General features: G+C 36.6%; 2 protein-coding genes across 2 annotated transcripts; both read right to left on the bottom strand.

Moving 5' to 3' along the window:
* Positions 1–11,355: 11,355 nt before the first annotated feature.
* LOC140035287 (cinnamoyl-CoA reductase 1-like) lies at positions 11,356–15,056 on the bottom strand. The gene is made up of 6 exons (XM_072075637.1): positions 14,516–15,056; positions 14,065–14,234; positions 13,398–13,583; positions 13,072–13,234; positions 11,888–12,077; positions 11,356–11,709 (listed from the first exon to the last, which is right to left on the bottom strand). Exons 1-6 carry the CDS (start codon positions 14,643–14,645, stop codon positions 11,571–11,573), a joined length of 978 nt encoding a protein of 325 aa, XP_071931738.1. The 5' UTR covers positions 14,646–15,056; the 3' UTR covers positions 11,356–11,570.
* An 18,586-nt stretch (positions 15,057–33,642) lies between these two features.
* Positions 33,643–51,703, bottom strand: LOC140035591 (uncharacterized). Its single transcript, XM_072076882.1, has 2 exons — positions 50,053–51,703; positions 33,643–33,890 (listed from the first exon to the last, which is right to left on the bottom strand). The coding sequence occupies exons 1-2, from the start codon at positions 51,701–51,703 to the stop codon at positions 33,643–33,645; spliced, it is 1,899 nt and encodes a 632-aa protein (XP_071932983.1).
* Positions 51,704–72,089: the final 20,386 nt, after the last annotated feature.

A 72,089-nucleotide genomic window follows, 5' to 3' on the forward strand; every position in this document is an offset into this window, starting at 1 on the left:
TGACACAACAATGCATGAAGAAGTACGCAGACCAACATAGATCGGACTTAGAGTTCCAACTGACTCCCCAGATTTGAAAGAAAGTAAAAAACAAGACAGTCCATCGTGGGATCATCTCTGAGTACAATAGACCATTTGAGGTAATTAAGAAGGTGGGTCATATAGCTTATCGTTTGAAACCACTTGACAAGTTCAAGATCCACCTGATCTTTCATGTGAGTTTTCTGAAACCCTTTTACCAAGACGAGATGGATGGAGGATGGAGGCAAGCAAAGTGTGCCCTGCCAGTGATCCACAAGCAATTCCAGAAAGATGTGAAGGTTGTGCTAGATTACAGAATGATGGGACAAAGAAAAAATAATAGATGGACAAACTATCTGATCCATTGGAATGGTGAAACAAAATTAGATGCTACTTGGGAACGGGATGTTACCTTGTGACAGTTTCAAGATAAGATTGCTGAGTACTTAAAGAACGTGCGAAAGCAAACCAAGTTGACGAGGGCGTCAACCTCTTCATGTGAGGTGGTTTATCAGCCCCTTAGGGTGCGGTCCAAACGAAAAGTGCACGACCGTGGCAGATTTCAGCCGATCATTGTCAAGTTGGAAGGCCGAAGATAAACGGGTCGAGAAAAGTTTGGACACATGTTTGATGATGTTTTTCATGCCTATGTATGGGTTTGGGAAAGTTTCAAGGATAGGAGATGTCTCTAAGTTAGTGGGGGAATGAGGGGTGTCTCTACTAACGATCCGAAGTTTTTAGCCAGGACTACTATATAGAGGAATAATTGTGACTAAGCCAAGTCAAGACCAAGGGCCAGGGGGCCAAGAGCGTGGTACGACTAGACTTTGTAGGTTATTGCAGATGGTTCCAAGCATTTGGAACCATGATGTCTAAGTTGCTAGGTGTTGGAGCAAGTTGGGCACGAAACGTAGCAAATGGTGGGAAGTTGGGCGCGCGAAATCGTTCGACTGTTGTCTGTGCTCGTAAAGACGAACGTTGGGACTGTCTGGCAGTTGCTAGCTGTTGTTGGAGTTGCCGAAGGTTACCAGCCAACTCAGACACGTTCTTATCGATTTCCTAACTCATGTACATTTGGGTTGGACCAATGGTTGGGTCTTGTTAACCGTAACAATGCCTATAAATAAATGGCTAGGCAGAGACTAAGGGCAAATACTGAGAAACATCCTTAGATGTTCTGCACGCCAAGTGTTTGTAGAATTGTCTTTGTAATCTCTATTGTGAAATACAAGGTTGGCTGCTTGGCTTTAACTTGCGCGTGTTGTTCCTTTGTTTTGTCTAGGTGTTCTACGTTGAATACTTGTGCACAAGTGTGCGTGTGAGGGCTGACTGGTAATGCGGCTTACCAGTGCCATTACGTGCACGTTTGGCTAGCAACAGTAAACACCTCGTAACACGAACACTGGTTGCCCATCTTCAACCACCATCTAACACTTCTTTTCAAGATCAATTCTTGCCCAACACTCATTTTATTCGCTTGAGTCATGATTATGGCATCATTTTTCTTTAGTTTAAACCCTTTGATGATACAAAAATAAGGTCACAATTGAAATTCTGATTCGAAAATTTGAAACTTTCGGGATTGCCTCCTGCTATGGGCTTTTCTCAAACTCGATCATATGCCCAAACAAATTCATCAACCAACACTCACTCTGCCCTTGGGGCACCCAATTAACCCCTTTAAAACAATTTTGAAGACACCCAAAACTAGGGTTGGGCAAAAATACCTGTTAATCCAAAAATCTGTCATATCCGATTCGATTCAATTCAACAAATAGGGTTCCGGTGTGTATTATTTGATCGGGTCAAAAGAAAGTTAGATAATTACTTGTATGCGGTGTTAGTTGGAGTCACCTGATTAAGAATCCGTGGGAACCCAACCCTTCCCACATATATATTTTTTATTTTTGCACCCATATACAAAATAATACTTTTGGAGCTAAATAAGTAATTTCATTAAACAAAATACATTATAAATATGAAAAATTAAAGTTTATTTATAAGATTCATTTATAGATGTCATGATTTTTTTTTTAAAAGGAAACAGCTTAATTAATGTAGAACATACATTTATAAAAATGTACTATTTATTTGAATTTTCATTGATTTTGAATTCTTTTAATTTTCTTTTCTCGTATTCTCTTTGCATGTTCATTTTTTTATTGAGAAAAAACCTTTATTAAGTTTTAGATGAATATTCAAAATACAAAATTAAATTACCATAAATTATTTTTTTAAAAAATAAAATGATAACCAGTGTGATGCAGATATCTGTTGACTCAACCCTACTTTAATGGAAACCCACTCATATACGGGATGGTTAAAGGTCAAAAGATAGCTGTCTTAAAAAGTACGGGTCTAGTCAGCCAAATGAAGCATAGAACGAGTACTATTTGACATGTACCCACTCCTATCCAAAACAAATCTTAATAATCATAAAATAGGAACCTGAACTTGCAAAATCCAATTTTCAATTTTCTCCTCAAAATTTAGCATCAAATTTTACAAAAATTACACAAAAACAATCCAATCAACAAATAAATACTCAAGCACTGAATTGACATTATACTGTATTTATGCAGCACCGAATTGACATTATCTAACTTGTATGTATGGCAAAATAAAGGAACTATGAAGAGGATGGGGAGGAGGGAGAAGGATGCAGAGAGTAAGGGAGGAGATGAATCGAAGAATTTAGATATTTTTTCTTTTTATTTTCTATATTTTCTATTAATCGAATTTATAGGTAATTAGAGCTGTTAATCGAACCGGGTAGCTCGCGAGTCGAGCTCGACCCGGCTCGATAAGGGCTCGGCTCGACTCGTTTACAGAGAGAAACGATCCGAGCTCGAGCTCTACTCAGTATTCGTTTAATACATGCTCGGCTCGTTTAAACTCGGTAGGCTCGAAGAGTAGGGGCATTAACGTTATTTCATTGTGTATGTGGTACTCTAATCTAAGTCATTCTCTCGTTTGTAGCCCTAATTTTTCTTTCCTCTTTTGGTCTTACCTTCTCCCGTTCCACAGTCGTAGCCGCAGTCGCACGCCCGCACCCTCCATTCTCACCACCGTCACCGACTCACCATTCACCAATTCATCTATCATCTCACCTCTATCAGGACCATCACCTATCCGTCAACTATCTCACCGCCAAGCGCTATCCCTAATTTTTTTTCCTCTTTTGATCTTTCCTTTTCCCGTTCCACATCCACAGCCACAGCCGCACCCTCCATTCTCACCACCATCACTGACTCACCAATCCATTCATCTCACCTCCATCACCAATCCGTCCACCATCTCATCGCCATCATTCAATCCACTTCTCGTGAATCCGTGAGCAGCACCATACGAAGCCACCTCGGTAAAGCCAGGGGCCTCTACCATATCCCGATTCGCTGCATAATCTGGTAACCATTTCTTCTCAATTTTTGCAATTTATTTTGGTTTTAAGAGGTTGTGTGGGTTTTGGTTAATGATGGATAGCCCCGTATCCCGTATGACTTCCCCGTATCTCGTTGGCTTCCTGTGTTTTATCTCCATGTTTTATCCCGAATTTCACCTACACGGATTGCTTATGCATCGCTTGTGGATTTTTGGTTTCAAATAGCATGTCTTTTACCCGTTAAATAGCCTTTTTTTACCCATTGTTCTGGATTGTTGCATAAGTGTCAAATTTCGCCTGAAATGCTCACATATTCTTCTATGAGATTACGTGCATCACTACTGCGTTACCTTCCTTCGACACCTGAAGCTGGAGTTTGACGTTTCATTTCGTTCAGACCATGAAATAGTTGCTGCGATTAAACTTGTGTCTCTAAGAAAATAGAGAAGGAAACATCACTTTTTGTCTCTGTGCTCTTTGATTTCTGCATTTTCTAATCCATGTTATAGAACTGACTGTTGATGATACCAAACATTTTGTTAAAAGAAAGCCAAAGTATTCAATTCTCATACATTTAACTCTTCCCGGTTAAAATGTAACTTCCTCTATTGATGTCTATAAATTTCCTCGAAAGAGCTTGCGAATTGCAAAAGCTTCCATCAGTCGTCTTAAAATGGCACTCTAAACCGTCTGCTATGATACTTCTGATAAGTACAATTATACTGCCAGGAAGGGCAAGTAGGTATGCATCATGGACCATGAAAATGTCAATTTCCAAAAATCAATTACGGCTTTGACGAGCTGCAAACTTCTTGGACTATGAAAATGCCAGTTTCTAGCAATGAAATGATAGCTTTCACGATCTACAACATCTTATTGATTAATGAACACTGAAAAGTACATATCAACCCAATCTTGCCTCTCTTCGTAGTACCTGGAAAAGATGTAACAATCAACCATAAGTGACAGAACTTTAACAGCGCTAGCCATATAACAAACAGTGGACAAAACTTTAACAAAGCTAGTCATCTTCTTTTCTTTAGCATGTGATATTTCTTTATGTTTTGCACTTTTGCTTAAACTTGACAGTGAAAGCATATTTCAACCTAGAAGATTCTGCAAGGCAAAACTTTTTCATTTTAGCTTCTTCATTTCAGCAAAACTAACTTTTTGTTTAGATTGCCATTTTAAGAGTTTTTCACTGTTATTTCATTAATCTGAATGTAAGCTTGAGAATTGAGATAGGAACAAGTTAAAGAAATGTTAAAACTGGTTTGAAGTGGGTATTATTTCCTGGAATCTGTTTTATTACTTTTGTACCTTATTTTTTAGAAATGTTATTCTAAATTTCTGTTTTGGCTAATCAGAATTTGTATTGGTTATTAAATGTGTTTTGATTAAGGAATGTACAGCTCTCCATTCAACTCATTTCAAGGTTCATCATCAAGTCCTATGATGGAGCAAAATAATGAAGACGTGGAACAATTGAACTACAACGAAGAAAGAGCTGATGAGATGAGTGAAGAAGAGATAGAAATGATAGAAGATGAGGGCAATGAAGGAGGACAGCAAGAGATAGAGATAAAGGAGCAGGTTCTTTTGAGAAAAAACAAAGGAAGAAGAAATCTAGCATATGGGATGAAATGACAACAATACTGCTAGATAATAGGACGGTCAAAGTGAAATGCAACAATTGCAAGGAATTTTTTGTCAAGAGTACAACCGGAGCCACATCTCAGCACAAGAGACACTTGAATTCTTGCCTACAAAGAAAGATAGCTATTGGATAGCAAAGCAAACACAAGCAACAAGTGCTGTCATTCATCGAAAGCCCAAGTAATGGTATCACTTCCATCACAAATTTCTTGTATGATCATGCCAATGTAAGAGAGCTTGCATCACACATGATTCTTGCACAAGAGTACCCCTTTTCTATGATGGATCATATAGTTTTCAACAAATTCATGAAAGCGGCTTCTCCATTTTATAAAAAAATTAATTGGCAGACTGTTAAGAAAGATTGCATTAGTACTTATACAATTGAAAAAAGGAAGATGAAATCATTGTTGAAAAGTGCTGGTAGGATTAGTATTACCATAGATTTGTGGACATCTGATCAAAAAATTCAATATATGGTTGTGACTGGTCATTTTGTTGATTTTGATTGGGTGCTACAAAAACGTGTGTTGAAATTTTGCAATGTTCCTCCTCCTCATACTGGAGTTTTATAGCTGATACTCTAAGTAAGTATTTTATTGATTGGGGGATTGGGAATAAGGTTTCTAGCATAACTGTTGATAATGCTTCATACAATGATGTGTGCATTAGGAGACTTAGAGAGGATTTTTCTCTAAAAAAGAGATTAAGTATTGAAGGAAAAATTTTTCATGTTAGATGTTGTGCACATATACGTAATCTCTTAGTGCAAGATGGTCTTGGTCAACTTGGTGGTGTGATTGATGTTGTTAGAGAAGGGATAAAGTACTTGAACAATTCTGAATCTAGGCTTTTTGAATTTGCCAAAATTAAAAAACAACTTCAGTTGCCCTCTAGAAAGCTAATTTTGGACTGTCCCACAAGGTGGAATAGCACCTATTTGATGTTAGTTTCGGGTTTAGAGTTCAAGGATGTTTTTTCAAGATATGCAGACATTGAACCCGGATTTCACTATATTCCTACTGATTTTGAGTGGATGAAAGTGGAAGAAGTGTACAAATTTCTAGGAATATTTCATGAAATCACTGATATGATTTTCGGGTCCGAGTATCCAACAGCTAACATTTTCTTGTGGAGCTCTATAGGATTAAAGAGCTTTTAAATGAAAAAGCTCTTGACCCTTTTTAGCATATTCGGGCTGTGGCTGGAAGTATGTCTGCTAAATTTAATAAGTATTGGCGGGAAAGTAATGTGCTGCTATCTTTGGGTGCAATTTTGATCCGAGATACAAAATATTTCTTATTAATCATGCTTTTCCGGTGATTTATACTGAGGATGCAGCTTCTAGATTCGTGGCTGAAATTAGAGACACTCTTTATGAGCTTTACAATGAATATGTTGATTGTCATATTGTTTCCCATTCTGAACAACAACAAAGGCAGGTTGTAAAAGGGAGACAAAATGAAGGTTCTAGTTCTTTTAGTAAGAAACAGAAAATGACTGGACCTGCCGTTTTAACTAGTAAAGAAAAGTTGCATATGCATGTGAGTGAAATTAACAGGGCTCCACCAGAAAAATCAGATTTAGATGTTTATTTAGAGGAAAATAGGTATTGTGACGCCCCCACTTCTCCCTAAGGCGAACTAAAAGGTATCCACGGGACGCCTGCCCAACTCTCGTTAGGACTCAGTACAATTCCCGTTCAAGTTTATTACAATACTAGCTATCACGACAAAATAAAATAAGAAAGATAAGTCGCTTCTATAAATAACATTTAAACTTACACCACGAGTTCCAAAATACATCAAATTTCCAAAATATACAATTGCCAAAAGTCTAGTCGATTACATTTGGAACCCTAATACAAAAGTACAACAAAAGGGTTTTTCCGAGTTTCACTCCATGTCCATGCCTGTTAAGAAAAATAAATCTACGGGGTGAGCAATTGCTCGTGAGGTCAAGAAACACACATACAAACATGTTGTCCTATTAACAAGAAAACGATAATATTCAAGTAATTAACAATTTAAGCGAAATGTAAACAGAAACAATTCAAGAATATGGGAGCTCTCAGGAGCTATTGTCCACTGGCATGATTAAGAACCTCCACAAGTTGACACTCCGTCAATCGGGTAGGTCATAGTTTGTAGAAGCTTCACTTACGCGTTCCCCGTCCACCATACATACCGCACCGGGCCCGAACGTCATTTACAAGGCGATACTCCACGAGTATGCCAAGCGAGATCTCTCAAATAGATCAAGTTTATCATGTTATTCTCATGGCTCACCGAAATTCCCAACCAACCCCATGCTGGCTCGAGTCCTAGGATCGGCCTATGAGTTTGGGCGTCCTCCATGTAATATTTGTGAGTCGAGGAGATTCACTCCAACGACGTATGCAACTATAGCATAGCATTTCATGTCATTCAAGCATTCGATACATTCAATCATTCATTTTATTTCAATCAAATCATTCATGATCCATTCATTTCATTTCAATTAATTCAATCATGAGTCATTCATTTCAAATAAGAACGAGTACGGTAAAGTACACACTCGACTCCATTTTCAAAATCTCCAATCATGAATAACAGTTAAGCATGTATCAAGTTCGCATACACTTGACACTCACCAAGTAATTCAAGAAGTAAAGCACAAGCGGTTGTTTAGACGTCTCCTGTGAGATTCTCTTGAAGGTTCTCTTGAGTGCCTGAGCAATAATAATGAACTATTACACACTATCGCTTAAAACCCCTACTTATCGAAAAAGATTGCACTCGTGTACAATCCAAGAAGATATTATGAGAATGAGCCTTAATTACTCGTAAATCGAGACTCAAAAGTGGGGTTTTAATAATACAAGAAAATTCGATTTTCATTTTTGAAATCAAGTGTAAAACGATTAAGCAATATCGAGGGAAAATGGTGAGTTCTAAAAACTCAATTTCCTTTAAGTTTGAAAATTTTAGATTTGACAAGCAATTTTTGAAAAATCGTATCTCACTCTCTGTAGGTCCAAAATTGAAAAACTTGGTACTGTTGGAAACTAATTCCAAAGTGCTAAAAGTTCCTAGAAAACATTTTTTCATGATTCCAAATGGATGACATTCAAAATTCGGCTCAAAGTTGCTGACAATTTCGGGGTTGGTTTTTGGCCAATTTTGAAAATTCAGTAAAATTCACAGAATGTGAACTAGCCTCTGCAATTTGGAACTCAATTAGAGTTATAAACAAAGTTTAAAATACAACACAGGGAACAAGAATCGGAGTTTTGAGCGCCAAGATATAGCAGTTCAAATTTGCTGAAATTTTCTCACTGAATAAGGATTATCTAGATTTGAAACATGAACTTTGGGATTTCAGTTGAGCATCGAAATGGACTTGAATGGCACCAAATTTGGTAGTATTACCCTACCATAGAAGAGCTATTCCTCTGTCAAATTTCATACAAAAATTCATACGGAAAGTCAGTTAACAAAGCCACTAAAATTCCAAGAATTTCCAAGGCAAATCTGCCTTGTACTTCCATTTTCCTTTTTCAAGCATTTGGCCAATGAAATCTTCTCAAACATGATTCATTTATGAAGACAAGATCTAAAAAACATTCAAAATGTGTTTGGTAGGTGATTAACACTAAAAGTTCCAAAATAACGAGTCCCAATTCGAGTTAAGGCATTCAACTAGCCAAGATTAGGGTTTCCTTTCACTGACATAGGTCTGGAATTTGGCCACAACTCACTCAATTCAACTTGGAATTGGGCGTGGTTGGTGGCGTTGGAAACTATATTCATAGGGCTACAACTTCTTAGAAGAAATCATTTTGAAATTCTATCCATAACTAGTTCATGTTCGAGCAACAAGTTGCAGCACACAACAGGTTTTCTAACACAGACGAGAAACAGGGCAGGTGACTTTGAAAGGCTGGTACGGTTCCCTCAAGTGGAATCAGGGGATGTATTTTATATTGTTAGAAAACTGGAAGTGTCTAGTTTCTAATTCCGCAAACGACACTCAATTTTGACTTCGGAGCAAAGAGTTATAGTCGTTTGAAATTTGCTGCCAGAGTAACTTTGGACACGTTTTCCAGCCATGAAGAAATTTCAAAATCCAAACATTTACCCAACCAAATCAAGTGATTTTTGGTGGAAACTTTCCACACAACCTATAAAACATATATACATCGAAATCAAGTCAATTGGACCACAAAAAATTGCACCAAGAGGCGTGGCAATGACAGGGCAGATCTGGCCCTTCTTCCATTTCAACTTCGTTTGAGTTTCTTTCCACTCTTTCAACTTAAATCCACTAGATTAACACTTAATCAACATAAATAACACTCAAAATCATCAAATCAGATCATCAAATCCATTGTAAAATTTTATAGAGCCCACTCACATGATTTTCAACAATCCAAAGCTGCCCGCATGAAGCTATAAGTTTCTAAGTGTAATCTAACTTACAAAAACTAAGATTTAAAGGGTGGATGATCATTACCTCTTAGATGTTGCTAGAGCAGAAATTTCAGTCCTTAGAGCTCCAAGAAATGGTGAGAATGAAGCTCTTCTCCTAGCCCAAGATGATCTCCAAATTATTTGCAAGGTGTGGTATGAATTTGAGAGGATTTGGTACAAGATTGAGAGATGAAATGGTGAAGAAACTTGGTCTTCTTCTCCTTGGTGTTGCACGGCTGCTTGAGGGAGAGAAAGAGAGAGTTGTGGCTGATGAAAGCTTCTTTTGGAAGCTTAAGAGTTTGTGGCCAAAATTACTCCAAAAGTCAACTAAGAATAGTGCGCGTACGCACGCGTTTCGTGCTCGTTTCCTCTCGAGTTTGTTTCACTTGTGCACTAAATCTCTAATGCACTTCCATTCATACTATTATTATTCACTCTTAATAGTCTAAAAATAAAGGTCTAAAGTCCCTCAATTAATCGCGCGAGCGAAAACGCATACTTCCGATTTGTGCGCGATAGAGTGAAATTTCTAAGAAATTTTTACAACGATATTATAACTGACTAGTACTTGAGTATTTAAACATAAAAATACCTATTTTGAGACTAATGTATGAGTCTTCAATCTCCAAACTCACTGTACCCTCAAATCGATTATTGTCTCCAAACGCGCATTCACTATTCTCACTAAACGAGTTTCCAAAAATTAAATTTTTGCAACAAGTCATTTTAAAAATATATGTAAATTATAATTCCATGTAATTGAGTCTAAAAAGGTTGGAATAAAATATTCAGAGCAAACGGGCAATTAAATATTTAAATAAGCTAGTAATAGAAATTTAAAATAAGTAAATTTGCGGGTCCTCACAGGTATGCTTGTAATGCAAATGCAAATCTGGATGATTTGGGTTAGTAGAAATAGGAAAGATTGAGATTTCCTATCTTGTCAAGGATGGCTACCGATATACTCTCCGTTGCTGTTACAACTGTGGCTTCAGAATTTACCTTCAGCGTTGGAGGTAGAGTAATTGATGATCGACGAGCTTCTATGTCAATTGAGACGGTGCAAATGTTGCTTTGCGGCAACGATTGGATCCGCAGTCTTCATGGCCTAAAAAATAAGTCTCGCGTAAGTAATTGATTAGATGTTTTTGTTGTTGTTACAGTTTCTTTATATCTGATTTTGAAGAATTTTATAACTTTCATACTTTTATTTTGTAGGAATCACTTGATGCGACCGAATCCATCACATTTGAGGAAGTTGAACTTCCTGAATCATTCACAACCTGATTTGGTGGCTATTGATGTTGCTTGGTGCAAACCGATACATTCACATGTTAATTTCGTCCAAAAGTTGCATCGTTCACAAGTTGTTTTCACCCAAGAAAGTTGTTTTTGACTCTTGGTCTAGAGTTTGGACATTTTAGAAACTGCTTAAAACGTATTGATGGCTGATGTTTAACTGTTTGGACTCTTTTATGTAATTTTTCATTTTGTAATCTGATCTGGTCTGATGCTGAGTCTGGACATTTTGTTCCTCCATTTGATAGTTTGAGCTGCAGTTTTAACTTCTTTTTCGCTACTCGTGCTTATGATGCTTCTGTTTTGCATTGTCGAATTGAGTGGATGATATATCAGGGAATGTGTTGTTCTTTTTTTGTCAAACTAAATATGAGTGTAGAAGAAGCTGATATGCTATCTTCCGTAAACGAGCTTGAGCTTGAGCTTCAAGCTCGATAAGCTTGACTCGAGTTCAAAATCGAGTTTGAGTTCGATAAGCTCGACTCACTTTGTGTACTCGAGTTCGAGTTTGAGCTCAAGTTTTCTACCTAGTACATCGAGTCGATCTCGAACAACTTGTGAAGCTCGAATTACTAATCGAGTGAGCTCGAGTTAGCTCAATTAGATGTTCGAGTCGAGCTCGATTGTCGTGTGCTCGAGCTCGACTCGACTCGTTTAACAGCTCTATAGGCAACATGCATCAAAACAGGCTTATTCTCTTAGTACTTTTTTTTTTCTTTTTATAAAACACAGGTGCATTAACGCACGACAGAAGCACCCTATCAATCTAAGATCCCAGCTTGCTTGTAGCTTTCGATAGAGTCAACAAGAGTTTCTTCCACTGGCCTATACCTCCAGCCCAGCCTCTCTAATTTTTCTGAGCTAATATTCCATCGGCTTTGATCCTTCACCTCTATAAGTCTGCGAAGAAATGAGTTATATCAAGAAAATATGCAAACAACATAAATGGTTCTTGTAGAGACTCGTAGATGCCACACTTTTGGAAACGGAAATCATGACGGACATGAACAAACAAGAAAATCAGGACAAATGGGGTGTCTGAAAAATGAGACAATTAATTTCACAGATGGTAATCCACCTCTTAGGGTACTTGTAGTTGGCAGAGTTTTTCCTCAGAGTTTCCACCATATCTTTTGTCGTGGTGACGTGAGGTGAACATATGTACCGGCCTTCAGCTTCAGGTCTCCCGTAAACCAAAAGCAGTGCCTCGGCCACATCACGCACATCTACTGTGTTGTAGAATTTGTTTTCTGTTTCTTCACATCCGTCTGTGCAGCCAAGGAGTGAAAAAAAAGAGCAGTTTAATCTCAGAAAAGGAGATGTTATCTGTGCTAATCTCTGAGTTCTTTACTGCATATATGAAACCTATAATCCCTTTGACAAATAGTACAGCAATAAATTCATGCGACTTTTGAATTGCAAAGGACCTACAGGTCACAATGTTAACCTTTTATCTTCAACAATGTTCCAAAGCAAATCAAGCAAACAGTTGAAAGATGCAACCTCTTCAGACGTTATGCCTATTGTCTGTCTCATCTTCCATTAGGTCAAACTCACACAATTTTCACATCAATAAAATTTGAATCGCTTGTGGATATGTCTGGAAAGATTACATTAGCACAATTTAGTATTTTTGGCAGCACTGCTCGTTTAAATTTCTGTGCCATCAAGCAGAAAATTTAATTCCATTCCAACAGTAAAAACCAAACACCACAATCTTAGTTTTTTTTAGATAACTTTGCAAGTTTTTAGAGCATTGCCAAAATCATAAAACTATCAGAATGGCAGATAGCTTACAGGTTTAGAATCTGAAAACCTCAGCTGGCTTGAAGATTAAATAAAAATGCCAAAAGACGGCAAAGCAGTTACCTCCATGAATGTAGTTTCATTCCTAGAAGGTCAACCACAACCAGATAGACAGATTTTGTGAAATTTTATTGGCATCAATTCATTGTGTATCATGTAAATAACACTGGAAGAAAGAAGCATAAAAATGATGGGTTACTTGGAAAATTAACTGATCAACCACATGAAGAAATTCAATTGTTTGACCTTTCAAGTACAAAAAAAAGGAAAAAATTGCTTAGCTTTAGAGGTCATCTGAGTTCTAGAGTGACATCCATGCTCACTTAGGCACAAACCAATATCAAGGAGAAAACTGTATCATTTACGACCACTTCCATGGAGAAGGTGAAAGAAAGAAAAATAAAATATAACATAATGGAATAGTTCTCTAATTGATTACGAACACTAGTATATCACCTTTCAACAGCTTTAAAAGAATCAGGCTGCTAGCATTTGCATCATGCTGAAGCATGGGGCCAAAAATATAGGATGGGCATACAGTTAAAACATCAAGGCCAGTTTCTTTTGCATATTGTAATGCCTCACTTTCAGCAACCATCTTGGAGTAACAATACCAGTTCTGGAGCAATATTAGTACTAGATGGTCAGCCAGAAACAGATAGTAGTTGCAAAAATCTGATTTCTCAGCAATCTTAGAAACAGTATGAATAAGACAGTGAATTTTCTGCACAATTACAACACCAAGGTGCAACTGCAAAAAGTCAAATTATGTTGATGCATACATTTATTGCCTTGCAGTATTCGCCGTCTGACCAACACTTCTCATCTATGATTTCACCTTCAGGCAGATTAGGACTCATTACAACAGCTGCAGTAGAGGAAACAACTACAACGCGCTTGACATTTGCTTCAGAACAAGCCTTCAGTACATTAAGGGTACCCTTTACAGCTGGCTCAACAAGTTCAACCTGCAACAAATCATCATGTTCGCAGAGGTACTAGCACTCAACTCTTCATGCTGAACTGCTTGTTTTTGCATAAAATATATCCAGATAGACAGCTAAGTAGTGTCAGTTAACCTGGCATCTTTGGAGTGAATGAATACAAAGTTAAAGACTCATGACTGCTTATGCCTGTGATTTAACTTGGTTACCAGCATAGGTTATTATTATATGCATTTATTCACTCATTTTAACATTTGAAAAATCCTTCCACGAAATGATAGAAAGACAAAGAGCCCCAGTGACTTCATAAGTTTGTACAAACGCTTTAACAAGGTTCTATTTTAAACGATACCCAACTTTAGCTCATGTTTGGCAAAACGCAATAAAATATTATCTGTTATGACAATAGCTGTCTCATAAACAAAAGATATGTTAAAAATGTTATTCTGGGGAAACCAAAAGGAAGAAATATCATAGCAATTGAAACGATTGAAAATGGTCTTGCCTCAGGATTGGGAACAGAGCCTGAAGGAACAGGACTAGCTACATGAAATACGCCATCACAACCCCTGATGGCTGCAGAAATGGAATTGTAATCGAGCAAATCAGCCTTAAAGAGTTTCAAATTCTCAGCTGCTTTGTCAAGTTTCTTCAGATGAACATATTTCTCATCGTCTACAAAACATACACAGCAATGCCCACATCATCAAATAGCGCAGCACACAATTCACAGCAGGTGCTTTTATATATTTCTTCAATTTAACATATTTCTCACCCTTCACAAAACATTTACAGCAATTCCCACTACATCAAATAGGAAACAGCCAATTGACAGCAGGCAAAAAATCAATTGCTGTATTAAAGGGAATGAAACAATCATACAAGACCCAAAACAAAAACAAAAAAAAAACGAGTAGTAAATCAGGAAGGAAGGGTTATAAGGATGAAATACGTACTGGGCTTTCTGAGGGTGGCATGAACAGTATAATGGCGGGAAAGGAGTAGCTTGACTACCCAAGATGCCAGGTATCCCCCTGCTCCTGTAACACACACTGTCCTGTCCTTCTCAGCCTCCCACGCTGCCATGTCTGATTGCTTACCAGTAGCAGTAACGAGATTAGTATTTTAGCCCCAAATTCACTATAGACTGATCAAGAAGGTGGGTGAAGTTCTATTCTTTTCTTTTTTATGAATGTTAATTTTTTTTTGGTTGGACAAGGCAGAGATTTCGTCGATTCTTAAAGAGGAGGACTGAAGAAGAGGGCGGTTGGAGGAGGCGGAGGCGGAGGCGGAGGTGGTGGTGTTGGAATTTTTAATAGACAAGTCCTGCATGTAGGAGCTAGCTTATTCCAGCAGCCTCTGTCAATACTAGTAGTAATCAGCAGCTAGCAGGCTTGGGGGCTTATACATAGCAGCAGACCAATGGTCCTGTTGCGATTTGCACGGCTCATGGATGGCGTATGGTTTCAAGGTTTTGGGGCTGCCCTCAGGGGTGGGCCAGGGTGGGTGAGGAAACGGTACTAATGATAAATGTATGTATAATGAAATTTGAGATATTTCTAGCAATCTGTTAGTAAAATTTATTTTTATAAAAAAAAAAGGAGTAAAAGAGCACAATATTACTGGGAGGCTCATCCATCACAATCAGATATGCGACTCGAGTCGACCAACGGAATTAGTCAGGGCAAAACCCTCCCTACCGTGGCAGGCAACCAAAAAAAAAAATTAAGTTATAGTAAAACTTGATGCATATATCACAATAAAATAAGATATTCTGTGCATTTGAATACAATAGTATAATATGATTTTACCATTGTCAGACGTTTAACAAATTTATTAATGGATATTAAAGTGTTACATTTTATCTCATATTTTCCCAAACTCACGAGAGAATAAAAAACTCACCCCGTTGCTAAACTGGACAAGTAGCAAAAACTCATGTCCATAATGGGATTTTGCTTCTGATTCAAATCCTTTAATGTGAACCAAACCCCAAATCCCTCCATTATAACGGGAACATAAACTAAACTATTTAATATTCAAATCAAGTTCCACTCAATAACAGTTTGTTCGAATTTGATTCGCAAACTAATCTAATCAAGTTAGAATAACATTTTATGTTTGAAAAAAATTTTAACTGCAGCTCAAGCTTAGCTCAATAATCATAAAATTGGATTTTATAGGTAAAAATTACTCGAACTCGACTCAATAAAAATTCTTTTGAACGTGACTTAGTAAATAAAAGAGCCAATCTTGAATACTATTTCAAAATTCTTTAAAATAAACAAACAAGATACTTTGTTTGATTAGTCACATTCACACCCCTATTTTTCATATGCTCGATAACAATATATTTTTGCCATTGAGTTTTGGGACATGTTTATCATTTTTTAAAATCTTTTTTTTTATTTCTGGCTTTTATAGGAAAAAAAACTAAAGGATGTGTTCGGATAGGAGACCGATAAACTTTTCTCTCCCCCTAATTGCAGGTTAAAAGGAATATCCAGTTCTTAGATAACTTTTCTAGGCACACACAACTCTAGTTGTCAGAAAACTGGTCTACTTTGACTGTGGGTTTTCCTTTAGTCAGGCCATTTTGTCATTAGTGATGATTGCTTCTTCTAAACCTTAGCTAACAGCACGCGCCATGCGCATGAAAATCCAAACTTCAAATAAAATAATTTGAACTCGTCAACTTGCGCAAAATAAGATAATTTGGGTTTCGTCTGATATGAGTAGTAAGGGAAAATTTAATTACTATATTTATGATTCTTGACTAATGTGATTGCTCATCTGTCACCACGCATCAGTTTAATACCTTATCTTCATTTAAATGTGACGATTGTAGAGTTGATGGCTGAAACTGAAAGGAAACTGAAAAAGAAATGTCATGTGAGTGCATATGCATGTTAAAACAATACAAATTATAACCAATTCGATCCCTTCTTTTTAAGGTTTTGATCGTTTTGGTTCCTCGGTATCATGACAAGCCAATTTTGCCTCTTAAATTTAAAAATATGGTTAAGGAGATCCTTTTGATGGAAATTTGAGTTGCTAATGAAGTGAACAGACCATTTAGTGCCTTTCGTGTCACGTCCGTCTCAACAGTATATTAAAGTTTCAAAAAATCCCAAATAAGTCATAAAACTCATAAAACAAACCCCAAAACTCTTTATCGTGAAGAAAATAAACTTTTATAACTTTAAAATAAATCAAACACAAACCTTAAACATGTTAGGGTATCAGGCTAATTATTTGAAAAGGAAAAAACCAACAATTTAATAGAAAACTATATCTAGCACGAACGATGAGCAACGTACAAAAATTAATATAGTTCGGCTTAATTACCAAACCTACGTCCACGGAGAGAAATACTTGTTCTTACTATGAGAGAAAAAACACTATAAGATTACAACTTGATTTCCAAACCCCAACTCTTGTATAACTCTCTCACCCACTAAGAACTCTCTCACTCTTTTCTTGTGTATCTTTGTAGTATGCAAACCTACTTATTTATAGAGAACATTACTGTCAAAAAATCAAATAATAATTGGAAACCAATACTATTTTTTAAACTCATATAGAGTAGGAAATAATATCTAGCTAAATCGGGCTTTACTTGACTACTATTTCAAGTAACTAAAACCAATTAGAAAACTAGTTACTTTCACATAAAATAAGAATTCTATCTAAAAGAAATTAAACCAATTTCTTAACAAATCTCCACCTTGGCGAAAATTTCTTTTAGCAAACACAGCAAACCATCCAAAAAAACTCCATTTGCCTTTTCCCACCAAATACCTTGATACCTAACTACACACCCGAATCAAGACGGTCTTGTTTTCAACTGATTCAATCGGCAAATGAACGTGTGTAGCTAACTGAGTCCAACATCTAGTTGACTCGTGAGAGGGGTCTCAATTCACCCTCTCCCATAGCAGGACTTTTCCTCTCAGCACCATTTGTAATTTGAGAGCATTTATGGATCCCCTTCCGCCCAATCCATTGAGGTATTCAAATGGTATAAATTACCATACTTCTTCCCCATCAACAAGACCATCTCGCCATGTGTGATTTTCGAGACTCCACCTGCAGCGGAAAAATGGTAACCCTAGGAGTCTAACTGGTTCAAATAAATTAGATTTCTTCGTAACTTTGGGACATAAACCACACCACCCAAAGAACGAATCTCTCCATTCAACATTTTGATTTTCACCACTCCAACACCTTTGACTTGACAAGTAGATCCATCACCCAAGGACATAAAACCTGCCTTCTTTCTTTGGAGAGTATCAAAATAGGCTAGCTTGGAACAAACATGTGAAACACATCCAGAATCTAAAATCCAACTATCACGAGAAGAAATATTATTACCTTTGGAGATTGTGAGAATATCTCCACCCGATGCATATCCAGTAACATTATCATAGTCATTCTCATCATTTTCTTTCGATGAGGGGCAATATCTTTTGATATGGCCAAACTCATGACAACCAAAGCACTGGATTCCACCCTTTCTCTTGACCTTTGAACCACCTGCCTTAGATTCACCGCCAAATTGTTTTCCTCTTTTATTCTCACCTCGAGCAATTAACGCAGTTTCTTGTGTTACATTTTGGTTTGCCTTCCTTTGTTTTTCATGATCCAACAAAGAAGACTGCATATTCTCAAACTCTAAAGTGTCCTTCCCATACAACAGGGTTGTCACAACACTTTCGTAAAAATCAGAGATTGAGGTAAGAAGTAAAATGGCCTTATCTTCTTCCTCAAAATCTACGCCAACCTTTTGGAATTGATCCAAAATTTCGTTAAACGTATTCATGTGATCCATGAGGCTGCCACCCTCTACCATCTTCAGTGCATAAAGTTGCCGCTTTAGATGCAACTTATTGGATAAGCTTTTAGTCAGATAAAGCTTTTCCAATTTTTTCCGGAGGTCTGCTACAGAATCTTCCTCATCTATCACATTATTTATGATGTTGTCCGCCACATAGAGCCGAATCGTGCTCGCACACCTTGCGTCCAACTCCTCAAACTCATTATCGTTCATGTTCTCTGGCTTCTTGTTCTTTCCATTCAATGCTTTTGCCAAGCCTTGTTGAACTAGAACATCCTTCACTCTTCTTTGTTAAAGAGTGAAACTTGTAGTTCCATTAAACGGTTAAATTGGAAACTGTATAGTTCCAAACCTCATGGTATACAACCACCCACTCAATTTCAAATAATTAACCAAAACCCCAACGGAGTTCTGATACCACAGTTTGTTAGGGAGAAACACCTCGACAGATTCCACTAAAGAGCCCAATATGTAAGTCAAGAACCCAACTCTGACCCAAAAGCTTAAACTGTTAGGTTTTGGACCCTTACTTACATATTAACCGCTCTGTCTCTATCTCTCGAACCAATGTGGGACACAACCTTTTACTCATGAACCTAACAAATCTTCTCCTTCATGAGTAACCCCCACATTAAACTAAAATTTACAAGCCCTTTTTTCGAGCCCACTTTAATACTCAATGCAAGCCTACCTTTATCATCAAGGTCACCTCTTCTCCCAAACATGGACCCACTTTTCTACAACATCCAAATTACATTTTAGACCCTTGCCAACCCTTGACTCCTTAGTCTAACATCAACCGGACCCCCTGCCAAACCCATGGCATACCTGGTCCAACATCAACCAAACTTCTTGGCACTTCGGTCCACTATTAAGAAGAGAATTTTCACCGGTCCAACTCCGAGAAGAGTCCACTTGCCATGAGTAACCAACCTCACAACCTGAAACTCTGATACCAGTTTGTTAGGGAGAAACACCTCGAGAGAGTCCACTAAAGAGCCCAATATGTAAGTTAGGAACCCAACTCTGACCCAAAAGGTTAAGCTATTTGATTTTGGGTCCGTACTTACATATTAACCGCTCTGTCTCCATCTCTCGAACCAATGTGGGACACAACCCTTTACTCATGAACCTAACAAAACATAATTATGGAATTTGTGCCATTTTCGAGTTGAAATATCATGAAAATGAGTAAAAAGGTGAAAGAAAAATGCATAAACTTAGTACCAAAAGGTGAAAGAAAAATGCATAAACTTATGTTTGACATAGTATTAAAAACTTTTATTTCATTATATTGAAGAGTTTTGGGTGAGTTTAGGCTTTTAGGATTTTATTTGAATGCTTGCTGTTTTCTGCAAGATGGCACGAAGTACCCTCTAAGGTCTCTTAACTCCATTAACAACTCTAAATTAGCCTTGACCAAATTCTTCAAATTTAAGAAAAATTGGTTCGCCATAATACAAATGGACTATTTTGTTAATACATTGGAGATAAGAAATCAAATTAATCAATTTTTATTGTTTGCGTAACTCAAGGGATTTCTCTGTTAGCTTCCCACAATTTTGCTACATTATTCTCTTTTGATAGAGATAGAGCACTAACTCACAGTTGTATTAGAACTTCACTTACGCTATAATCATTAGGATTTTCTTATATTCATCCGACTACTCAATAAGCATCCTATTTTATAATAACTATCCTACAACTCTTCAAAGCCTGATAAGATGAAGAAAATCTCTTTTCTAGCATCTTAATGCCTTATATCCAGTATTGAGGGAAAAAATTTAATCACATTACAGTCTGAGAATTTGAATCTAGCAATTTCATGGTCTGATGTAGTCACCCCAAGTAGGTTCTCCAGTAAAACAGGGTCGTGAGGCAAAATGCACATCAAATAGGTCAATTGTCGATCTTTGATTATGTCTACACTTTCAAAAGATAGGCTTAATCATATTAGTGGAAATAACTCATAGTTCATCATATATTAATTTGCTATTCAATTTAGTTTGAATACATGATCAATGTTATCATATGCCAAAAAAGATTGAGGATACTTTTGACCTAGTTCTTTGCACTAACTTGAAATCTACCAATTGTTCTTTCATTGATGCACTTGCAAAATCTCCTGCAAAAGTAAAATAACTCAATTGGTGAATTTTGTCTAACTAAGAGGCCCTATCTTCTTTTTACTTCTTTAGCACAAGCAAAGAATGAATTTGTGCATAATAACCGTGTGATTCTAATGAGATATGATTCTTTTGGTTTTGCATGCTGGTTAAACAATTGTTCAAGCTCTTATCTCGGTTTTTGCTACTTCACCAGTATTTGGATGTTACTGCTAAAGAAATTTACATTTGTCATTAGAAGAATTTTCTATTTTATGACTGGCAAGTAATTTGGTATCTTAGCAGTTCATCGATTTTGGTGCTTTGTTTACAATTTAATTGGCTTCAACGGTCCATCCATATAGGAACTTGGAATTTACCCTTTTATTTGCTTTTGCATGAGCAAAGATTAGTAATTTGTAATCATAATTTTAGATTCCTCTATTCTGGCCATAGCGAAGAATCTACCTTTTTGTACTTGTGTATTTGCACACCAAACATCATTAGGCTATCTACTTTTGACATTATACTTGAATTACTCAGTATAGAATGTGTATCAGCTATTGGAAGCAAATGCATCATAGTTGGCAATTACTAAACAAAAAATATGCATGCCATTACTATTTTCACTGAAATTAGCATCTAACTTAAAGTGATCTAATTAAAGGTTAACTACATTGGTTCTCCACCTACTATGGCTATTGCACAAACATGGAAGCAGAAGCCAGAGCTCTCCTCGAGGGCCTTCAGTTTTGTCTCTCTCTCGGCCTGGTAAAGGTGATCATGCATATGGACTCGGCACAGTTACTCAAAGCGATGCAGCAAACAGCCTCCACACCTTGGAAACTTGATGCCCACATCTACCGAATATGCATATGTTAGCCTAGGCAGAAGTTGTACTGGAGCACAGCTACAGGGAGATGAACTCGGCCGTAGATGTCCTAGCAAAGCAGGCGGCAACTACACGACAGTCGGAGAGCTATGAAACTGGCAGCCTACCCCAGCGAGTGAAGGGAATCACAGCTTTGGATGCACATCAGTACCCATATTTTCGTCTTACGCACTAAATGTAAAAATAACCGCTCGAGACTTTGCTTAAGGGTTCCCCCTCTGTGATTTACTTATTAATTTTATCAACAAAACAAGTAGCCACTTTTCTTAAAAAAAAAAAAACTACATTGGTTTTGACTAGAACTAAGAGATCACTAGCCCTCTTATTTTTGGATTTGCATTAATCCAATATCATCAAACTTCTTCAAATAGGCTCTTTACCTACTAACCCATTCAAAAATAATTTAGACTCACTGTTCTGTTGATGTCGCAATTGCAGGAGGTTCAGAAGATAATGAAAGGCTTGTCTAAGATTTCTCAAGGTGTTAGGCTTATATTGTTGGATTTACTTGTTCTATTTTCATTCTTCTCCGATGTCATTATTGCTGAAGTTCAATTCATGAGTTGGCTGCTAAACCAAGATTGATGTAATTTCATGTTGTACCTGAAATAATAGAAATAATAAAAACAAGAGAGTTTGCAATTCAACTGATTAAGGGAAGAACCGAGAGAATCCCTGAAAATGGGAATTAAAGAAAAAGGAAACCCTAAAACTAGTTTCCAAGAATGATTTTGTCTGTTAGGATCTAAATGCGGAGCACATAATTATTGAGATATCAAGTACACAACAATTTAATGACAAACAAACCACAAGCATGAAAGATAAACGACACACAATATTTAACGTAGTCCGACTCCACGATTGAGTCTACGTCTATGGAGAGAAATCCGTTCTTTGTTATAAAAGGAAAACATTATACAAGAATACAACTTGAACCCAAGTCCAACCCTTGTATACCATCTCTCATCTCTCAAGAATTCTCTCTCACCACTCATGTATAAGGCTACATGTTGCCCTTGTGTGTCTCTTTGTAGTATGTCAACCCACCTATTTATAGAGAACATTATTTGGTCAAAACCCAAATAACAACAAGAAACTAATTCTAATTTCTAAACTTATACAAAATAGGAAATAAATTTTAATCCTAAATAAAATAGAAAATTCGTTGGTTACTATTTCAAGTAACTAAAACCAAATAGAAAACTATTTACTTCCACACAAAATAAGAAACCTGTCTAAATGAAATTAAGACAATTTCTTAACAAATCTCCACTTTGGCGAAAATTTTTTTAGCAATCATTTGCTTTCAACTATGAAATAATATGGTACCGAATTACGCACTCAAATCAATACAGCCCTTATATCAAATTAATTCAATCGGCAAATGAACATGTGCAATTACTCTGAGTCCAACTTTTAATTGACTCGTGGGAAGATGTTTCAAATCATCATCTCTCTTTGTAGGATTTTTTTCTCACCACTATTTGTAACTCAAGATCCCCTTTTGTGAGGTTTAACCCTGATCATTGAGGCAATTAAGTGGTAAAATCACCATACTTCTTTCCATCCTCAAAATTGTCTCGCCAAGTATGGTTTCCAAGACTTCACCTAAAATGAAAAAACTCGTAACTGTTAGAGTCTTTTGGCATATGAAAACTAGATCTTTTTGTTTCTCTGGGACACTTGCCACAGCACCCAAAACACATAACCAAAATCTAAAATTCACCGGGATGCAGTATCAACCGCTAGAGATGTGAGAAAGTCTCTGTCCATTCATGCCCAAAATCAACATTAGACTTAACCTTTTTTTTGACCTTTGAATCACCTATTTAGATTTGCTGTCAAGTGCCTCCATGTTTTTCAACTTCCCATCATTCACCATCAATATTTTTTGTCATGTCATTGAAACAAGAATACCACTCATTAAATTGTTCAATTAGTAACAGCTACTAATACATTTAATCTCAATAATTAACTAGGATCCAACCTTGAACAACGAAATTCTTGATCCAACCATTCAGTTTATTAGGATCCATGTGTTTGAAAGCAATCCAGTCTTGCAACCAACCTCTGATACCACTCGTTAGGATCTAAATGCGGAACACATAACTATTGAGATATCAAGTGCACAACAATTTAATGACAAACAAGCCACAAGCATGAAAGAAATTCGTTCTTTATTATGAGAGAAAAACCCTATACAAGAATACAACTTGAACCCAAATCCAACCCTTGTATACCATCTCTTATCTCCCAAGAACCTTCTCTCATCACCGTTATATAAGACTATATGTTACCCTTGTGGGTCTCTTTGTAGTATGTCAATCCACCTATTTATAGGGAACATTATTTGGCCAAAATCCAAATAACAACAAGAAACTAATTCTAATTGCTAGACTTACATAGAATAGGAAATAATTTCTAATCCTAAACAAAATACGAAATTCCTTAGCTACTATTTTAAATAAATAAAATCAATTAGAAAACTAGTTACTTCCACGTAAAATAAGAAATTTGTCGAAAAGAAACTAAACCAATTTCCTAACAAATATTTGATAAAGAAAAATATCTCGAGAGAGTCCACCAAAGAATCTAATATATAAGTTAGGAACCCAATTATGACCCAAAAGTTTAAATCATTAGGTCTTGGACCCTTATTTACATATCAACCGCTCTTACTCTATTTCTCGGACCAATGTGGGATATAATCCTTTATTCATGAATCTAACAAATCTTCCCCTTCATGAGTAACCCCTACATTAAACCCAAATTTACAGCCCTTCTTCGAACCCACTTTAGTACTCAATGCAAGTTTAGCTTATCACTTAAGGTCATCTCTTCTCTCAAACATGGATCCACTCTTTTTCAGCATCTAAACTGTATTTTGGACCACTGCCAATCTTTGACTCCTTGATCTAACACCAATCTAACCCCCTGCCAAATCTATAATGCACCTGGTTCAACATCAACCAAACTCTTTAGCACTTTGGTCCACCATCAAGAAGAAAATTTTCACCGATCTAACTCTGAGAATGATCCACTTGTCCATGATTAGCCCAGTCTTGCAACCTGAAACTCTGATACCAATTTGATAGGGAAGAAATGCCTCGAGAAAGTCCACCAAAGAGGCTAATATATAAGTTAAGAATCCAATTCTGATCCAAAAATTTAAGCCATTAGGTTTTGGATCCTTATTTTTATATTAATCGCTCTTTCTACGTCTCTCAGATCAATATGAGATATAACCCTTTATTCATGAATCTAATGCTGTCAAAGACAGAAAACAAAGAAAATAGTATCAAAGACTATATTGTTATTCAAAAAACAAACAGCACTTGAAAGTGAATATTGCAGAAAGTAGAAGATCCCACTACAATTTACTAATTCAAGGAGCTGCAATTAAGAAATGAAGAAGACAACTTGGAGAATTAGGGACTGTTATTGATTGATGAATGAGTAGAAAGAAGGTAGATGAACATGATAATTAGTTACAAGTAAGAGAAATCGGAAATTCAAGAACTGCCTTCAACTAACCACCTTCCTCTCTTTTATTTTGCTACTACACTTGTCCAAGTCGGCTAATTCATTACACAAAATTAACTGACACACAAGAAGTATAAGAATTTATTCATTAAGTCCCTATCATACTTGCTTTATTACAAAAAAAAATCATTGTCAATAAAACTAAGGTAACAAATACCTACCTCTCAGAGAATTCTTGTCCTTAAGGATTAAATTTAACTGCTATTTAAGGTCAAACCAGAACCCCCAAATAGTATCTTCAAGAAAAGAACTGCTTCATTGCACCAAAACTTTTGTAGCAAGAGAGTTACCACATTTCATCAATTTATGATCAAGTATGGCTATAGGCTCTATTATAATTATCCCTGTGTATTGATTGCAAAAGGGATGTGTGATGTAACTGGAGAGTGCCCACTTTCTTCTTCAGAAGAGATACATAAAAAATAGAGTGTATTTTTTGCCATATCAGGAAGCTGAAGTTGATATGCAACAGGGTGTACTCTTTTGATCATTTGGAAAGGTTCAAAAAAACTTAGAAGCTAACTTCTGACAAGAGTGTTGGCATCTACAGTTGCAACTTCACATATACCCAATCTCCTACCTAGAATTGTCTGTCAGACCTGTGTTGGTTAGCTTGTTGCTTCATCTAGTTTTGCGCTTTATGAAGGTTATGCTTTAAGTGATACCAAACTGTCTCTTTTGCTGCCAAGATTCTATCCACCACTTCTGCTACTGAATTCCCAAGTAGATAAGGCAAAAGTAGGGATAGTGCATGACCATACACCACTTCAAATTGGATAACCTTAGTAGCAGTATGAAAGTTGGCATTGTACCAATATTCAGCCAAGGGTAACTAGACAGACACTGTTTTGGAAAATCTCCACACATGCACCTCAAATATTACTCCAAACACCTGTTTACCACCTCAATTTGAACATCTGATTGAGGGTGGTAGGTAGAAGAGCTGTTAATCTGTACTTTCAGTAACTTAAAAAGTTCTTGCCAAAAAGTGCTAATGAAGACCACATCCTTGTCACTAACAATGCTCTGAGACAACCCGTGAAGTCTATAGATCTGATCCAGGAATATGTGCAACTACCGAGAAGTGTGCATACTTAACCTGTCAACCACCAGCAAGATGGCTTGTTTACCATGTGCATTTGGTATAAACCTTCCATAAAGTCCATGGAAATTCACTCCAAACCTTTTGAGGCACACGTAAAAGTTGTAATAAACCTAAATAAGCAGTATTATCAGATTTGTTGCGCTGACAGACATCACATGCAGCCACACAGTTGACTATGTCTTGATACATTGTTCTCTAATAAACCACTGACTTCAACTTTTGTAGGTAGCATAAACTCCTGAATGCCTCCAACAGAACTAGAATGCCAAAAGTGAATTATATTATTCTTGAATTGGTTGTCATTTTCTTCTACCACTAGTCCCCCTTTCCTCCTTAACTGCTGGTTGCTCCATGTGTAATAAGGTGAGACCTTAGAAAGATCATTGTAATTGAGTGATCAATGTCTGTAGCCTTATATCTATTTGTCATCCCTTTTTAATCACTGTCAATGATCACTATCAACAATGATAATGGCAACAGCTTCTCCTAGTTCTGCTAGTCTTCTAGAGAGAGGATCTCCCACCATATTATCTGCTTCTTTCCTGTATTGACACTTATAATCAAATCTTACCAGCTTAGCCTTCCATTTCTGCTGCATAAGAGTGTTCAATCTTTGTTCCATCATATATTGATTGCTCTAATGGCCAATTTTAATGATAAAGTACCTTCCAAGTAGATAAGGTCTCCACTTCTATACAGCAGTAAATATGGCCATCATTTCATGTTCATATTCTAATAGTGCTTGATGTGATATTACTAGAGTCTTACTGAAAAAGACTATAGGTCTTCCTTTCTGAGAAAGAACAGCACCAATACCTCCTCTTGAGGCATTTGTTACCAGTAAAAATTTCAGAGAAAAATCAAGAAGTGCAAGGATTGGAGCTGTTGTCATAACAGAATTAAGAAACTGAAAGATTTGAGTACTTTAGGAGTCCACTCAAACCAATTTTACCTGAACAAGTCTATAAGAGGTTTGACAATCTTCCCATAATCTTTAATAAACCTTTCGTAGTAGCCAGTGAGGCCCAAGAAATCCCCAGTTTTTTCTGAACTGCTCGACCTCTTAAAATCTTTCTTGCTAAATGATTCTTGAGAGCTTGAGTGTAATGAGAATATACGAGAATGCAATAAAGGTTTAGTAGTTTTATAAGTATGGCTATTAGATGTAGTGCTACAATAGTAAGTCTGGACAAGCAAAGAAGACTTAGGAATCTATTTACCTTTTTGATGATACAAGGGTTTTGCTTCTTTCATTATTGCTAGACTTTGAGCATGATGCAATGATTTAGGCATGAACATCCTCACAGCAAGTTGAATCTCCTCCTTCAGACCACTCAAGAAGCAATTAATAGCATAATCCTTTGGAAGTTTAAGTCTATTCAACAATTCCCCTAACATCGCTTGAGACTTCCTCACCATGCCCTTCTGCCTTAGACTCATCAACTCACTCATGGGATCATCATATAGATAGTCACCAAATTTGGATGACATTTCTTGGACGTACTTCTCCCAGTTGAGCAGCTCTCTAGTGATTCTTGATCTCATGAACACCTAGTGCCATTGAAGAACCTTGCCCTCTAGATGCATTGCCGCCATCTTAACTTTCACAATGGCTGGTGTTTCATCCATATCAAAGAACAGCTCTGCTTTGTATAACTACCCATTAAAATCTTCACCAAAGAACTTTGAAAAATCCATCCTAGAGAACTTTGTCAGAGCTTGATAGCCGCTATTTTGGTTGGTTTGCCAATCGGTTCCTGAAGAATTGGTTACAGATGGACTTCTCTGAGAGTGAAGCTCCAGAATTAGTGATTTTAGGGCTACCATTTCCCTTTCAAACTGTTCTCTCTGCTCTCTCAACAAAGCTAGCATGTTCTCCTCTAATTTCTTGGAGTCCTGAGATCTAGTATATACTGCCATTGATTCTTGTAAAGAAACGAGGCTCTGATACCACTGTTGCAAAAAGTAGACGATCCCACTACAATTTATGTTAGAGGGGAGTACACGAATAATTTTTGATGTTCAAACTAACCACCTCGAATTTGACAGCTACTAAGAAGTCCGGTAGGATTGAGGTACATTGAATACTCTCTGTAAGATGATACACTCCCCTAAGGTATTTTCTTTTAACTAATGTAGAAGATCTAGCACACCGCCTCTAGGATACAACAGCTCAAATCTATGTCGTTGCTTCCCTTTGATCTGCACAACCAAGAGAAGCAGAAACTTCCCAATATCTTACTTTACCCAAAGAAAATTAGAATGAGGGAGAAAGAAATGAGTATAGGGACAAGTAATATTTAGAATAATCTTGTGTTGAGAGAAGTGTGTAAGAAATTCTTCAAAGAACTTCACTCTTTATAGACTACAAAAACCTTTAGAAAATAGGTTGAATGTTCAAGTTCAATGTATAATGATTTTTTCACATTAAATTGTAGTTAAAATGTAGAATTTGTAACCTAAAAATTGATTCATGTTTGAATGGCTTATAATGACTCAATAATTATTCATTTGACCAAATTATTCATTTGCAACTCCTATTCAAATAATTGTATAATAACTCCATTAAAAAATGTATTGTAACTCCCAACATTAGAATTCTCATAACTCCCAAATAAATTACATTGTAATTCCTTGTAAATATCTGGTGAAGGAAAATTTAAGATTTTATTAAAAACATTCCGCCACTTATTTTAATAAAATTTGAAAGAGATAAAAATTTGGACAAAGTGAGAACATCATGTATAATGAAAGTGGCATTACCTTGAAACCTTCATATAATATTTCCATAATCCTCATATTAGAGTCAAAGTGGACTAAAACCTTGAAACTAAGGCTGCTTTAAGATATGTAAGATTATGTCATACACATGATATTCAAGATATTAATTAACAAGCTTCTTAAACCAGCACATTACGGCCTTGTGCTTTATCCTAGATTCATGAGTACCTTAGAGAATTAACCAAATTCTCAATGGGAGCAGCATTTACTTCCACACTCATATAGGTGAGTCTATTAAGAATACTCCTAAGGCATCCAACCCATAAAGGGTTATAGAACTCATTAAAAGATTTATATCAAATCTTAACCTTTTCTTCGTCATAGAATCACGTGCATACTTTACACCATATGGAGGAATTTTAAAATATATGCATGCTTTTCACCTAAACCATTCTATGATTCGTTTGTTCCTGACCTAGTTCTTGAGATCTCCAGTCCCTAGATAGTTGTATCCTTGTAGAAGGTTTCAATTTAAAAATTTTTAGGCTTAAGTCTCATTCCCTTTGATGTTTGAAAAATTTGTTCTCTAACTAGAGCTTTCATTAATGGATTAGCGAGATTTCTTTTGATCTCACATGGTCTATATTTGTAGCACTATCACATTAATATGATCTCACAATACTATATTTCTTCTAATAGCTTTGGACTTTTCATTATAATATTTGTTATATACTCTACCAATTGTAGCAGTACTATCACAATGTAAAAGTATAGGTGGTATTAGTTTATCCCAAATGAGCATTTTAGACATTAAATCTCTTAACCAATAGAAGCTAAAGCTATAAGCTCTGCTTCCATAGCAGATTTAGCAATAATGTGTTGTTTTTTAGATCTCCAACACAGTTGCAGCACCCAAAATAAAAATATAAACAGTGGTAGATAATGAATCACCAGATTGAGAATTTCAATTTGCATCATTAAACCCTTCTCGAATAGCCAGATAATTTTTATAAAGTAAACCATAATTTATAGTACCTTTAAGGTATTTCATAACATGAACCATAGCATTGCAATGATCATAACTAGGTTTACTTGTGAGGACTTGCAAATTCCTTACATATTTCTTGAAAATTTCCTTTTATTTGAAAATTATTTGGAAATTATTATTCTATACCATATTACTGGTGATTATACCATATTGCTACTTAATCACCCTAGAAAAAGTGCCAATGATCATAGAAAATTAGGGTTTTCCTTTCCGATTTCAATTCGAAGTGAAATAGGGTTTTTCGTGTATCCGTCGTGTAATTATCCGGTACGGAGCGAGGATCAAATTTGGTGCTTAAGAGTGACTTTTGGATGAGGAAATATTATATGATTAGAAGTGATAATAATAAGTTAGTGATTAGAAGTAAAAACCCTAGTATACGCGATTTAAGAAAAATCGGCTCGAACCGACGGGTACCGTTTGTTACCGGGTAAACACACCACTTGACCCATACTTTATTACCTTAATCTTCTTATTTTATTGCAGCTAATTAACCCTCAAAATATCTCATACATCAGCCACAATTATTGACTTTAAATACCAAGAGAGAGAAGGGAAAAAAATGAATGGAATTGGTGGTGACAAGTGGCGGTATTTCATTGGATGATTGACTAACTAATTTACACCATATTTATCACCAAAAACCAACCTATTTCCTCCATTATTTCTGCATATCAGCCGTGAGTTGAGGGAGGAAAAACAAGAGAAAAGGAAACTTCAATCAATCTTGGTTTGAGCTTGAATGAGTGAAAACAAGAAAAACTAAACCGATTAATCATTAGTTTGGAAGCTTGGGAAGCCTAAGGAGCTAAATTTTGCCAAGGGAAGTGAAGGATAACTCTTGAAAGCTCTTTTCTTGAGGTATAATGGCTGACTAACTTTTCTTTTCCCTTAACCATGTTTGAGTTGTGTAGTAGCATGTAATATTGCTTGTTATGCTTATATCAAGTGGATTTGGATGATTGGGGTTGATGTATTTAAGTCAGGGTTTGAATAATTTCCTTCTCATATTTGTTGTATGAATGATATATGATGTATATAAGTATGTATAGGAGGTAGTAGGGGTGTTTCAAGTTCAATTTGTGAGGATTAGCACTTATATGCTTGGAATCCAGATTTCTGAAATTCTAGGTTCCAGTTCTGCCCGTTCCTGTTTGACAATGTTAGAGGCCGAATTGGCCTTAGAACAAAACATGAAAGTTGTAGAGAATAATATTTTATAGTTGCCTCAAAATATTTAGCCCAATCGGAGCAACGTAGCCTATGAAAAGACTGAAATACCCCTGCTACCCTGTTTCTACCCGAACATGCTAATCAGCTTCTGTAATTGGTTAGTTTGACCAAGATTACTACTGATTTGGTTGATGATGTCTCCTTAAGAATTATAGCCTTGTATCTTAGCTTGCAAATGGCTTTAGAATTAACTGAATTGGAGTTGTGTGTGCTGAGATATGAGGGAATAAAGCAGGACTGCTAGTTGATTTCTGCAGTGAATCTCGAATTGGAAAATTTGGAATTGTTTTGGTAAATTTGACCTAGTTAGGGTGAGAACTGGACTGAGTGATCTTCATGAAAGTTGTAGGACTTCGTCTTAGCTTCGAAATGGTCTATGTTTCACCCTAATCCGATAAGCGTAGCTTCAGTTGTGTCCGTTACGTAAAACTCTATCAAATCTGTCTCTTGTTAAATTTGATTTCCGCACTTGTTAATAACTTCAATTTTGTCCTTGTATCGTCTTGAGCCTATTGGATGGCTATTGAAGTTATATTGTTGTGTGTGTACCTTTGGGTTTGAATGAGAAAAATAATGAAGCCAAAATAGCTGGAAATTAGGAAAATACAAAGGGCATGCTGCCCAAATTTTCGCTCAAGGACTAAGTTTTTATTTGGACTAGTATACTTACATTTGGTCTATGAAACCCTAGTTATTTTTGTCCACAGATCCAAATGGCTTTATTTTCACTTTAAAGTCACCTTTATCTGTTTTACTCGTAACTAGTCGAGATCCTTGATTCCACTTACTTGTTTTGTTTTGCTAAATGAATTGTAATATTCTTTCTCGTCGAATCTTAGGTTTTCTCGGTGACTGAGGATAATATCCGGAAGGATATTTTACACGTTGTTTTGCTTAAATAGGTGAGTGTTCCTTGTTTGTTATGTTTCTTGATTATATGGCTTGTATATATGACTGATAACATGTTAAACGCTTACAATGATTAGCCAAAACGAGTTTTCTAGGCGAGTGTGTACTTTATCGCACTCAACCTAAATGATTGTGAAATTTTCAATGATGGAATGATTGAAATGTTACTTGTGCATGAATGTAAGCCTTTTGGCTGAACTGGCCACTGCCCCTCGTTACCGATCGACTCGAGTCAGAAGCGAACTCGGTCAGGCGATTTGGTGACCTGGGTGAACGTTTGGTATACTCGAGTATTACCTTGTAGGTTGGTGGAGGTTGGTGGAGCCTGGCCAATATCCAGGAAGGGTTGAATGAAATGAACGAATGAACGAACGAGGGTATTATTGATAAATGGAAAAAATGCATTTTCAAACGAATGAAAGAATAAGGGGAAATGACAGGAGAACGAACGAATGAACGATCGTATCCTTTTAATGAATGTGTTTATCGCTTTATCTTATATTTGTATCTTGAATTATTGGTTACATGTAATGAATGCCATGAACTTCTTGTTTGCCTATGTGTTTCGAACCTCACTGAGCTTTTAGCTCATCCCTTTAGTTTTGTTTTCCTTAGCAGGGGAAGACGCGCAAGGACGGAATCTTGGCATAGACTAGCTTGGCCTAGTTTTTTATTTTTGTAATGGTTCTCGCCCTAGTGCTTGGCACGGGTTGGTTGTATGGTGAATTGGGAACCTGTGTATATTCGACGGTTGTACTTCCTTTTGAGATAGTAATGTAGATAAATTGTTTAAGTTTTGGATCGTTATTATGTTATTCTTATGGTTATTCCAGTGGTTGCTTGAAGTGATCGACTGAGTCCCGGCGAGAGCTGAGCAGGCAGTCCGCCGAACTCTCTGGTTCGCCTTAGGGGGGAGGTGGGGCCGTCACATTACTTGTAAATCTACCCAAAATATTTACAGCATAAGCAATATCTGGTCGAATACAATTAATGGCATATATCAAACTTCCAATTATACTTGCATATTTATGCTAATTTAACACAAATGCATCATTCTCTGTTAGATATAAATGCACAATAGAATCAAAAGGAGAAGTCATAATATATTTTTAAGTATTTTTTCAATATAATGTGCTTGATCTAACATAATTTCTCTAGAGGTTCTAGCAATTATCATACCAAATATTACATTAGGTTCAACTAGATCTTTCATATCAAAATTACGTTTTAGTAACCCCTTGGTATTTTCAATAATATTCAAATCAATCCCAAAAATTAAAAAATCATCAACATACAAGGATATAATAACATGATCATCCGCAATAGATTTATAGTAAATACATGGGAGAATGAGACCAATCGTCCCTCACATATCGCCGATGTGAAAATTTAGTCTCTTAGAACGAAAATGATTAGTTTTAGTCTCAGACAAACAAAAAATGATCACTTTTAGTCCATTTTCACTTTTTCAGGCAGATTTTGACCGGAACTTACTGGACCCACATGATGTGCACAATTTTTAAAGGGTAAGAATGGCAAACCACCTGATTAGAAAATGTGAGGGAACCAATAGTGCAAAGCTTTAGTTAAACATTCATTAAAAAAATATAACTAACCCACCATTATTAACAATTCATCTCAACCCAAAACAACCCTAATTGCAAACTCGCAGCAGCTGATTGAAATTCATCTAAAGGAAATTGCTGATTGAAATGCCAAATATGTTGGGTTCAGAGATAATAATGCAACAAATGCCGATAGACTTGGCGACCTTGGCGTGATCGACGGATGCAACTTCCACAATTTCTCCACCTTCCAGCTTTTGAGGCATCCTGACTTTGATGGAGAATGGGTTCTTCTTGGCTTCAATAATTGCACCACTGTTGTAGATCATGACAGCACCATTGTCGGTCAGCATTGCAAGTGTTCGTAAAATGCCTGAATGAAATGTTTGAAGCCATGGAGCATTGGGGAAAGCTCTGCATTTGCCTCTTAAGAGCCGAAGTCTCCGAAAACCCAAGAAACTCAAACACCAAAGAGAAGTCCTTAAAAATCATAAAAAGCCAGTTTATTCTTTGCCCCGATCATCAACCGATCATGAGCAGAATCTTGAGCCCCATCAAAAGCCTTTGTTTAGACATCACACTTCTATCACAAAATCTCACTACCTTTGATCCAAAGAGTTTCTCAAAGACACATCCCATACAATCCATACCTTCATCTCCTAAAACTTTTTCTCATCTTGCCATTGTCCTGTTCAACAATCCTAGCTTGAAAGCGGCATAGTTTCTTCACGAAAGAAAGGAAAGAGTCCAATGGCATGTCACTGTAACAAGAAAAAGATGGAAACTTTGACAAAGCATTTCAACCCCATCCCATTTTCACCCAAAAAAGTGCAGTCTTTAGATATTGCAAGCCACCAAAGTTTGCTCTCCAACTTTAGGCCTATGGAATTTTTTCCATCTTGATTTTGACCGGGAACTCCGGACAGACTTGCTAGAATGTTTTGGGCGAGGAAGCACATTTTCATTTTTCTTTTTTTTTTTTTGCATTTATCTTTTATAGCACATTTGCTTGTTATTTTCTTGTCTTTAATCACGAATTTCCTTAGAAAGATTTTCAATCAACTAAGAGGAGTTTGCAATTATGGTTCATTTTGGGCTGAGATGAATTAGAGATTTTCAATTAATTGTGAAATAGTTTTTATGTATTTTGCTGAATATTTAACTAAAGATATGCACCATTAGTCCCTCAAATTTCTGATCAAGTTGATTTTTCATTTTTACCCTTTGAAAATTGGACACGTCATGTGGGCCCAGTAAGTTCCGATCAAATCTGCTCGGAAAAGTGAAAATGGACTAAGTGTGATCATTTATTATTTGTTAGGGATTAAAACTAATCATTTTCGTTCTAAGGGGCTAAATTTTCATATCAGCAATATGTGAGGGACGGTTGCTGCAATTCTCCCTAAATACATTTATCACTTTCATTTATTTTAAAATTATTTGATATCATGCTCCTATCCATTTTTCCATGCAATTGCTTAGGAACTTGTTTCAAAACACATAAAGATCTTGTTAACTTACAAACTTTGTTTTCATGACTAGGCTGTATAAAACCTTGCGTTTGATCCATACATATTCTTCTTCTAAAGCTCCATTCAAAAAAACTGTTTTTACATTCATTTGATGAATTTTGAAGATTATGAGTGGCAACAATAACTATAAGCAATCTTAACTTTGTTACTCTTGTTACTGGTGAATAAGTATTAAAAAAGTCTACGTTTTCGTTTTGCTTAAATCCTTTAGCTACAAATCTTGCTTTATGTTTATCTATTGTACCATCTGATTTTAATTTTCTTCCAAGTACCCATTTATATCCAATAGTTTTACAACTAGTAGGTAAATCAACTAACTTCCAAGTTTTACTTGACAATAAAGATTCCATCTCTTCATTTATAGCTTTTTTCCAAAAAACAGAATCAGGTGAGTTTAAAATGTCTTCTATAGTTTTTGGATCACCATCTACATTGTAAACTAAATCATCTGGCCTAAAGTCTTTTTCTACTCTAACTCTTTTGCTTCTTCTCAAATTTTCATTAGTTCCAGAATTTTTAAAATGTGAAGAACTAGTTTCATTTTCATGATTTATTATTTTTTCCTCTTTACCCCCACTATTTTTTAATTTAAATAAAAAAATTTTCATGAAAAATTGCATCAAGTGATCCTATTATAATGTTACTTTCTATGTTACAAAATTTATAAGCTTTAATGGTTAAGGCATATCCAACAAATGCTCACATTTTAGCTCTAATATCTAATTTAGGAATTTCTAGATTAGCTAATCTCACTACAAGAAAATTGTTCATCAGTGACAACACAAAGTCATCACAGAACATACAAATATTGTCACAAATACCTTTTATTGACGACTTTTTGATCGTCACAAAGTCGTCACTAAATCCCCGTCGGTAAAAGTAAACAGTGACGACCTAAAATGTCGTCACTAAATAGTTCTCATTAGTGACGACTTTAAGTAGAGCATTTTTGACAAAAGATCAAGTCGTCAATAAAACACTTCCAGATTGTCGTCACTAATGACAACTATTTAGTGACGACCTAAAATGTCTTCACTAAATAGTTGTCATTAGTGACAACAATCCGGAAGTGTTTTATTGACGAATTGACCTTTTGTCAAAAATGCTCTACTTAAGGTCGTCACTAAAAAGCACCGAAAGCCATTGTATATAACTATTTTACTGACAACAATTGTCGTCACAAATGTAGATTAGATTTAGTGACAGTCTCTGTTGTGACAAGGATTTTTATTTTCTATTTTGTGACAACTTTTTTTTGTCATTAGATAATTTCTCAATAGCTTAATAGTCATAATTTGGCTTGTAATCATTGCTAAATCATTGATTTTAAACAAACCATACAAATAAATATGAACGATTGATAACCAAAAGTATTTGCATTAGATTACATGGTAATAATATAGCATTCTCAAATGCCAAATTCAAGTGTACATTAGCCAACTAATGCCTACAAAAATAACATTTGTTCAAAATATCACTTGTACATAAGGTACATTTATAAAAACAATCACAGTTTAAGAAATTGAAGAACATCTAAATGAACCACTCCATGAGCAAAAGACAATTTTGTCTTCAACATTCTTCAACCATAACCATAGATATCTTCCAAAAGCTAGTATGAATAGCATTTATCTGTCATAAAAGAGTAAAAGAAGTAGGTAAGGGGAGGAGTACAATAATAAAGAACAAGTAATGAAACTTAGATTATTAAGACAAAAATTACAATTCATTAAGAATCTCATATAATTTGGGCCCACATATTACAACACCAGCAAGAAGTTAGAAATCACAGTCCAATCTATACAAATACAACACTGCATAAGCTCAACTAAAGAGCTCTCTAAAACAGTTTTTTTTTAATTTTCCTTCTTCTTCTTTAAATAGCTCAACTTATTGAACAATTAAATTGGACTCCCACAGTAATTATTGTTTAATCTTTATGCTTTTGGTTGTTTATTTATTAAAACACAGAAAGCAACTTATTGTACGAGGTATGAATACAGGAGGTACTAGCCCTCTTTGATTTTAGGAGTTTATGCTTCATAAATCATGAAGGAAACGATGCCTCTGTAGGATTAAACTGTGCAAAGAGAATGAGCTATTTGCCTCACAATGTGAAAGTGAAGACCATCTAAACTGGTGAAACCAATCAAAGTTCACAAACGCCCCCTTTGCATTATATTCATTTCTTTCAAGTCACTACATAGGCAAAAAGAAGATTGCTATCCATGCATGGTCTGTCGCTTGTACTTGGAAATAATATACTATTGCAGATGAACAATCAGATTTTTACCTCTCTATTGATAAACTAACAACACTATATACATGATACTTAGATATTTCCCAAAGAATAAGTTCAGATAACAATGATGCATAACATCAGCCCCAAAAAATGCTATTACCGTATTGTTGGTAATATGTCTAGTTAAACTAACCTAAGAGGATCTCCACAAGAATAACCGGTAAATCAGAAATATGTACTGTTACAAGCACATATTCCAGAAGATAACCATTTAGCACATGTACAAATCTTATGCACAAGGAACCTGATGAACGAAGCATAACCTATTTCCTTTTTTTCTTTTTTAGCTTATTTTAATCATTACTTCTCTCACTTCTCAAAGGTCATCCTCAGTTTTCCTTACCATTCTAAATACGGCCAGATCTGCTTCCAAAAAATTTCTGATCTTTTATATAACAATACGATACAACAATCAATGAGTATGCGTCCAAACACAAAAGTTTCGCATACAGCTAGTCTTCCAATAATGTGTAAATCACGTAAGAAAGTTTCCTACTTGTGGTATAAGAGTTAAAAAGGTTCACTTGAATGCGTAATATCAAAATGTATTCAACCAACTACAAAAGGATTAAGTTAGACTGGATTCCCTCAAGGTTTGCCAGGTACTCTTTCTTGGACCCAAAAATGCAAACTCAACACCAAACATTCCATTTTTTCTTTCAACATAAGATGAAACAACAATTTATGTGCAAAAACTCAGTGAGCAGAGAGGAAAACAGCAATAAGAATGCAGCAGCTTTTTGCTTCTTTCATTTTAGCTTAGATATATTCATGCCAAACAGTTCAAAAAACCAAACATGCTTGATTTATGTAACTTTGGATCAACAACATGTAACCCCAAGCATCATTTTCCGAATAGCATCAGATCAAAAGACAAACCCGAATAGCAGGTAGTGAAACAAACCCGAATGGCAGAAATCTAGCCAATCTCAATGACATATATGATATTCAAATCAAATTTTCACAGTCATCAACCAGACTCAAATGCGTGAACTTGGGACAGGGAGAGGAAGAAATAAAACGCAGCTACATGATATGAACATCCATTTCTAACTCAACCACTTTCGAGAAAGCATATCAAAGCCCGGACATGTCACCAAAACAGAATCACCCAACAAACTCTCCACCCATTTTATTTTATTAGCAGCCGTGTAGCTCAGCTGAACCACACTCCAAGCAAACAACAAAAACTGGACACTTGAAGTTAATCAACCCCCAAAAATCCATCGGAAACACAGGCATTCAATCCAAAATTTGGTTATTCGGACAAACAAAAAACCAACCGAATGTTCGTCATTTATTTTTTCACACGTAAAAATGCAGACCAGTTATCTTTCAATTAGAAAACTCAGTTGGGCATTTCATCGAACAGGTTAGGGGCATTAGAAACTTCACTACTTCCTTACTCAATTGAAGCTATAATTGGCCCCAAAATTTTCAGCAAACCCAAAATTTCAGTCCAATCAACATCCAGAAAAAGCCATGAACAATTGACATGAAATTTGAAACAAAAAACTAATAGCAAACATGGCATGTTCATCGGCAGACATGCTCCGAAAAATTTCAGAGTTTGTATTCGAATGAAAAAACTGAAATGTAAAGGAGAAGATTAACTTACAGTGATCTCTCACGGTGGAGGTTCGTGGATGACAGTGGCGTGTCGCGCCCCATTTTTTTGGAAAAATAAAATGATTGTTTTTTTGTGAATTTATTGATTTGGGAAAAATAAATTTTGTTGATAAAAAACAAAAATGGGTCTAAATGGGACTTTTGAAAATGCGACGATTTGACCCAAGAAAAATAGTTCAAAAAGGGTTTTTATATGAAAAATGGAGTCGCCACTTGGTATAGAGTTAGGGTGTACCAAGTCACCCAAAAAAAATGAATTTTTTTTAAAGAAAAAAGTAAGAAAACCCTTTTTAAACGACTCCTAGTCCACGTAAAACAAAGAAAAAGGTTCGGGAGTCACATTTGACGAAGGGAAAGGCAAGGATAAAAATCCAAGGCACCCCTTCGACCTAGCCAAGGCTAGTTGCGTGATTTAACCCTTATTTTCCTAATTTTTCTACCCAAAGTATGTATTTGCATTTTGGACAAAGACTAATGAATGAGAAATGCAATCCTAAATTCTACGATGTCTCTCGTGAGGTTTTTGGTCCCAAACCACATGAATTGTGGCGGCCAATAAAGGGAAACCTCATAGAGGTCGATTGATGCAAATGGTGACTCAAGTGCAAGTGTGCAAGTGTATGAAAATCAAAGTGTTTGTGTGTGCAAATGAATGAAGATAGAATAGTACATATATAAGTGAAACTTGAATTTCATTTGTGAAGTAAAGTAAATAAATGATAAAAATGTAGTGAAAAATATGGATTGAGAAATGTAAGAAAAATGTGATTAAAAGAGTATGGAAGTGATAAAAATGAAAGTATGACCCTAGGGGAATGCAACAAGTCGGGTACGGGGGTTGACTTCTAACTTTTTGAGATTTTAATTTTCCCTTTGATTAGAAGGAAAAACTAGCGTGCTAAGGCTATTTTGAAGCCACACTCGCTCGTTTCCCTTACCCAAGGGGGTTTTCACGCAAATGAACTCTAACTAGCATGAGATGCAAGTCCTAAAGTGAAGGGGAAGGGGTTTGAGGAACATACCAAATGATAAACTAAGGAAAAATGCGTGATATGTGGTGATCATGCACTTCGTGAAAAAGGAGAAAAAACCTATTGGGTCTAGCATTGGACTAGCCCCTCCTATGAATTCCGACTAGCGTTGGACTAGTGGAAACGATAAAAGAAACCACAACTAGCGTTAGACTAGTGTGGTGACGTACATTCATCCATTCCATTCATCTATACTTAAAAAAAACGAGTAGACATGCAAATCACTTAAATCATGTAGCACTTATCATGCTCGACTAAATGCCAGATCCTAATAAAGCATTTAACATATAACACATAGGCATGCAACCATTACATTTACTAACTAAAACAAAGGGGAAAGGGAAAATGGACCAAATTACTTGCTACGCCCTATCTATTACAAGCCAAGAGGTGTACACATACCCCATTGATAGAAATCGAAAGTAAATGAAATAAATGAAATGAAATAAGGAGTGGCTAGAAAAGCAAGTAGACATGCAAATTTCAATTAGCACATTAGTCCACATAGGAGAGAAACAAAAGATAAAAGAAAGTTATACCTCCCCTGTTCGTGAAGCTAATAAGTGGAAAAGGTTCTAATTTGAGCTAAAAACCATTAAACAAAAGATTAATGTACCAATTTAATAGTAAATCAATCAACACAAATTATTCAAAAACAAAAGTTAAGGAACCACTAATAGATACGAAATTGAACCATTGAAGCCTTTCAAATAATCAAACAAATCCATATTCGTCAAATAGGGATCCAAATGAAAAATGAAAAAGACATTTGAAGGATCAAATTGATGGATATTTCAATTTCTAGAGCCATAGTGCAACAAAAAGGAACTTGAGGGGTCAAAATGCAAATCTTAAAAAATTATTTCATGCAAACTCATGCAAATGAACGTGAGATTGTTTGCAACAAGAAAACATTTCTGCAATCAAACTATCAACCGCAACTTGCATTCTCACAAGCAAATATCAACCTTAATGCCAAAACTTGATCAAAACCATTCAACCAAAAAAAACATCCAAACATACAATGCAATTTCAACATTCAACAAGACAAACCAGAGAAGGAAAATTGCGCAAAGTGCTAGAAGGTAGCTCGGCAAAAAACTGTTTCGTTCATTTTTCAAAACTGTCTGGTAATGGTTCAAGTATTCAAAACCCAAAAGTGCAAACTCAACACCACTCACCCACTTCCCCTTTAACATCGGATTAGGCTAGTAAAAGATAAAATAGAAAGATCAAAACTAGCTTGTGTGGGTTGTTGTGGGAAGAAAAAGAAAGCAGCAAATTATGAGGATGAAAACGCAGCAAAACAAAAAAAATGCAGCAAGAGTTTCTGAAAAACAAACAAGCAGGTTGCTACATTTTCCTTCTCAAACTCAGATTTCTTAATCACAGCCTTAAGCTAAGCAAGAGACTTCATGACTTCCAACCACAACAAGCAAGAAACAATAAAGGAACTGATGCAAAAGAAAATTCTGGACAAAGCATTCATGCACAAAAAGCTAGGTAGCCTGATTGAATTCTTTCCCAGCAGATACTCAAACCCAATTCAAACATTTCAGATTCAATCATGCAAACTCATCTTCCCCTGCCCCTTTTCACACAAGACATAATAACCAACTAGAAGAAAACGAAGTATGGACAAGAAACGCAGGAAAAGCAAATGCGACAACACCTATTCTGCTGCAATTTTTCTGCTGCCATTTTGCAGCTTCAGGAAAAATCTTTCCACAACCATTCTCATGCAATCTCTTCTTGCACTTAGGCATATTCATGCAAACAACCAATAAAAGGCTTGATTGAACTGTCATCTAAATAAGATACCAGCCTGGAACCGAAATGAAAGAATAAACAAAAGACTAAAACCGTAAGACATGAAGATTCGGCCAGCTATGTACATTTTCCAGCAATGTAGTAGTTTATTTATAGAGCTTTTGTCCCTAATTTTCTTCAATTCTTACTTCAACTCAACATGCAAAAGGTGATTAGCAATCTACAAACTAGTCTTAACATCCAACATAAGAATCTTAGCTAAAATTCGAAGGAAAACTAGTCAAGTGCTCAACTCCTTTCTCTCGGCCATGCTGAAAAATATTTTCCTTCCATAATTACTTCAGTTCATGGTCCAATTCACCAGCTTTTCAAGTGTTAAAAAATCAATAAGATAAACATGAAAACTAGAACAAGATGTTATAAGACATTTTACTTAGGATTATAGCCAATGATCATGGAATTTTCCAAATTAACAAGAGTGTTTCAACCTACTCTCTCTCGGCCAACAAAACAGATTTTCCAGCAAGTTATTTCGAAATTTTCAACAAGGTTTCCATCCAGAAAATTCAACATGCAATACTAGATATAGGTCATATAGGGCATACAACGGGATTTTCCAGCTTCAATCACCAAAACATCCATTAATACTCAAAAGAACCACCATCGGCTAAGCTGAAACTTTTCCAGCGGCCATGTAGTCCTCCAAACAAGAATTCCAGCAACAAAACTCAAGCTTGTCACCATAAAACTTACATGCATCACCAAATAAAGAGCAATCTATCAGGTTTGATCCAAAACCAAGTTCGAACAAACATCAAAAACACTAACCAACCAGAAATTCATTCAGTTCCTCTCGGTTGACTTGCATGCAACCAGATTTTGTTTTCCTTAAATTTTCTTGCTTTCTCACAGCTAATTAACTTCATGCAAAGCTTGATCATCCAGTTTTTAGTTAATTAACTACACAATTAAACTCAGATTATCACAAATTGGCCAATTAAGGCTGTAAATTTCCAGCTTACTCATTCAGCACTCCAATTCTTTCGAAACCAGTTTTCTTGTGACTTAATCTATCATCCAACCACATAACCACCACATGCAAGCTTATAATCAACATCATCTATCCCTAAACAACTAGTTTAGGTCCAGAAATTACCTCAGCTTGGAGTTCACACACACGGCTAGCAACAGAAATATTTTTCTTCCTCTCGACAGTCCAGAAATTGCAGCCCGCTAGCTCTCCCTCTCCCTTGCTCAAGCTTGCGACTAGGATGGAGGAAATTTGGCTCTCAATTTCTTCACTAGCTCACGGATGGAAGGAAGAATGAACAGCAAGTCTCTCTCTTCCCTCCCTAGTTTACGGACAGAAAGGAAAAGAATAAAAGGCTCGGCTCTTTCTCTCCCTCACACACTCTCGGCTCACGGCAGAAAAGAAAAAAAAATGGAAGTGCAATGTTGTGGTGGATTGGAAATCATATCCCCCCCCCGTGGAGTGTGTAGGTAGTGGAATGTATATATTGAAGTGTTTGGAGTGGAGCTAAGTCGGCACTTGGAATGGAAGGTGCTGGAATGTGAAGTGGAAATGGAACCGGCAGAAGTGGAGTTGTGATTTTTTTTGATTTTTTGATTTTTTGATTTTTTTTTTTTTTTTGAAATTAACTAAATAAAACTGATAATAAAAATAGATAACAAACAACAAAAACAACAAAAACAAAAAAAATAATAATAATTTAATTAACATTGGATAGAAACTAAATAAACTAGAATCAACAAAGCACAATTTTCCATTTTTCATCAATTTCCTCTTTTCTCTTTTCTTTTTTTTTCACAAATTTTACGTTAAAACTTAAAACTAAAACTAAAACTAAAACGTGAACAAAATTAATATGACAAATAATAACAAATAAAAGACAAATAAAAAGGTAACAACTAAAATGCAGACAATCTAAAACAAAATCATGAATTAGATGCAACATACAAATTATTTAAAAATTTGGTGTCTACAGTTTGCCCCTCTTTGTTTGAGTTTTGAAAAAACTTGAGACAAAGAAGTAGACACCAAATACTTACCTGTGTTATTCGGCTGCAAAATGATTTGAACGGACAGGAATTTTAAAAACGGGACTGACCCGAACATGAAACTAAACGGGACTGACCCAAATAAAAATTTAAAAAAAAACGGGACTGACCCGAACAGGAATTTAAAACGGGATTGACCCGAACAGGAAATTTAAAACGGGACTGACCCGAACAGGAAATTTAAAACGGGACTGACCCGAACAGAAATTTAAACGGGATTGACCCGAACAGGAAATTTAAAACGGGACTGACCCGAACAGGAAATTTAAAACGGGACTGACCCGAACAAGAATTTAAAACGGGACTGGCCCGAACAGGAATTTAAAACGGGACTGGCCCGAACAGAAATTTAAACGGGATTGACCCGAACAGGAAATTTAAAACGGGACTGACCCGAACAAGAATTTAAAACGGGACTGGCCCGAACAGAAATTTAAACGGGATTGACCCGAACAGGAAATTTAAAACGGGACTGACCCGAACAAGAATTTAAAACGGGACTGGCCCGAACAGAAATTTAAACGGGATTGACCCGAACAGGAAATTTAAAACGGGACTGACCCGAACAGGAAATTTAAAACGGGACTGACCCGAACAAGAATTTAAAACGGGACTGGCCCGAACAGGAATTTAAAACGGGACTTCACTGGGGAAGTTTAAACAATGAATTGAGTTTTTTTTTTTTTTTTTTTTTTTTTTTTTTTTTTACCTGAGAATAGTTCAACTTTTGTACCAAGAGGGAAATTTGGATTTCTGTGACTGAAACGATAGCTGATGCTGTTTCTTATGATCGAGTCTTGCAAATAACATCTATCCTTGTTTACTGGGAAGCTTTGTCTGACATCAGTTTAGGTGCCAAAAAGAGAGTGACTGCTTTTGTTTGTGAATGCAACATTCCTGCAAGAAAAGAAGAAATAATGGACTTGCCACCATTGTTTGATCCGGTTTGCCTTGAGAATCGTGTAAACATGAGTCTTGTGATGCTTTTATTTCGGCTCGGCGGCGTCTGCCTTAGTCGAACTTGAAACCTTTCAATTTCTGAGACTGATAAAATACGGATTTACCACGTCACCCAATCCAGGTGGTAGCTTTGTTGTATGTTACTCCCTGTAACTGATGATTGAATCCCCTATCTTTGCACAAACCTTAGGGTTTATCATTCATTTGAATTTAATGGTAAAAGAATGATGCATGAAAATTAGTCATATAAAAATCAATGTATATGCAAGATGATTTCCTATGTTAAGCAAAAATGAGCATGCAAAAGAATGTATACAATCATAAGCATTCATACACAAATAATTGAGAACAACCAAGAGGTTTATAAAGATACATTTTGCAAAAGAATATTTGTAAAGAATAATACAAATTTAGCCGATGAATATCATATTCAAGACTTTGGATATTTTCTCTTTGGAACCCGATATTGGCAGAAGTATCACAAATATGAGGAAAACCCTAAATGAACCAGGTCACCAGCTATTCCTTCTTGAGCTTGTCTGTTGAGAAAACCTACCTTGGCGCCCTTTCGGGTTTTCACCAAGGTTGCCCCCACCCTTTTTGTTGTTTTTCTTTTTTTCCTTTTTTCTTTTTTTTCTTTTCTTCTTTTTTTTTTCTTCTTCTTTTTTTTCTTCTTTTTTTTTTTTTTCGAGGCGCCCTTTCGGGTTTTCACCTAGAGAACCATGAAATATCTCGACCATTATCGACTCAGAAATATGAATTGAAGATTTCTGGCATCAGTAGAATGCATTTCCCTTGTGAGATTAGGCGAAAGCATTATAGACATCACCTGCCAGTTGATTAACAAATTTCCTAATAGAAATACAGCGAGTGACGAAAACCAGGACTTTGGGCTTTTGTAATGAAGTCCGGTGGGGTGTTTTTCAAGAAAAGTTGAGGCTTGAAAGCAGATTTGATACGAGGGATGAAATAACTTGAGATTGCACCCTTTTGAAAACAACTCCAAAACTGAGGAAACTTTGCCCCAGTTTGACCAGATTTTTTTCTCTTTGCATTTTTCATTGTATTTTCCTCACTTTTTGCATTTTTCTTTGAAAACTAAATTTGCCCCAGTGTAGGGTTTTCTTTTTTCTTTTTCTTTCTTCTTTTTTTTTTTTTCTCAAAAATAAATTTGCCCCAGTGTGGGGTTTGCAATTCTCAAGGGTTATGGTTATCAAACGAAATTTGTCAATTCTGATGGCTCAAAGGGGACAAGTAGAGATAAAAATGTTTTTAGTGTAAAAGAAGATGGCCTGACTTGCATTTCGCCATTTGCATGAATTTCTAAAGAAAATTTGCATGATCAAATGAAAAACTTTTTGCACATATCTGAGTTGATGGGTTGAGGGAAAACCCGTCCATCCATTTCCGCCAAAATAAGAGCTCCGCCAGGTAATACCTTTTGGATAATGAACGGCCCTTGCCAATTTGGAGCGAACTTGCCTTTAGCTTCATCTTGCATTGACAAAATTCGCTTCAGTACCTTATCACCTTCTTCAAATGCCCGCCGATGGACTTTTTTATTGTAAGCTCGGGCCACACGTTTTTGATAGCATTGCCCATGACAGATAGCATTGAATCGTTTCTCATCTATCAAAGTCAATTGCTCATGGCGCTGCTTGATCCAATCGGCCTCCTCCAATTTAGCTTCCATAAGGATTCGTAGTGACGGAATTTCAACCTCAGCTGGTAATACAGCTTCCATCCCATACATAAGTGAATATGGCGTTGCCCCAGTCGATGTCCGAATAGAAGTCCGGTACGCCATCAATGCATAAGGCAACTTTTCATGCCAATCGCGATGCTTTTCTGTCATTTTGCGAATGATTTTCTTCAAATTCTTATTTGCGGCTTCTACAGCTCCATTCATCTGAGGCCTATAAATGGCAGAATTGCGGTGTTTGATTTTGAACTGCTCACATAGTCCATCTACCATGTCATTGTTCAGATTCTTGGCATTGTCCGTGATAAGCGTTTCGGGTACTCCAAAGCGACAGATGATGTGATCTCTCAGGAAATTGGCCACTACCTTCTTCGTGACATGTTTGAATGACTCTGCTTCAACCCATTTGGTAAAGTACTCGATTGCCACCAATATAAATCGATGTCCATTTGAAGCAGGAGGATCGATTGTACCAATCATGTCCATACCCCACATTGAACAAGGCCACGGGGCGGTCATGCTATGCAACTCAGTGGGTGGAGCGCGTATAATGTCACCGTGCATTTGGCATTTTATACATCTCCGGACAAAGTCTATACAATCATGCTCCATAGTAAGCCAGAAGTATCCGGTTCTCATGATTTTCTTTGCTAGCAAATGGCCATTCATGTGAGGTCCACAAACGCCACTATGCACTTCTTTCATCATATATTGAGCTTCATCTTCATCAATGCACCTTAAAAGGTTCAAATCCGAGGTTCTTTTGTACAACACTTCTCCATTTAAGAAAAATTTTGAAACCATTCTGCGCAGAAAGCTCTTGTCTTTCGAACTAGCATGCTGAGGGTAGGACCCAGTTTTGAGAAACTCTTTAAGATCATTAAACCAAGGAGTAGTATCCGAGGACTCGTCTGCAGCCCAGCAGTGGGCTGGCTTGTTTTGAAGTTGAATTTGGATTGGTTCGATCTTCAATTCATCAGGATACTGGATCATAGAAGCTAAAGTAGCCAAAGCATCGGCGAATGCATTCCTGGCTCTCGGGAGATGTCTAAACTCCAAATTTTGAAACTGCTTGGCCAAAGTGAGCAGACTACAATGGTAGGGTAGAATTTTCGAATCTTTGGTTATCCACTGTTTCAAAGTTTGATGCACGAGCAAATCTGAATCACTGAAAGCTATCAATTCTTTGATTTCTATTTCCAACGCCATTTTGAGACCAAAAATGCAAGCTTCATATTCAGCCATGTTATTCGTGCAAGCGAATTGCAATTTGGCAGCGGCAGGGTAGTGCTTCCCTTCGGGTGACACCAAAACAGCTCCAATTCCAGCTCCGAGAGAATTCGAAGCTCCATCGAAGAAAAGCCTCCATTCAGGACTTTGTTCACTTATATCATCTGTAGCGCCTACAAATAGGACCCTCTCGTCAGGGAAATAAGTACGGAGTGGTTGATAATCATCATCCCTTGGATTTTCCGCCAAATGATCAGCTATAGCTTGCCCCTTGACCGCCTTTTGTGAGGTGAAAACAATGTCGAACTCTGATAGAATTATCTGCCATTTCGCCAAACGCCCAGTCAGCATCGGCTTCTCCAAAAGATACTTCAAAGGATCAGACCGGGAAATAAGATAAGTGGTATGGCTCAACAGGTAGTGTCTCAACTTTTGGGCTGCCCAGGCCAATGCACAGCAGCTTTTTTCAATGAATGAATAATTAGCCTCGTACTGCGTGAACTTCTTGCTTAGATAGTAAATGGCTTGTTCTTTCCTTCCGGATTCATCGTGCTGACCTAGAACACACCCTACTGCTCCATCAAGTACAGATAAATACATAATCAAAGGTCGGCCCGGTTTGGGCGGCACTAAAACTGGTGGATGCAACAAATAATCTTTAATCTTGTCGAAAGCCTGTTGACACTCCTCATTCCAATACAACGGCACATTCTTTCTCAATAATTTGAACAACGGCTCGCATGTGGCAGTTAGTTGGCCGATGAACCTCCCAATAAAATTAATCTTCCCTAAGAAGCTTTTCACGTCCTTCTGAGTTTTTGGCACTGGCATATCTCGAATTGCTTTGATTTTAGCTGGATCTATCTCTATGCCCTTCTTGCTGACAATGAAACCCAACAGCTTACCCGCAGGTGCTCCGAAGGCGCATTTTGCAGGATTTAGCTTCAAATTGTACTTCCGCAATCTTTCGAACAATTTCTTCAGATCAACCAAGTGGTCCTCTGCCCTTTTAGACTTGATTATAATATCATCCACGTAGACCTCCATCTCCCGGTGAATCATATCATGAAATAGGGTTGTCATGGTCCTCTGATACGTTGCTCCAGCATTCTTTAAACCGAAAGGCATGACTCGGTAGCAAAAGGTACCCCAAGGGGTAATGAAAGCAGTTTTCTCCCTATCCTCTTCTGCCATCAAAATTTGGTGGTAGCCAGCAAAACAATCGCAAAAGGTTTCAATCTCATGTCCGGCAGTATTGTCTAAGAGAATGTGAATGTTTGGTAGAGGGAAATCATCTTTAGGACTGGCTTTATTAAGGTCTCTATAGTCAATACAAACTCTTACTTCTCCACTCTTTTTTGGAACAGGGACAGGATTTGAAAGCCAAATTGGGTAATGGGAAACAATGATAATGTTGGTTTTGAGTTGTTTTTCAATTTGCTCTTTTATTTTGAGGCTTATATCTGGTTTGAATTTTCTGGGTTTTTGTTTTACGGGTGGAAAAGAAGGGTCTGTGGGTAACCTATGCACCACCACATCAGTTGAAATACCAGTCATATCATCATAGGACCACGCAAATACATCCTGGAACATGGTCAAGAATTCAAGCATCTCCTTTTTCTGCCTTTCATTCAAATGAATACTAATTTGCACCTCCTTAACCTCATCCTCAGTGCCAATGTTAACCTTTTCTGTTTCTTCCAGGTTCGGTTTTGGTTTTTCCTCATATTGTTCAAAGTCCTTTGCAAAAGAATCGAATACCTCCTCATTATCACTCTCGCTTTGGAGCTCGGATTCACAGACCTCCAAGTCATGAGTGATATAGAGATTGCCGTTATTGAATTCCAGAATTGTGATATCCAAAGGGTCAAATAATTTTATTTTTGGCCATCTGAAAGAATTAACGAATGTGGGATAATAAGCAAATAAGCATACAACAAACAAATGGTCAAGCAATATAAATATAAACAAGCGAATAAACAACACAACATGACAAGAAAAACTTGTGCACTTTCCATAAAGCCTTTGATTGAAAGCAAATGGAAATGAAAACTTAACAATATTTACATGCGCAAATGTTAGTCAAAAGTAAAATTGTTTTCATTGGCTATTTACAGATGCAAAAGTATTTTCATGAATTCACATGAATGATAAACCCCTTTCAGTTTACCGAAACTCCTTTCGAATGGGCAGAGCCTCGGCTGTCCAGTTGGGAATTGATCCATCGAGGATGTCAGGAAATTCAGCTTCGCCTGGAACACTATCTTCAAATGTTGCCCCAACGAACAATTGGGCCAAACTTGCTTCAATTTCGTCAACTGGGTTGATTTCTGACATGATCATCTCGGCTGGTCGTGGGAAAGTATAATGCAGGGGTGGAATGTCAAGAGCCCTTTGCCTTCCTTCCTTCTCCGCTTTCTTGCGCTCCTTCATCTCTCTAATGTCCTTAGTAGTTGGTCGGAAACCCAAACCAAACGAATCATTTTTCTCCACAATCTCCACTGGCTTTAAAATTCCTTGCAGATCTCGTCCCAGCCCTTTGTCAAATTCATAGCCTCCACGGATCATCTCCTTAGCCATCATGACACTGGCCTTTGATAAAGCTCGCTCCTCGTTTGTGATCCAACTTACAGATACGATATCAGCTGTGCTATGAGGAGTCATGGTGACATTGCGGCTTCCATCTTCTTTTGACCCAGAATCGGTGATTACAAGGCAATCTTCTTCGGCAAATATAGTTATCAGCTTGTCATTTACTACAAACTTCAGCAATTGATGCAATGAAGAAGGCACCGCCCCAGACTTGTGAATCCATGGCCTGCCAAGCAAAACGTTGTAAACACTAGGAAAGTGCATGACTTGGCAGGTTATTTGAAATTGTGCGGGTCCCATCTCGATCACTAAGTCTACTTCTCCTATTGGCTCTCTTTGTGCTCCATCAAAACCTCGGACTATGGTCCCTGAAGGCCTCAGCTTGACATTTTGGAATCCTAGCTTTTCCAAAGTGCTCCAGGGACAGATATTAAGAGCGGATCCATTGTCAATCAACACCTTCGGCAGCATTTTTCCGTTGCACCTTACAACTATGTACAGGGCCTTATTATGTCCAATGCCCTCCGCCGGCAATTCCTCGTCAGAGAAAGTGATTTGCTTGGTAAATAACACATTTCCAACTACATGAGAAAAATTATTAACTGAAATGTCCTTAGGGATTTGAGCTTTGGTCAACACCTCAATCAGCGCGTCCCTATGCATGTCTGAAGAGAAGAGTAGATCCAACATGGATATCTGGGCAGGCGATTTACTCAGCTTCTCAACTACATTGTACTCACTTCTCTGAAGTCTCTTAAGGAAATCCAAGGCTTCTTTCTCGGTGATTGTTGGTTTGACGAGCGGCTCGGAGTTATTTGCTTGAATCGGAATGGTATTTTCAAATGGACTCGCAACCTTTCCTGATCTGGTGACCACTGACACTTCCTTTTTTGCAATTGACTTTTCCCCAATCTGTACGTCAGGTTCATCATAATTCCATGGCACTTGTTGCAGGCTTAAAACAGGCTCTTGCTTCGGGAATTCAATAACCACTGGCTCCAAAGCCTCACTTTCGGCTGGCGTGAGATCCAAAATAAAGGGCTTTTCGTCCTCTTCAAATGGCAATTCTATGACAAAGGGTTGGTCTGTGACCCCAAACACTTCAGCTTCCCTTGTCAATTCTTTGACCGGTTCCACATACTCCGTATCATCCAGAATAATTCCAATGATATTGGCGTGTTCCGGTAAAGGGTTCCTATTTACGTTCGGCCCTTGCGCCTCCCTTTTCCGGATTACAATCTCCCCGGCTTCAACCATATCTTGGATTTTATGCTTAAGCGCCTTGCAATCAAAGGTGGCATGTCCGGGGGCCCCAGAATGATAAGCACAGACAGCTTGTGGATTATACCACGCGGGCATGCCATATGGGTAGGTAGGAGGGGGTACTGTACCAATTTTCCCGGCGGCCTTCAACTGGTCATACAATTGGTCCAGAGGCCTGCCTAAATTGGTGAATGTACGGCTAGGTGGTCGGTTGTAAGGTTCAGGAGGTTGAGGATGGTTGTAAACAGGTCTATTTGGTAGAGGAAATCTTAGGTTATATGGAGGGCGAGGTCGGTTTTGAGGTGGATTTGGTTGGGAAATTTGAAAAGGGGCTGAAGGTGGGTTTGGATAGCTTGGGCGAGGTCGAGGGTGGTGGATGTTGGTAGTATATACAGGATGCGGATTTGAGTAGTAAGGGTAATGGGGTTGGTAGATTGGGCTGTGTTGGTATCGGGGTCTGGGTGAAAGGTTTTGGTTCCAAATAAATGTTGCATCCCCCTCTTTCTTTTTGAACGGCGGCTTTTTCACATTGCTTCCTTGACCTTGTAAAGCATCCAACTGAGATTTCAGGGCAGAGACATTGACAATCTTCCCGGCTCTCACAAAGTCATCAAACTCCTCAAGTTTATTTACAATTGCAGCAAACGAACATCCAGTCATACGGAAAATCTCTTCAAAATATGGAGGATCATGCGCCTTTATGAATGTGCGAATAATTTCATCCTCAGTCATCGGTGGCTCCACCTTCGCAGCTATCTTTCTCCATCTCTTGGCATATGTCTTATGATCTTCAGATGGTCGCCTTTTCGTTCCTTCCAGAGTAGTCCGAGTTGGCGCTAGCTCACAGTTATACTCATATTGTCTAATGAAGGCATTGGACAGATCGAGCCAGGTCTTCACTTCCTCCGACTTTAGGTTGGAATACCAGTCAAGCGCATCCCCTTCTAAGCTTTCTGGAAATAATCTCAACGGCAAATTCTCGTCATCCACTGGCTTGCCCAACTTGTTAGCAAACAAGCGCAGGTGCGTTTTAGGGTTGCTTGTTCCATCATATTTGTTGAATTTAGGGGTCTTGAACCCCACCGGCAATTGCACGTTCGGAAACAGGCACAAATCATCATAATCCAACACCCCTTGTTTGCTTAAACCTTGGCTTTTTCGGATGAATTCATCAAAACGATCCAAGCGTTTAAGTAGCTTCATATCAATCTGGGTAGACGACTCTCCCATTTCTGGCTTATTTTGAAAAGTGTGCTCCGGTATCACGGGTTCTGCGGTGGTTTGATAAAAAGCTGGTGGGTTCTGATGCATGTTTGGGTCGCTTTGAGGCTGAAATCCTTGACCATAAGGAGGGTAGAAAGGCGGATTTTGAGTAAAAGCATATTGTGGGTTAAAAGTTCCCTCACAGGTGGTTTGAAATGGAGGAATAACAAATGGTAACGTGGTCTGGCTGGGAGGAATAACAAATGGTTCAGATTGTGGTTGTGTGGCGGGCACAGGCTCAGGTTGCACTCCGCTACTAACGAGTTCGTCTATCAACCTCTTTTGAGCGGCCATTTCGGATGCCATTTCCCCAAATTTTGCGAGTAATTCAGTCAACTGAACCCCAGGACTTGCAGCTTCCGGCTGGGTAGTGGCAACGGCCTTATCGGATGATTCTGGTTGAGTACTCATGTCTACACGATTCCTTTGGGCTTTACTTCGGGATCGCGTAATAATGGGGCTTTTCCGAAAAGCTATTTTGAAATTTACCTGAAAATGCAAAAGACTTCTTTAGATAAACCAATGATTACTGAATTTCTGCAATTTAAAGAGAGAAAAAAAAAGAGAAAAGAAAGAAAAAAAAAACATGAGTTAGTAATTATTCAAACAATTCGGATGCATGTCCTATTTTGGGGGCCCTTTTTGTGCCAAGGGTAGGCCTAGCATGATGCAACACCTTCGAAATGGGACCCGTAACACAAACCTGTTTTTGACAATAATTCCAAATGAGGGCAAAAGAAAAATCATTTTCATTGATAAACTTGCCAATATTTACATCATATCACGAAGACGATTCCGTACAAGATTACCAAAACTTCTGAACCTATCTAATACAGAGTCCTTTGTTTCCCTAGCATATGGAATTCTAACACATTCAGTTTGGTCATATAATTCTGCACATTTCCTTTTCAGCTCTTGACGCCTTCCTCGTTCCTTTTCATACAATTGCTTGCTTTGCTCGGCCATCCCTTTGTATGCTTCGACAGACTTACTTAACTGCAGAATCTCCTTATCCCTTGCTTCAATAATGGCTTTTAACCTTTCCACCTCCTTGGCTGGCTCATCTTGTGTTTCTTGTATGGCGGACCTTCCTATCCAGTCTTCATATTGCGGAGTGGTTAATCCCCTTTGTTTGAGTTCCGGAATGTACTTGACGCGTTCGTCATCGGATAACGTTTCCCAGGCCTCATCAATAAGAGTCTTCATTGGAATTTCCTTCGGACATATCCCTTTGTCGAAAACGATGACAAATGGAGTCAGATCAACTGCGGGTGGTACATCTTGGACTCGCCCTAATTGTCGGAGAAACCTCCTCGGATTGTATGCCATGATACCCTGAGTACCCCATAAAGGAACAAATTCGGATGCCTTGGTATGAAGAATAGGTTTGGTACAATTGGTCCAATCCAATACCCATCTAACATTTTGATTGGTCATATTCGTCAAGAAATCCACAAATTCGGACGCATTACACGGCAAATTGCTGCTATCAATCCTCTTATGATGTGTGATTACCCAGTTATATCCGGACATTGGTAGACTCTCGGGAATAGCCGGTCGTCTCATGAAGTGTTCCATCCCCCACACATGTAAGATTAAATTTGATCCACAAAAGAACTTTCCCCCTCTCTGACAGGTAGAGCAGGCTATGAAAATATCGGCTAGAATGGTTGGAATAATAGAACAGGGCTTATTATTGATTCCTAAAAACAGGTCATACATGATTTTGGTGAGCTTGAAGGCTATCTTTTTGTCTTTCCTGGGAAAAAGATAAGTTCCCGCCATGACTAATCCATACACCCAAAGTCTCTTTCTATACCACATTTCCTTAGAAGTAAACAAGAAGTCCCCTCGATGTCTTTCGAAACCATCCCTTAACGCGAATCGGTCAAACAAGAATTTTGCCTCTATATTCTGGTCTGACTCTTGTACTACTGACTCCTTTAAACCGGTAAAACGACAAAACTCCACCCTGTCAGATGCTAATGGGAATATTACAGCGGTTCCCTGAACCGGCAAATTGAGAAATCCAGCGATCTCCTCAATTGTTATGGTCATTTCTTCTTTCCCTAGCCTAAAAGTAGAACAAATGGGATCCCATAAGTGCACCAAAGCCTCTACCAAATATCCATCGGACTTAATGTCTTTAAAATCCCCGATAGGTCCCAATCGAGTGGATACTTGATTAATCTCGCTTGGCGAAAGTAATGTGGGCCATTTTTGCACCTCAACTGGTATTGCTAACATCTGTTGGACGCGGCGAGGATTTCCCATCTAAGAACGAAAACCGATGTCAAATACCTTACCTACGGGTCCCACCCCTCTAGTTAAACATGAATTTAAACGTGCAATTCCCAAAATAGGGTTAGATACCCACGGGAAAAAAAAATTGGCTTATCCCTAATATAGGATTCCCTATATGGCATTCCCTTTCTAGGGTTTATGCATGATGCCATTTATTAAAGCAGTAAAATATGCAATATGACCTAAAGGACCCTTGATTTGCCAGGGTAGGCCTAAAATGACATGACATTATTATTTATGCACAAAAATATACAAAAACTTCTTAAACGTGCCATATCCTATCTACACGGGTAGGATTCTTAAAAGAAGGTCATGCCAGACCTCTTATTTGCTAGGGTTGTGAATGCAAAAACAAGAAACAAGGAAAGTTAGTTCCACATATAATCACATAACACGTTGGATAATTAAATGATAAAAAACAGGAAAAGTAAATAAGGAAAAGGATGGGATCCCTCCCCTCGTGAATGGTGTCCCTAATAGGGTAAGGCAGACTCTACCCTAGGTGAACTATATGGATGCATGAGGTTGGGGTTCACTAATGCATCTAACTCGATAAGCTCAAGTCCCCAAGCCTTCAGACTTAGGGCCAAGGGTCATCAATTCCATGGCCCTTTGTCGGTGGCTCGAGCGATTCCCCAAACACCGCTACGCACACGTCGTGTCACGGCCGCATGTTTGAGTGAATCTATAAAAAACCTCAACCTTCGACTAAAAACTAAGGATATTAACCCAAAGTTTAAAGCGGAAGAGTGAGTGACCCATTGGATCGTGCTACGCACACGTCGTGTCACGATCACACGTCCAAGTGGGTCTCCTAATCCTAATAGGGTGGAGTGGCGTGACAAGCCACTAAAAAGAAAAATAAAGGGGGATGAATAGTAAAGCGTATGCGCGTATGATAGTGCACGTTTTGGAGGGGAGGGATCGAGAACCAATGCGTGGCTCTAAGGGTGACACACACCCCCCCAAGTGCAATGACAAGCGCGGTATAAACAATTAAACATTCATTCAAACATCCAATCATACATACGTGAGTGAGGGAGCTTGATACGTGAGCGAATCAAAAAGTCCTAAAAAATGAAAAATGCAACCCTAATATCCAAATGCAATTCATAAAAGGGGTAGAAAAAAGGAAAAAGAATGGTTAAATAAAAAATGCTCGGACCCACTTAGGAAGTCCCCAGTGGAGTCGCCAACTGTCGCGCCCCATTTTTTTGGAAAAATAAAATGATTGTTTTTTGTGAATTTATTGATTTGGGAAAAATAAATTTTGTTGATAAAAAACAAAAATGGGTCTAAATGGGACTTTTGAAAATGCGACGATTTGACCCAAGAAAAATAGTTCAAAAAGGGTTTTTATATGAAAAATGGAGTCGCCACTTGGTATAGAGTTAGGGTGTACCAAGTCACCCAAAAAAAATGAATTTTTTAAAGAAAAAAGTAAGAAAACCCTTTTTAAACGACTCCTAGTCCACGTAAAACAAAGAAAAAGGTTCGGGAGTCACATTTGACGAAGGGAAAGGCAAGGATAAAAATCCAAGGCACCCCTTCGACCTAGCCAAGGCTAGTTGCGTGATTTAACCCTTATTTTCCTAATTTTTCTACCCAAAGTATGTATTTGCATTTTGGACAAAGACTAATGAATGAGAAATGCAATCCTAAATTCTACGATGTCTCTCGTGAGGTTTTTGGTCCCAAACCACATGAATTGTGGCGGCCAATAAAGGGAAACCTCATAGAGGTCGATTGATGCAAATGGTGACTCAAGTGCAAGTGTGCAAGTGTATGAAAATCAAAGTGTTTGTGTGTGCAAATGAATGAAGATAGAATAGTACATATATAAGTGAAACTTGAATTTCATTTGTGAAGTAAAGTAAATAAATGATAAAAATGTAGTGAAAAATATGGATTGAGAAATGTAAGAAAAATGTGATTAAAAGAGTATGGAAGTGATAAAAATGAAAGTATGACCCTAGGGGAATGCAACAAGTCGGGTACGGGGGTTGACTTCTAACTTTTTGAGATTTTAATTTTCCCTTTGATTAGAAGGAAAAACTAGCGTGCTAAGGCTATTTTGAAGCCACACTCGCTCGTTTCCCTTACCCAAGGGGGTTTTCACGCAAATGAACTCTAACTAGCATGAGATGCAAGTCCTAAAGTGAAGGGGAAGGGGTTTGAGGAACATACCAAATGATAAACTAAGGAAAAATGCGTGATATGTGGTGATCATGCACTTCGTGAAAAAGGAGAAAAAACCTATTGGGTCTAGCATTGGACTAGCCCCTCCTATGAATTCCGACTAGCGTTGGACTAGTGGAAACGATAAAAGAAACCACAACTAGCGTTAGACTAGTGTGGTGACGTACATTCATCCATTCCATTCATCTATACTTAAAAAAAACGAGTAGACATGCAAATCACTTAAATCATGTAGCACTTATCATGCTCGACTAAATGCCAGATCCTAATAAAGCATTTAACATATAACACATAGGCATGCAACCATTACATTTACTAACTAAAACAAAGGGGAAAGGGAAAATGGACCAAATTACTTGCTACGCCCTATCTATTACAAGCCAAGAGGTGTACACATACCCCATTGATAGAAATCGAAAGTAAATGAAATAAATGAAATGAAATAAGGAGTGGCTAGAAAAGCAAGTAGACATGCAAATTTCAATTAGCACATTAGTCCACATAGGAGAGAAACAAAAGATAAAAGAAAGTTATACCTCCCCTGTTCGTGAAGCTAATAAGTGGAAAAGGTTCTAATTTGAGCTAAAAACCATTAAACAAAAGATTAATGTACCAATTTAATAGTAAATCAATCAACACAAATTATTCAAAAACAAAAGTTAAGGAACCACTAATAGATACGAAATTGAACCATTGAAGCCTTTCAAATAATCAAACAAATCCATATTCGTCAAATAGGGATCCAAATGAAAAATGAAAAAGACATTTGAAGGATCAAATTGATGGATATTTCAATTTCTAGAGCCATAGTGCAACAAAAAGGAACTTGAGGGGTCAAAATGCAAATCTTAAAAAATTATTTCATGCAAACTCATGCAAATGAACGTGAGATTGTTTGCAACAAGAAAACATTTCTGCAATCAAACTATCAACCGCAACTTGCATTCTCACAAGCAAATATCAACCTTAATGCCAAAACTTGATCAAAACCATTCAACCAAAAAAAACATCCAAACATACAATGCAATTTCAACATTCAACAAGACAAACCAGAGAAGGAAAATTGCGCAAAGTGCTAGAAGGTAGCTCGGCAAAAAACTGTTTCGTTCATTTTTCAAAACTGTCTGGTAATGGTTCAAGTATTCAAAACCCAAAAGTGCAAACTCAACACCACTCACCCACTTCCCCTTTAACATCGGATTAGGCTAGTAAAAGATAAAATAGAAAGATCAAAACTAGCTTGTGTGGGTTGTTGTGGGAAGAAAAAGAAAGCAGCAAATTATGAGGATGAAAACGCAGCAAAACAAAAAAAATGCAGCAAGAGTTTCTGAAAAACAAACAAGCAGGTTGCTACATTTTCCTTCTCAAACTCAGATTTCTTAATCACAGCCTTAAGCTAAGCAAGAGACTTCATGACTTCCAACCACAACAAGCAAGAAACAATAAAGGAACTGATGCAAAAGAAAATTCTGGACAAAGCATTCATGCACAAAAAGCTAGGTAGCCTGATTGAATTCTTTCCCAGCAGATACTCAAACCCAATTCAAACATTTCAGATTCAATCATGCAAACTCATCTTCCCCTGCCCCTTTTCACACAAGACATAATAACCAACTAGAAGAAAACGAAGTATGGACAAGAAACGCAGGAAAAGCAAATGCGACAACACCTATTCTGCTGCAATTTTTCTGCTGCCATTTTGCAGCTTCAGGAAAAATCTTTCCACAACCATTCTCATGCAATCTCTTCTTGCACTTAGGCATATTCATGCAAACAACCAATAAAAGGCTTGATTGAACTGTCATCTAAATAAGATACCAGCCTGGAACCGAAATGAAAGAATAAACAAAAGACTAAAACCGTAAGACATGAAGATTCGGCCAGCTATGTACATTTTCCAGCAATGTAGTAGTTTATTTATAGAGCTTTTGTCCCTAATTTTCTTCAATTTTTACTTCAACTCAACATGCAAAAGGTGATTAGCAATCTACAAACTAGTCTTAACATCCAACATAAGAATCTTAGCTAAAATTCGAAGGAAAACTAGTCAAGTGCTCAACTCCTTTCTCTCGGCCATGCTGAAAAATATTTTCCTTCCATAATTACTTCAGTTCATGGTCCAATTCACCAGCTTTTCAAGTGTTAAAAAATCAATAAGATAAACATGAAAACTAGAACAAGATGTTATAAGACATTTTACTTAGGATTATAGCCAATGATCATGGAATTTTCCAAATTAACAAGAGTGTTTCAACCTACTCTCTCTCGGCCAACAAAACAGATTTTCCAGCAAGTTATTTCGAAATTTTCAACAAGGTTTCCATCCAGAAAATTCAACATGCAATACTAGATATAGGTCATATAGGGCATACAACGGGATTTTCCAGCTTCAATCACCAAAACATCCATTAATACTCAAAAGAACCACCATCGGCTAAGCTGAAACTTTTCCAGCGGCCATGTAGTCCTCCAAACAAGAATTCCAGCAACAAAACTCAAGCTTGTCACCATAAAACTTACATGCATCACCAAATAAAGAGCAATCTATCAGGTTTGATCCAAAACCAAGTTCGAACAAACATCAAAAACACTAACCAACCAGAAATTCATTCAGTTCCTCTCGGTTGACTTGCATGCAACCAGATTTTGTTTTCCTTAAATTTTCTTGCTTTCTCACAGCTAATTAACTTCATGCAAAGCTTGATCATCCAGTTTTTAGTTAATTAACTACACAATTAAACTCAGATTATCACAAATTGGCCAATTAAGGCTGTAAATTTCCAGCTTACTCATTCAGCACTCCAATTCTTTCGAAACCAGTTTTCTTGTGACTTAATCTATCATCCAACCACATAACCACCACATGCAAGCTTATAATCAACATCATCTATCCCTAAACAACTAGTTTAGGTCCAGAAATTACCTCAGCTTGGAGTTCACACACACGGCTAGCAACAGAAATATTTTTCTTCCTCTCGACAGTCCAGAAATTGCAGCCCGCTAGCTCTCCCTCTCCCTTGCTCAAGCTTGCGACTAGGATGGAGGAAATTTGGCTCTCAATTTCTTCACTAGCTCACGGATGGAAGGAAGAATGAACAGCAAGTCTCTCTCTTCCCTCCCTAGTTTACGGACAGAAAGGAAAAGAATAAAAGGCTCGGCTCTTTCTCTCCCTCACACACTCTCGGCTCACGGCAGAAAAGAAAAAAAAATGGAAGTGCAATGTTGTGGTGGATTGGAAATCATATCCCCCCCCGTGGAGTGTGTAGGTAGTGGAATGTATATATTGAAGTGTTTGGAGTGGAGCTAAGTCGGCACTTGGAATGGAAGGTGCTGGAATGTGAAGTGGAAATGGAACCGGCAGAAGTGGAGTTGTGATTTTTTTTGATTTTTTGATTTTTTTTTTTTTTTTTTTTTTGAAATTAACTAAATAAAACTGATAATAAAAATAGATAACAAACAACAAAAACAACAAAAACAAAAAAAAATAATAATAATTTAATTAACATTGGATAGAAACTAAATAAACTAGAATCAACAAAGCACAATTTTCCATATTGATAATGGTTGAGAAAATTTTGTTACATTACTGCAAGTGATAAATGTACTTTTGTTCTTTTTCAAACATTTATTTTAATGTTTAATTTTGTTTAAAACTATCGTACTAGTATAGATTTGCAAGACAAAACTTAAGTTCTCAATAGTTAAAAAATTCATTACAGAGAAAACACAAAGTAGTAGTTGCAAAATGTGTATAAATTACAGATATTTTAATGTGTATAAATTACAGTTTATTTTAACGTTTAATTTTGTTTGAAACTATTTTACTAGTATAGATTTGCAAGACATAGATTTATGGGTAATTTCTTTTTTTTTTTTTTTGCTTTCACATATTTAATTTATGTTAAATATAAAACCTACCAGTTTCCCTTTCATAAAAATATTAGTGCAACACTTTTTGAATTTTACTTACAAACATTTATGTATTTAACATAAATTAAATGATTCAGAGTGAAATGCCTATAAAGAGCAGAATATTTGTTCATGTAATGGAGGAAACCCACAAAGAGTTGGTACTTTATGGGCCATTTCTTTTTTTAAAAAAAAATTAATTTATGTTGAAAAGATAACCTGCCAGTTTTCGTTTTATAAGAAATCAGTGTAACACTTTTTGAATTTTACTTACAAATATTTATAAATTTATCTTAAATTATATGTTTGAGAGTAAAATGCCCATAAAAAGTTGGTACTTTGAATAGATAATGCTTATTTGCCCATAAACTACACTCCCTGAAGGCTATTTTGTTAATTACTTTGTAGTACTTTGTTATTCCTTTGCTAATACTACTTGGCATGTAGTACAAAGGATAAATCTGGCATAAATTTCTTATTCCATTGATAAAAAGACATGCTTGCCTTATAACTATTGTAATGAAAGATATATCTTTAGAGTTCATAACAAATTATTACTTAAATTTGAGAAAATTATAAAATATTTATGCATAGTTTATCAAGATACCATTCGCAATTTCCTAATAACAAAATAGGGGCTAAATTGTAAAAGCTAGGGTGCCATAATAGAAATAATAAAATTTGTGTATTACATATGGGGGTTAAATTGCAAAAGTTAGAGTGCCATAGTAGAATTACTGAAATTGGTGAATTACACATGGGGCTAAATTACAAAAGTTAGGGAGTAATAATAGAATTAAAGAAATCGGTGTACTACATATGAGGCTAAATTGTAAAAGTTAAGGTATCATAATGGAATCAATGGAATTTTTTACAACATTTGGGGCTAAATTACAAAAGTTAGGGTGGCACAGTAGAATTAATGAAAGTGACTTAGAAATAAGTACTTTAAACAGTGACGATTAATTCTTGTCACTAAATCCGAATCGGTAGAGTGACAGTGACGATATTAGAAGTTGTCACTATATAGATCATTTTAGTGACAACTTTTTCAAGGTCGTCACTGAAGACTTAGTTGCTTTGAGCAATTATGACAACTCTCCTTGTCGTCACTAAACAACCACGTTTTGTGACGACTTTTGTCGTCACTCAAAAATGTTGTCACTAATAACCATATTTCTTGCAGTGTAGTTTGTGACGAAAATAACGGGTCGTCACTAAACATTTAGTTGCTTTGATGCAATTGTGACAACTTTAGGTATCGCGACTAAAGAAATTCCTTTTGTGACAACTTATTGTCATCACTACAAAATATTGTCACTAATAACCTTTTTTTTAGTGATCAGTGACGACAACAAAAACTCGTTCGTAAATAGGCCAAGCAATAGTGATGATACTCTTAATGTCGTCACTATTGTGTGTTCTAAACACTCCCGCGCTCTTGCTAAATTTTAGCGGGAATTTACTAGTGACGACTTAGAAAAGTCGTCACAAATGAGTTGGCTCCCATTAGAGGTTTGTGACGAGTTAGAAAGTCGTCAATAAAGGATCCACTTTTGTGACAACTTTTTTTCGTCACAGAGAAAAGTTGTCACTGATGACCAATTTTCTTGTAGTGTCTAACATATGCCAAACAACCCCAAACACGAAGATAGTTTATGATAAGTTACATTTGTGTCATTAATTTTATAATTATTTCCCTATTTTATCTTACCAAATATTGTGTTAATTTGCAGATTCTATTTACTTTTGGTAATTTGTGCTGGTTGCAGAGATTTGGATAAAGAGAAAAAAAAAGATGTGAGTTTTTTTGCTAAATTTGCTGATCGGTATGGTCACGTCAAAGTTAAACTCTGCACATCCTAAGGAGGCTCAGGAGTGAACACATATTATCCAACTGTGCATTTAAGTCTCGAAAGTGGGGTCACAGATGTTTAATCAGATGATTGTTATAGACTTTCTAATTTGATTTGAATTAGTAATAGTAGTTTTGTGAGGACCAGAAAACTTATTTTATATTGTATCTTATTTTCTTGGATACATTTTTTTTACTTTATTTTATTTGCCTTAATTTCCTGGATACTTTATAAGTGAGTCAAGATTTTATTATTTGTCTTTTATAAGTTAGAGCATTTATGAAAATGGGACCCACTAGTGAGGTATGTATGATAAATTTGGAAGATTAGGAGGAGTTGGATACAAAGGGATATTATTTATAAGGAGTGAAGAGATCATTAGAAGTTGGCTAGATATTTTAGTGCTTGAAAGATAATTAGATAAGGATTAGCTCTTGATTTACCATTTGTCATAAAACCATAAAATCTTAACTTTGACTAAGACTAAATTTTCTTCTTATCCAACCAAGATAATTAGGTCATTAATTAGACACTAATCATTGCCTTACCAAGTGTCACTTTCTTGCCCTGCCAAGTGTCACTTTCTTGCCTTGCCAAGTGTCACTCATTTATGGAACTTTGACCAAGACTTCTCTTGAACTTTCTCTTAGAAGTTGGGTCAAAATTCCCTTCCTTTCTTTCTACTTCTTGGCCGAACTTCCTAGCAAGAAAAGAGAGGGAAAAACACTAAAATTTCAACTTGGTCCCTTGCTTGAATCCTTGAACAATTTATTCTAGAATCTTACTTCAATCCATAGAAAGTTGTGACAAGGAAGGAAGAAAAGCTCTTGTGGAGAGATTTAGGGAAAAAGGAAGCTCTTGATTGCATTTCTTCCTAGGGTTTGAAGGTATCAAGTTAAGAAACCTTCTTTTCTTTCTTATCTTTCCTTTTTTGATGGATATATGACTTGATTATGGAAGGTTTGAGAAAGATTTCATGATTTTGTGAGGTTGATTGAATTTTCCAGCTTTGAGTTATAATTTTCCAGCCTTGAAATGAAAACTTCTAGTTTTGATATGACTTGTGGGCTTGGATATCTTGTTGGAGAAGCATTTTTAGCTTTGTTATACGAATTTTCAGCTCTAGAAGTTAATTTTCAGCCTTGTTATGCTAATTTTCAGTCTTGGAATGTGATTTTCAGCTTTGTATGCCTTTTAGGTCTTGACATGGGAATTTTGAGCTTTAGTATGAATTTTTAGCTTTGCTATAGAATTTTCCAACTTAGGTTGTAATTCTAGTTTAAGGCAAAAATTTTCAGCCTTCACATAGTTAGTTTTGTAAGCAATTTCTTTGTTAGAAATTGACATTATATGTCTTATAACATGTCGGTTAGTTTAAATTGTGGATTTGTTATATAAACATGAAAGAAAGTTGGGGAGTTTGGCTAGAGGAGAGTTTGGAAAAAACATTCTTTGGCTTGTTGAAAATTTCCGCAGAGAGCTCTGCACAGCTTTAGGAAATTGGTTATAACTTCATGTAGAAAAGTCAGAATTGAGTTCCGTCTATTGCCTTTGAAACTAAATTCAGAGTACCTTCTACTGTATAAATTTTAGAAATTTTCTCAATTTCTATGAATATCTGTTATTTTTCAAAATTGACCGAATTTCCACACCTGTTCTGTTTTTCTACCGAATGAAGCAGCAACTTGAGACTATAATTTGATTGAATTGTGGATAGAATCTTAGAAATGTGTCTTCTGAGAAATTGTAACCCTTTGAGTCAATTTTCTAAAGATATAAAGTTTATAAATTTTGGATTTAAGAAGCTTGAAATATGATTTTTCAAATAGTATCACACAAAACTGGAGAAAATTCTGTTCTTCAAAAGCTGTTCTTGCTCTCATTTCCAAATTCAAGTTGGAGTTGTAGAACCATTTTGAGTTTGGTTTTATGATTGGAGTTGCGATAACTTGGTTGGTTTGAAAGTGTTTTCCTTTAAATATTATAGTTTGGAGTAGTGGATCTCATGGCACTTCACATACTTGATTTTAGGACTTGAAGGTGATGGCGGAAGTGCTCCTAAAGCAAACACTTAAGCTTGTTGCCGTGGTGAGTGTTCCAATTACATGTTCCATGTTACCTGACTGAATATGACTTGTTGCTAGAAATTGCTCGGCACTTGAATTGTTACTCCATAGGTGAGCGTGTACTTTATCGTATTCGAATTAATTTAACTAAATACTTGACATCTTGTTTATGCATGAACAAGTGACTTGATATATATGTGACTTGTGACTTAATCTTGTCTAGGCGAGTGTGTCTTTAATTGCACTAGAGCTCCGTGAACTTGAAATACTTGACTTTTGCATGCGAACTTGCATGTACCTGTGTATGTTTGTAGGTCGTCTGCATCTCTTCTTGCAGCGGTTGAACTGGGCCCTTGGACACTTATCCAAGACATAGTGTAAATTGGAACTTGGGTTACTCATGCGTATGCATGCATGTAGGTCGGTAATGGCTGAACTGAACTCTCGTTGAATCTCTTGCTTGAGACCAGCCCTAGAGCGGTTAGATAAGTTAGCAACCTTGGGGTAAAGGAAGAATTTCCTAACCTGTTTTCTCTTGACTTGAACTCATGACTTGCTTGATACGGAGCGTTAGGTGACCGCTAACAGCTTCAATCATTACCTGCGTAAGCGTTGGGTAATAACCAACGACTCTACTCATGAATTCTTGAATACCTGGAGTTTTAAGCCATATTATGAATACTTGATTCTTGAATACTTGGGGCCATAAGCCCAACCCCATGACTAGTTGGTAGAATCGAGCCGGTAAAAGGTTTGGTCAAGAGACTGATGAACAATGGGTACTTGATTGGCGTTCGAGTCTGGTAGAGGGATGATCGGTGGACAGAGATTGACGTTTAGTGGTGATCTACGGACATTATAATGCCATGGTTGACAGAGAGTCAATGGATCCCAGACAAGTTACAGTGGAACCTGCTCCTGAGAGTAGCCTATATCCTTTTGGCATAAATGTGTTTTTTATTTCCGTACGCTATTGCATGACCGATCTGGTTACCTGCTTTACTATACCTTATATCCTGGTCTGATTGAGTCTGACTTGTTTCCTGATATCCTGTGCATAGCATCATGTATGCTAATTCACTTGCCTATTTTCTTGGAATCTCACTGGGTTTGTAGTTTATTCCATGAATTTGTTTTCCTTACAAGATGAGAACATGAGAGTGGAAATTGGAAAAGGCATCGACTTTGTCTAAGTTTTGTTAGTTGCTTGCATGAGCACTCCATAGGTTTCTAGCTAGCTTGCTTGGTTTGATCTTTGTAAGGTTGACTATTTGACTATATTTATCGATTGTATGGGCATTTGAGGTCCAGGAGTATATACATGGCATATTGTAACTGTTATTGCTCTTAATATTAAGGTTATTTTCTTGTAAATTTCATGGTACGTGAGTGAGTTCTTATGAGAGTTGAGCAAGCGGTCCACCAAACCCTTGTGTACGCCCTAGGTGGAGGTGGGGTCGTCACAAGTTTAGTAAGCATAGGAGACTAGTAAAAAAGGTAGTTTCCTTTCTTTTCGGCTGAGAATGACTAGTCACTTAGAATAGGTTTTTATCTTGGCTTTTGTTGGCCGCACGGGGTGTAACTTTAGCACTTAATAAATATGACCTGAATTTTTCTAAAACAAAAATTATAGTTAGAAGCTCCTTTTCAATGGTGGTGTAATTGAGCTGAACTCCATTTAAGGCCTCGATGTACAGTAAATGGCACCAGCAATGTTTCCTACTCTTTGACCCAACACTGCTCCCACTGCATAGTCATTGACATCACATATAATTTCAAATGGAAGGCTCCAATTAGGGGTTGGATGATCGGTGGTGAAATTAAGAACTCTTTCAACTAGTTAAATGCCGATTTACACTCGTAATCGAGCTCAAATGTCATCTCTTTTTGCAAAAGTTTGAATAGAGGAGTTCCAATTTTCGAGAAGTCTTTGATAAACTTGTGATAGAAGCCTACATGTCCAAAAAAGGCGTACTTCCTACACACTTGCAGGGTAAGATAAAGTAGACACGATATCTATCTTGGCTTTATCAATTTCAATACCTCCGGATGACACTGCATGACCTAAAGCTATCTCGTACTCAACCATAAAATGACATTTTTTTTTAATTGAGCACTAGATTAGTTTCTATACACCTTGTCAAAATTAACTTCAAATTATCAAGACAGTTATAAAAAACTATCACCATATACGCTAAAGTCATCCATAAACACCTCTTTAATTTTCTCCACATATTCAGAAAAGATATTTACCATACATTTCTGAAAAGTGACGGGGGCATTACATAATCTGAAAGACATTCACCTATATGCAAAGGTTCCAAACGGGCACGTAAAGGTGGTTTTCTCCTGATCTTCTGGTGCAATTGCAAACTAGAAGTAATCTGAAAAATTGTCCAAAAAATATTAATAAACTCGACAAGCTAACCTCTCAATCATTTGATCAATAAAAGGGAGAGGAAAATTATTCTTTTTCATAACGGCGTTTAGTTTTCAATGGTCGATGCATTGGCGCTATCCCGTAGGTTTTGAACTGGATAGCATTTTTGTCATTAATTTTATAATTATTTTCCTCTTTTATCTTACCAAATATTGCGTTAATTAATGGATTCTATTTACTTTTGGTAATTGGTGTTGGTTGTAGAGATTTGGATAAAAAGAAAGAAAAGACACGAGTTTTGCACTAAATTTACAGATCGGCATGGTTACGTCAAAGTTAAACTCTGCACATCCTAAGAAGGCTCGAGAATGGATGTGTATTATCCAGTCATGCATTGAAGTCTCGAAAGTGAGGTCACAGATGTTTTGTCAAATGATTGTCATAGACTTTCCAATTTGATTTAAATTAGTAATAGTAGTTTGGTAAGAATAAGAGACTAGTCAATTAGATAGTTTCCTTTATTTTCGGCCGAGAATGACTAGTCACGAGACTAGTCACTTAGATTAGGTTTCTATCTTGGCTTTTGTCGGCTGCACGAGTAGGTAGACATCTTCTTCCTTTTTCCTTTCCTTCAGATATTTTTCATCTCTAATTTGGAGAATGTTTTTGTTTACTAGTTCTACAATTTCGTGTGGGATATTCTCAATGGAGATGAACCAAATATCTATTTCTAATCAAGGAACAATGAAGGACTTGGTTCATCTGAAATTATAAGATCGAATTAATTTTATTTGTTTCTTTTATTTACTGGTATTCACATATTCTCTGATTTCATGTCTTACGATTGTTATATTAATTGAATATCCAGAGTCCGGAATTTAGATTAATCTAACAACCTAAAGTCAATTAAAGCATTAAATCCGTAATTGTTTAATTGTTTTAAAATAATGGCAATTGACATGATTGGGTTTGTGTTAGGGGAATGAACGGGTTAACTTAAAATAACTTTCGTAGCGTGTTATTTCATTAGAATATGGTTTCTCTAGTTTGTAAGGCAATTGAAAATTGAATTCTAAAATCGTACCTAGGATTATATCGCGATTAAAGTAGTGATTAACGGTTGTACCTTAATCATCGATACAGTAAGGAGAGGTTGACTGTCATTGCTTGTTTATCAGTTAATAATTGAAATTATCATTACATCGATGATCAATTAAATTATCCATTTCAAAGTTATTCCTTGGTTAGATCTTATTTATTATTGATTCAATTATAATAAATTGTCACTTAGTTTTTATTTATTTTTATTTCTATTTGAGTTGTTTAATTATCTCCATTTCCATAAAAATTTTCCCATACTTTGAACTCAAGAGAAAACGAATTTCCCCAGTCCTTATGGCTTCGAACCTACTTACCACTATATACAAAATCTATATATTATTTAAGCAGGTATTTATTATTGTATAGTCTCGATACCTGTTAGTTTAAATCTGGTTTTCTTTTATTCTATAAGTCATAATATATAAATTGAGTTTGTTTTCTTGGCACTTTATTCATTATGTAATTAGCTATCAAAGCTATTTCTCCCCAAAAATTCTTTGGTGCATTTACATTGATCATTATTGCATTTGTTAAATTTATTAAAGTTCTATTTTTACGCTCTGCTACACTATTAGATGCAGATGAATAAGGCAGAGTAGTTTGATGAACAATTTCTAAAGATTTAATACAATCAATTAGTCCCAAAGATTCATATTCATTTCTTTTCCTCTATCACTTCTAAACTTTTTAATTTTCTTGTCAAAATGATTTTCAATTTCTTGTACATATGCTACAAGTTTTTCATGTGCTTCACTCTTATGTTTCATAAGATATACATAAGTGTATCTAGAAAGATCGTCTATAAAAGTTATAAAATATCTTTTACTACCACGTGTAAGAATGTCTTCAAATTCACAAATATCAACATGTATTAATTCAAGTAAATCACTACTCCTTTCTACTTTTACATGTGGTTATTTTGTGATTTTTGTCAAGCTATAATACTCACATTTTTCAAATATCATTTTGAAGTTTAGGCAACAATCCAATCTAACTCATATTCTTTATGTATTTAGAATTAACATGACAAAATCGCACATGCCATAAATTAGTACTAGAAGCAATATAAACAGAACTAGGAGATACTTTATTCATTTCAATATTTAATTTGAACATACCATCATATGCATAACCTTTTCCAACAAATACATTATTTTTTGTAATCACATATTAATCAGAATCTATAGTTTGCTTGAAACTAGCTTTATTGAGAAGATAACTTGAAACCAAATTCTTTCTGATTTGGGGAGTATGAAGAACATCTTTCAAAGTTAAAGTATAGCCAAAGGTGAATTTTAGATTCACATCACTAACACCTACAACCTTAATGGTATGTGAGTCACTAATCTTCAACAGGAGTGTAGTTTTTGAACCAATCTTTATTATGGCAAATGTACCTAGGAACACTCGAATATGCCCACCACCCTTCATGATTCTCTAGCATGTTCACCTCAGTTACCATAGTCACTAGAGGCTCTTCAGCTGTATGAGTTTGAGGTTTATCACCATACTTTTTGGGTTGTCCACGTTTTCTAAAATAACAATCTTTGGCTTGGTGGACAAGCTTTCCACAAACAAAACATGGACCCCTCAAAGCTTTATAATTACTATTAGAGGGGGTTTCCTGGTGCTTTTTGGGTCCTTTATTTTGATATGGTGCTTTATTCTTATTTTTTCATATTTTTTTCTTCTAGATCTCAAGTTTGCATTATTTTTAGAATTCTGACCTCTAGAGACATTATCAGTAGAAGCAATAAAGTGTACCTTATTAGTTTGACCATTACCATTGGTCTCCTCGGATTTATCCAGCATCCTTGCCTCCTCCTCAATTCTAAGTCGAGCCATGACGTTGACGTTGACTAGTGTGATCTTCGACTACTTGAGGCGTAGTCCCTTTTAAATATCTTTTCAAGAATTTGGTAATTTGCCAATTATAACAGTCACTTGCATTTGTTGATCCACTTTGATGCCTTTAGATTGAATTACATGAACTATGTTGTAGTTCATGTATTTGAGGGAGGACAGATTTGTTTTCTGCCATTTGATACTTGCAATAGTGGCTACAAGCATACTTCTTGGCTCCAACTTCTTCAGTGTCATATTTCTTTTGCAAAGCTTTCCAAATCATTTTACCTGTGGAATAAGAAGTGGAGTAGTAGTCATAAAACTCATCAGATAAGCAATTAAGAAGATAGTTTTTACAATCTGCTTCATCACTTCTCCATTTTTGAATGCTTTGTTTGTACTCTTGCTCATCCATGTCATCAACACGGGTTTTGGTTGGATTCTTGGCTGTAAGTACCCAAGCTATGTTTAAGAGTTTTAGGTAGAAAAGTACATTTTTAGCCCATCTTTGAAGTGTTCGCCATTGAACTTGAAAGGCTTGTTGAGGTTTGTAGAGCTTTTGACAGGTGTAGGGACAATAGAATTAGTTTTGCCCTCCATTTGAATAACGTCTTAAAATTGTTGGAGGAGAGTACATGAACAATTTCTGATCTTCAAGTTAACCACCTTAAATTTGACAACTATTAAGAAGTCCGATAGGGTTGAGGTGTGTAAACCACTCTCTTTAAGATGATACGTACCCCTACAGTATTTTTTTTAATCGATGCAGAAGATCTAGCGCACCGCTTCCAAGATACAATAACCTAACTCTATGATTGGTTACTTCCCTTTAATCTACACAACCAAGAGAAGCAGAAACTTCCCAATATCTTACTTTGTCCAAAGAAAATTAGAATGGGGGAGAAAGAAATGAGTGTAGAGAAAATAGTATTTAGAATAATCTTTTGTTAAGAGAAATATCTAAGAAATTTTCCAAAGAATTTCACTATTTATAGGCTACAAAAACCTTTAGAAAATAGGTTGAATATCCACGCTCAATGTATAATGGTTTGTTTGTCATATTAAATTGTAGTTAATTTGTAGAATTTGTAACCTAAAAATTGATTCATATTTGAATGGCTTATAATGACTCAATAATTCTTCATTTGACCAAATAATTCATTTATAGCTCCTATTCAAATAATTGTATAATAACTTCATTCATCCTAACATTAAAATTCCCATAACTCCCAAATAAATTATATTATAACTCATTGTAAAGATTTGGTCAAGGAAAATTTAAAATTTTATTAAAATACACTAACAATTTACTAATTCAAGAAGCTGTAATTAAGAAATAGAGAAGACAACTCGGATAATTAGGGACTATTATTGATGATGAATAATTAGGGACTATTATTGATGGAAGAGTACAGATGAAGATGACGATCAGTCAAGGAAGAGAAATTGGAAATCCAAGAATTGCCTTCAACCAACCTCCCTTCTCTCTTTTATTTGGCGACTACTGATCCAAGTTACAACTAACGAGATGGCATACACGAATTTATTCACTAAGTCCC

The sequence above is a fragment of the Coffea arabica genome, chromosome 2c (genome assembly GCF_036785885.1).
Source record: "Coffea arabica cultivar ET-39 chromosome 2c, Coffea Arabica ET-39 HiFi, whole genome shotgun sequence".
In the NCBI taxonomy this organism is placed as follows: Eukaryota; Viridiplantae; Streptophyta; class Magnoliopsida; order Gentianales; family Rubiaceae; genus Coffea; species Coffea arabica.

Coding starts and splice junctions, on each gene's coding strand:
- LOC140035287 (XM_072075637.1), bottom strand. CDS start 14,645: ATGGCAGCGTGGGAGGCTGAGAAGGACAGGACAGTGTGTGTTACAGGA. Junction 13,584..14,064: donor GCTCTGTTCCCAATCCTGAG/GCAAGACCATTT, acceptor GATTTGTTGCAG/GTTGAACTTGTTGAGCCAGC. Junction 12,078..13,071: donor TCTTTTAAAGCTGTTGAAAG/GTGATATACTAG, acceptor TTGGCTGCACAG/ACGGATGTGAAGAAACAGAA.
- LOC140035591 (XM_072076882.1), bottom strand. CDS start 51,703: ATGCCCGCGTGGTATAATCCACAAGCTGTCTGTGCTTATCATTCTGGG. Junction 33,891..50,052: donor AGTTGACGAAATTGAAGCAA/GTTTGGCCCAAT, acceptor CATTTCATTCAG/GCATTTTACGAACACTTGCA.